Source organism: Astatotilapia calliptera, chromosome 23, assembly GCF_900246225.1.
Source record: "Astatotilapia calliptera chromosome 23, fAstCal1.2, whole genome shotgun sequence".
Taxonomy (NCBI): domain Eukaryota; kingdom Metazoa; phylum Chordata; class Actinopteri; order Cichliformes; family Cichlidae; genus Astatotilapia; species Astatotilapia calliptera.
Window position 1 is genome coordinate 17,339,347 of NC_039323.1, and position 72,089 is coordinate 17,411,435.

Below are 72,089 nucleotides of genomic sequence, written 5' to 3' on the forward strand. Positions count from 1 at the left end.
ACACAAACCATCACTGGAGCTTTTCATATTAAAAAACAAACAAACAAAAATATCCCAATCAACAACAAGTCAACAAATAAAGACAAATAAAGAATAAAAGAACTCAAAGAAAAATAAATTTGAAGCTTTTAACCATCAACAGAGATCCTCCTGTGTGCTCTAAATGTATCATACAGCAGGTCTGTACATCCAGCTGCTAATAAGAAATACAATAAAAACAGAGAAAAATACAAAAACATCCGTTTCTGTTATATCCTGATAGAAGTGATGGATCTGTTTGACCACTGCAATCAATCTACTGAAGTCAAATTCTGTGTCATGGCTGGCAGTCAGTAAAACTGTACAATAAATTTTATCATAATTAGACTGTCATGTACTTAACCTCTGACAGCAGAATCTGGCCAAACAAATTAATTATAGGTATTAATTAGTTATTAATTATAACTGATTATCCAGTTAACTCAGTGACAGTCTCAGGTGATGATTTTAACACTCTGTAATACACCATAATACCTTAAGAAATGTGACTGAAGTTTAATGAGTACACCTCTGTCTCTCCTAGAACTCATCATTAAAGGTAATTTGTGGCCATCTGGGGGTGAGAATGTAAATTACAGGAGGTCAGGTTCATGTGGAGCCGGACTATTTATTTATATTTTAATTTTACTTTCAGTTTCTATTTTTTTACATCTCACAGCACTGCATAGACACTTATATAAGCTCTATTAGGTTTACAGTATCTCATTCAGGTATATTTAGAACACAGAAACATTTAAATAACATCATAGGTAATAAAGCGTGAATGAAACAACTTTTGAAAACCTTCCAGCTGTTTGACAAGAGATCTGGGAATTTCCGAGATGCACATAAATGCAGCTCATCGTCTATTTAATGTGGGTAATTTAGTCTCTGAGGTTTGGTGTGGTGTTTGGTGTGGTGAGTAGAGCTGGGTATTGATCTTGATTTCTATAACTGATTCAATTCAGTTCAATTCAATGTCAACTCAGACAGTCAGAAATATTATAACTATGACCATTCATCAGTACATATCCATATTTTTATATCTACATATAAAAACAAAGCTCACACTTGTGAGGCTTTATCAGAGGTGTAAACACAGCAGATGCCTTTGTGTCAAAGTAACTGAGGATAAAACACAGAAAAACATGAAGGAGATTTTCCTGGCCTGACTTTTTATAGCAGACAACCCTAAAAATATTCTGCAATAGATCAAAAACTGAACTGAACTAATCAACATTTGAACATTACCTGATGCTGCTGAAGTGCAGCAAAGTTACAGAGGATTTATTAGAGACACAGCTAAGAGTTTTGCAATTTGGCTGGGATGACACATCCTTCATGTGCCGTGTACATACATACACATGCACTTTGTTCTTTTTCAGTAATTCTGTGTATTTCTGGTTATAAACATTATTTGCTGTTTACTATCACCATGTGATGACATCACATTTGTTTCTTTTGTTTTTTCTAATGATTCTGCAAACTGATCCGGTTCTTATTCTCCTGATTGTGAATGTGTCCTCAAACGCCTCTCTGGATGTTGCCTTCATTCCTAACGTTTTTCTTTCTGACCTTATTGTTTGTGACTAATGCTGATCGTCTCCGTGTGAAGGTAAGTGAGGCAGCCTGTAATGTTTAACGTCAGCTGTGTGCGGCTTAGTACCAGCACAAATGTGCCCATAGTTCACGGTAACGGATTCACAGCTGGACCAACGAGCCAGAGTGTGCTCACTATTTTCTGTTAGCCTGTGTGTTCCCTGCAGTTATATCGGACTGTAAAAAGTCATTATTTACTACAGATGTGGTTCAGACGAAGATTTAACTCTCTGGGGTCCAGGGTATAATTGGCCGTTTTTGACTACTTTTGATTTTACCTCTATATTTCACCTTTAAAATATGTTTTTCTTGCCTTGTTTGGTATCATTATTTTCAGCACAACCATTTAAATCTATTTACAGAACAATCAGGTGTGCTGCATCAAATAAGAAGGCACACAAATTATTTGTGCCAGTCCAAAAAATGTAGTTTGTGTTCAGTATAAGACAGAGGAGAACACCAAAGGCCTAAACCCTGCAGGTCTGACAGCAGGAGGTGCATCAGTCCAGTTTTCCATGTGGGAACAGCGTTTACACTGGAATCTGCCTTTGACGGCTTTTTTTGGAGAAAATATGAAATTCAGCAGTATGACTGACACACAATACAAAACAATAACTACACAACAAACTAACTATCCAGTCGTTAAGTGATGACGTGATGAATCCTACTTCCGGGCCTAAAGTAGTCTGCGTTTAATATGGCTTTTGTGTTGTTAACATGTTTAATGTTTTGTATTTTCTTCTATTTAATCTCAAAAAGCTCCTAAAACAGTCAGTGATCACTGTTGACCTCCCTCGGCTTTTATTACCGCTAATCATTTATTTAAGCTCAGTTTTTAAAACCTTAGGATGTACAGTATATATATTAGCTGTATAATACCAGTAGGCCAGCTCTGATATTAATTTGGTATGGCTTCGCGGGCCAAATGTAGTTAGGCTGCGGGCCAAATTTGGCCTGCGGACCAGAGTTTGAAACCTATATTCCTGATAACTGTCTTTAGTAACAAGTATAACGCGTTATACTTGATAACAAGTAACAAGTAACAAGTAACGCGTTACTTAAATGAACCAAGCAAAACTGGTGTGAAAGAGGACTCCTGTCTGAATACAAGTAACACGTTACTGCCCATCTCTGCTGTTAACACACAAACTGTACCATATAGTTGATGGCTATGACTTTTTAAATCCACATTTAGACCAGAATTTTCAAGAAATCTCAAGTCATCAAGAAGTGGTTGCAAAATCTTGTCAAATCTATATTCCTCCCTGTCAATTGAGTTGAACAAAAGACACAGGTGAATATTTGCAAGTGAGGATTTCCACTCTGGTGGCAAATTCTTCAAGGTAAAATACACAGCTCCTAGCTTATGTATGAAAAGAAAAGAAAACCAAAGAAAGAATGCTTGGACACTGCTAGCATAATGGATAGGGAATTATTAAGTGATAAGAACAAGTAATCTGATGTATTGTAATCATTATGAAGCTATAATTTGAGATACAATAAAAGATACAGTAAAAAAAAAAAACGTGTTTGTATCCATATCGGATCAGTATCGTCGATACCACCCTGGTAACTGGTAAACAGAAGTAACCTTTTTTACTTCTGTGCACTTCAACATTTTTAAAGGGAAACATTCACTGCAAAAATTTAACAAAGTGCAGTAAGGTGCTATACTTACTCTCCACACCTCTCCACCAAATCCCCAATGCAAGTCTTCACAAGAAGCTTCCTTGATGGCACTGACAGGGTACCTGTAGTCTCATACTCCTTAAGAATCTGTGGGGCTTTCCTCTTGAGTAGTGACTTTAGGGGTTGACTTTGTTCTTCTGTGGTAATGGTAGACTGTGTAAAGGCAACACCAGACATTGTATCTCTCTGCAGTAATCTTCAAAGTCATGACAGCAAATTTCCACAGAGCATAGAAGTGTGAGTTTACTCAAAAAGCTGCAGCAGAAGAAGGTGGTTTCTTAATTACCGTGATTATAACACAATGACTAAAAGAAATTCTGAATAATAATTAAATTGATTTTATCTTATAGTTGCTACTTGGTGAACAAATCTGATCCTGACTAATAGTTAATAACTGTTAAAACACATGTTATGACTTAGAAAACTGGAGAAATGCAAAGTATACCTGATTTTGTCTAATCTCCCCAAGAAAGGTTTTCATTGGTGGCCCTCTGGCTGACAGGAAGATATGGAATCTATCAAAGTCACCATGCTTTGACGGACAAGGTAAGGAGTGACGGACAAGGTAAGGAGTGACGGACAAGGTAAGCGACTCATGTTGTAACTGACGTCAGACGCCGGAGATTTTGGTGGAAAATTAAAGCAAATGGTAGTTTAGATTTGAACAAATTCATTTAAGTTTCAGTATTACCAAATACACTTATCAATTGTCTTATAACTAACAATATTTGTCTAAATAATCTCCAACACCCTGGAGAACAATGGGGAGAGTTTAGAGACTCTCCAAGATTATATTGATCAGTGCTTTCAGGATCTCGTGATGAAGAAGGCCCAGTGTGCAGCTTCCCCGGCCAAACCTGAGACGCCGTCGTCGAAAAGACAACGCCCGGCAGATTCCCCCGGCACAACATCGCCAGCCGGCAAAGATATTGCTGACATACTGGAGTCAATCGACAAGCGATTGTCCAGTTTCGACGCAAGGCTGTCCTTGGTGGAGATTCTTCACCGGGAATTTAAATGCTTGCGAGAATCCCTGGAGTTCAGCCAGCAGCAGGTGGAAATGCTTGCTGCTGAAAATGCCACGCTAAAGGAGTCGGTGAAATGTCTCACAGAAAATGTTACCCAGCTCAATAGAGAAAATAAAAAAATAAAAGAAACAGTTATTGATCTACAAGCTCGTAGCATGCGTGATAATCGGGTATTTTCTGGTATTCCAGAAGCCGCTGGAGAGGACGCGGAGACCACGGTAAAAAGCTTCATCAAAACCCACCTGAAGCTGCCGGAGAACACGATGAAGAACATCGTCTTCGATCGGGTGCATCGCCTCGGCCCCATGCAGGCTGCGACCGGGAGACCACGTCCTATTGTGGCCAAATTTGGCCACTTCAAACAAAAGCAACAGGTGAAAAGCCGCGGCAGGGAATTAAAAGGAATGGACTTCAGCGTGAACGACCAGTTCCCCAAAGAGATCTTGGAACGAAGCAGGGTCCTCTTCCCAATCTGACGCGGCTTCATCCAGAAGGGCTCCCGCGCTGTCATCACTGTGGACCGGCTGTACGTGGCCGGACAGCTCCACCGCGACCCCAACATCACTCCGTGGCTGTATTAACCTCACACCAGATAAGAATCAGCTACACCCTTTCCCTATCCACTCACACTAACTTGCATTAACATCTGTTTAACTTACCGGTATCAAATCACATCTTAAAGTGTGATTTCATAGCAGAATTAACACCGTCACTCTCCGTCAGTGATTTAATTGGAATGTTTACGTTTTGTTTGTTTTTTTTCTTCTCGTTTCTTTTCCCTCTCTTTTCCCCCTCTTGTTTTTATGCTGCTCACCCCTGTCCTTGGTTTCTTTCTTTATTTCTTTCACTGCCTCGATCACCTGCTTCGACACTCATCCACAAACAACATCCTTTATTTCGACACATACGCGCTCAACGGCAGCACATTTACATCAGTCAGACAGCGCACACAGTCGTTTAGGATACACACACTTAAGCCAAGCCTACTCATATTAATAAATATGCACACACATAGTCAGACTCAGGGAGCATCTCGCTACACATTTTTTCTCTCTCTCCTTCTCTTTATTTATAAACAAGTGATGTATTCTCACCACCTGTCTAAGCGATGCACACAGCATACATCCCTAGTTATACACAAACATCTATGGGTACACTGAGGTTCATTACATGGAATATAAATGGAGCTGGCTCCAGAGAAAAGAGGTTAAAAATATTTAACCAACTCAAAAAACTACAGGCAGATGTTGTCCTTTTACAAGAGACCCACAGACCTCTTAGAGGTTCGAATGAACTTAAAACACCTGAGTTTCCTAATGTGTTCTCAGCTTGTTATAATTCTAGACAAAGGGGAGTAGCAATTTTAATACATAAAAATATTAATTTCACAGTACTCGATACAGTTATAGATCCAGAGGGCAGATTCTTAATCATTAAACTACTTATACTTGATAAAAAGCTATGTATTGCAAGTGTATATGGTCCAAATGTTGATGATCCCTCATTCTTTCACGGTTTTTTCAGTGCACTCTCTGAACACTTAGATGGCACACTTGTTCTTGGAGGCGACCTCAACCTTGGACTAAATGAAGACATGGATAGGCTCAATACAGCGGGAACTCAGCGTAATTGGCAGTCCACAAATATAATCAAACAGTATATGAGCGACTTTGGTCTTTGCGATGAATGGCGCTCCCTTCACCCCACCAGTAAGGAATATACTTTTTTCTCACATGTCCATCACTCTTACTCTCGTCTGGATTATTTTTTGGTCAGCAGCTCACTGTTGAGCGACATTTCAGACACTGAGATTCACCCTATAGCTGTCAGCGATCATGCTCCTGTATCTTTAACACTAATGCACAAGAATAATACTACGCCAAGTAAAAACTGGAGATTTAATATATCACTACTTAAAGATGAAGACTTTATTAAATATTTTAAAAAAGAGTGGACTTCACATTTACACTATAATGACACTCCTGAAACATCAGCTTCTGTTCTATGAGAAGCAGGGAAAGCTGTGATGAGAGGTAAAATAATTTCTTTCTCATCACATAAAAAGAAAAAGAAAACAAAAATATTCAGGAATTAGAAAAAAACATCAAATCACTAGAAGAAGCCTACGCGTCCCACCAAGATCAGGAAACATTGAACAAAATACGCAAAACAAAACTAGAATTAAATGAGATAATTGATAAAAAAACAAAATTCTTAGTACAAAGACTACGCTTACAAAATTATGAACATGGTAATAAATCCGGTCAATTTCTAGCAAACCAGCTAAAAATAAATAAAGAAAAAACAACTATATGTGCTGTTCAAGATTCATCTGGGAACACAATATATGAACCGATACAAATAAACAACATTTTCAGGGATTTCTATAAAACGTTGTATTCACCACAAATAAACCCATCTAAAAAATAAATTGATCAGTTTTTGGACAACATAACTCTTCCAAATTTATTAGACACTCAAGCAATGGCACTGGATTCACCACTGACACCATGTTAACTCCAGGAAGCCCTGATAAGTATGCCCAATAATAAGGCTCCAGGTTCAGACGGCTTTCCTGCAGAATTCTACAAAGAATTCTGGACGATTCTAGCACCAGTTTTCTACAGAACGTTGTTGGAAATCAAAGAAAAGGGCAGACTTCCATCAAATATGAATTCTGCAAAGATTAATCTCCTGCTAAAACCAGGCAAAGACCCTGTATATCCCTCAAGCTATCGTCCAATATCCCTTATAAATGTAGACCTTAAAATAATCTGCAAAGCTCTCTCAAAGAGACTGGAGAAAATAACCCCCTTCTTAATTCATCCTGACCAAACTGGTTTCATAAAAGGTAGGCACTCATCAACAAATACACGTAGATTACTTAATTTGATAGACTACTCATACAGTAAAAACCTAGAAACTACAATATTCTCTTTAGACACAGAAAAAGCATTTGACAGAGTTAACTGGAAATTTCTATTTGCAACTTTACACAAATTTGGTTTTGGATCCTCTTTCATAAACTGGTTAAAAATATTATATAATTCCCCAACAGCTTGTGTCAGAACAAATGACCAGACATCCTCCAGCTTCTGTCTCTTGAGGGGCACCAGGCAGGGATGCCCACTCTCCGCTTCAGTTTTTGCAATTTTTATTGAACCACTAGCAGCAGCAATTAGACAGAATTCAGTAATTAAGGGCATAAAATGCAAGAACGTGGAACATAAAATCAGCCTTTATGCGGATGATGTGTTACTCTTTCTCCAAAATTCACAAACCAATATCTCTGGGGTGATTGAATTGATAAACTCTTTTGCAAGAATATCAGATTATTCAATTAACTGGTCAAAATCTACAGTTCTTCCGATTACAGTTTTTTTCAATCGCTAACAAGCGCCTACCCATACTTCAGATACTTTTTCTAAACTCTTAACACAGACTCACACCTACAAAAACACAATTGGCCAAATGGATAATTTCCTTCTCAAAAATACATTTTGTTAAATATATATAATGTATAATGTAGTTCCCCCACCAGTTGAAGAGCCCCCCATTTGGCTCGACGCACCGGCGGCACCCTGCGCCAGGGCTGGGCCCCCATGCACCCACCCGCCCACAACCCCGGCAACACACCAACCAGGACCCAAGCCCCCGAGGCCCGGCCAGGGCCCCAGCCCAGAGACGGAGCGCCCCCAGAACCTCACGCCCATCCCGGACCCACCCAGGGGCAGCCAGGCTACCAGGTCAGTAACCCACGTCCGTCAGCACAGACCCTCCCCTAGCCCCGCTGCACGCAGCCACAAGGAAACAGTCACCTGAGAGCCAACAGAGCCCCTAACCAGACATGACCGCTACCCCGGGTTGAGCCCCCCAAAGAAGATGCCTCCGGGGAACCCCCCGACGCCCTAAGCCTGTCCCTACCCCCACACCAATCACAACATTGAAGGCGGGACCAAACTATGACCCCCCCCACCCCCACTAGGTGATGGAGCTGATCAAAGGAGCCCAGAGCAATTGATCTGATGTGGTGGCAGAGGCTGTATCAAGACTAATGTAATCTAATAGATAATTTCTATATTGGTTAGAATTAAGATTATTTTTATTTTTCCAGTTCATGAGGACTGTTTTCTTGGCTATGCATAGGGCAGTGAAAACCATATGGGCTATATTCTTTTCTGAAGTGACATTATCTAAGCTGCCCAGCAAACACACTAAGGGGGAAGTTGGAATGTTACATTTCAGACACTTTGATAAGTCTTCACATATCTCGCACCAAAACTTCTGAACTGGTGGACAGAACCAAAGAGCATGGATATAATTTTCCGGTGACTTGGTTTGGCAGTGTGAGCAGTTGTTGGTAGACGTAAAGCCCATCTTGAACATCCGATGACCTGTATAGTGCACTCTATGTAATATTTTGTACTGAATTAATTGAAGACTGGGATTTCTAATTAGATGAAAGGTTTTTAAGCAAATCTGAGTCCAGAAGTTTAGGTCTAAGTTAACTGATAAATCTGCTTCCCATTTTGCAATAGGAAGTGATATTGAATCATCTGTTTTAGAAAGCATTCTGTATATTTTGGATAGTAATTTGGGGGTTTTAAGAGTAAGAAATTGAACCACACTTGGTGGTGTTTGTAGTTCAACTTGACCCGGTTTAAATTTCTTTTTTTACTATGGATTTAATTTGTTGATATTCTAAAAATCTTTTCTTGTTGATCCCATATTGTGTAACTAGTCCGTCAAATGAAATAAATTCTGTTCCTTCTAGTATATGTTCTAAATATTTGATTCCTTTACCACTCCAATCTGAAAAGTTTATCATATTATTGTTTTGTAATATGTCAGGGTTGTTCCAGATAGGTGTACGTTTGCATGGGATTAATGAAGACGCCGTCAATTTTAGAAACTCCCACCATGCTGTCAGAGAAGAGCTGATGTTGATGCTTTTAAAGCATTCATGTCGTTGGATGTTTGAGCTGATAAATGGCAGGTCTGAGATCTCTAGATTATTGCAAAGTGCTTGTTCTACATCTAGCCAAGGTTCATCTAAGAGGGTATGTTTTAGCCATCCTGAGATAAACTGAAGCCTGTTGGCTAAGAAGTAGTGCTGAAAGTTAGGTAGTTCTAATCCTCCTCTATCCTTGGTCTTTTGTAGTGTTTTTAAGCTTATACGTGGAGGTTTATTTTTCCAAAGGAATTTGGACATACATGAATCTAGAGATCTGAACCAATCTTGTGGCGGTTTAGTTGGGATCATTGAGAATAAATAATTTATTTTTGGTAAGACCATCATTTTTATAGCGGCAACCCTTCCCATGAGTGATATGGGTAGACATTTCCACCTAGCCAGATCATCTTCTACCGTCTTTAAAAGTGGGATATGGTTTAATTTAGTTAGATCTGCAAGCTTGGGAGAAACATTAATACCTAAATATTTTATATTTCCAGATTGCAGTGGTGTAGAAGAGGAATTATGGAGGGAGCAATTAATCGGTAGGACTATCTATCAAAGTCCTTAACGTCTACCTTACTGTCAATATCAATATATTCCATGAAATCAGTGTTATACTTTAGCAGCCTATCTAGCTCAGCACACAGCCCATGTGCTGAGCTTGGCTTTGACCTATGATGTCTTTGGCACTGCTGATATTAAGAATTTTTTTTACAAATCTCTTTCTCATCTATAAAAGTGGTTACAAGGACTTTGACAGATTCTAAGTTGTCATATGTGTGCTGAAAAAAAAAGAAACACATGGCTAAATAAGTAAGATAATTTGCATGGTCAAGTTACTGTTGTTTTTTAAATAACACTGACTATTACTGTCAGGATGAGGTCGTGGACGAAAGAAGGAGGACCCAAACGCTGGACTCACGGTGCAGAAATGAAGGGGATTTATTGGAGGGCGAGTGAACAAAGCAGGACAGATGGAGTGACTGGCTGGCTGAAAGACTGGAAGAATGGCTGGCTGACTAACTGAACATACAGACGGAGGGACGACATCAACATCAACATCAATGACACGACAGAGAACTGGTGAAACCGAGGAACTTAAATACACAGGTGGATGATGACAATGATTGGAAACAGGTGAGTACAGGGCTGAACATAATCTGACTAATGACACGGGAGACAAGCTGACACGGGAAAAAACAGGAAGTGAGAACATTAATGTGGCGAACCAAACTGAACATGAACAAACTGAAATCACTGGGTCAACGACCCAGGAACCCTGACAGTACCCCCCCCTCCAAAGGCCGGCACCCGACGGCCAAAAGAGAAAGAAAAAAAACCAGAACAGGGCGGGCGGAGGGGGCCCAGGACGGAGGGACGGAGTCCACACCAAGACAGTTCAGGTGGGCGCCCCCGTGGCCGAGACGAGACAGTTCAGGGGGCCGACCGTGCGGACGGCAACGGCGACAGCACCGGTCCGGGGGCCGACCGCGCGGAAGGCAACGGCGGCGACGTGGACACAGTTCGGGGGGCCGGCCGCGCGGAAGGCGACGGCGGCCACTCAGGCGAAGGCGGTCCGGGGGCCGGCCGCGCGGAAGGCGACGGCGGCCACTCAGGCGAAGGCGGTCCGGGGGCCGCCCACGACCGCGATGGCGCCCGGCCAGTGGCTCAGCCAGCGGTCTAGAAAATGGCCGTTTAGCTCCAGACCCAAACGAGGCTGGGCCAGGCGAGGCTGAAGGCTCTGAGGCTGCAGCAGACGAAGGCTCTGAGGCTGCAGCAGACGAAGGCTCTGAGGCTGCCGCAGACGAAGGCTCTGAGGCTGCCGCAGACGAAGGCTCTGAGGCTGCCGCAGACGAAGGCTCTGAGGCTGAGGCCGGGCCGGGCGTGGGTGCAGCTGAGGCCGGGCCGGGCGTGGGTGCAGCTGAGGCCGGGCCGGGCGTGGGTGCAGCTGAGGCAGAGGCCGGGCCGGGCGATGCAGGCGCGGAGGCCTCTGGCCGGAGACAGGCAGGGCCAGTAGGCGCGGAGGCCCCTGGCTGAGGAGCGGCCGGGCCAGCAGGTGCGGAAACCCCTGGCTGAGGAGCGGCCGGGCCAGCGGGTGCGGAAACCCCTGGCTGAGGAGCAGGAAGGCTCACAGCTGGCTCTGGGTGCTGTGGCTGCAGGTCCGGGAACTGGACGGGATGGTGGACAGGTGACTGGGAAACAGGAGGCGACTGGACTACAGGGCACTGGGCGGCAGACTGGACTACAGAAGAGTGGAGGACAGGTGGAGACTGGACTACAGGTGACTGGAGGACAGGTGGAGACTGAGCTACAGGTGACTGGAGGACAGGTGGAGACTGAGCTACAGGTGACTGGAGGACAGGTGGAGACTGAGCTACAGGTGACTGGAGGACAGGTGGAGACTTAACTACAGGTGACTGGAGGACAGGTGGAGACTGAGCTACAGGTGGCTGGAGGACAGGTGGAGACTGAGCTACAGGTGGCTGGAGGACAGGTGGAGACTGAGCTACAGGTGGCTGAACTGACTGGAGGGCAGCAGGAGACTGGACAGCAGGTGAGGGAACCGAATGAACTAAGGAGACTGACGGATAAACAGAGGCCGGTGAGGCTAATGGCTGAGCTAAAGAGTGAGCTAGTGACGGAGATAACATTACGGCTTGGGCTCGTAAGGCTGGTGCCTGGGCAGGGGACAGTTCAGCTAACCTAACTAGGGATACTGCGAGGGCGTGAAAAGCCGGATCAGGAGGTGGATGAAAGGGTGAAGTAGTAGGTGGACCGGTTAGCTCTTCCAAGCCTCCAGGGAGGTCAGGCTGGGTTCTGGCTGCCCTCAGCCTGGGCGCTGGGACAGGCACAGAAGGTGGCTGGACACCAGTCACCCCCACCCGAGAAACAGGAGCGGGTGTGGAGGTAGACTGGGTCGCAGCTGCCCTCCTCCTGGGAGCTGGCACTGGAGTGGGTGTAGGCTGACTGATAGGAGTGGAAATAACGACTGGGTGAGTGACACTGACAGGTCTATTGGGATTTATTCTGGTCCTTCTGCCACCACTATTTACAGTTTTTGACTGAACAGTCTTTGGGGGAGCAGAGCAGAAAAAATCCTCCCAGTCCACTTCATCCTCTAGGAGGGAAACGTCCCATGAATCAGAGATGGGTTTACTATTGGTTTGAAGTGGAGAGTCAAATGAGGGTGGAAAACAGTCGCTGGAATTCACCACGGGGAATTGCTGCAAATAGTCCATTTTATGGCGGCGTGTGCGCCGCTTTCTCCGGGAAGAGGAAGCGGCCGGGATAAACAGCTGAGCCTCTGGCGCGGTAGCCTCCGTTGAGCCGAGGTGGGAGGCGTAGCCGTTGTGCCGTGGCGATGGTGGAGGTCCGGCGAATGAGGCGGCAGGTGCGTGAGCGAGGAGCGGAGCGGCGAGAGAGGGAGCGGCCGCAACGCGGCGTGAAACGTCCACTCTCCGCGGCAAATGCTCCGGTGCAGGCGAGGCAGCAGGTGGGGGAACGCGGCGTCTCCGAGGCCCGCCCAGAGCCAAGCGAGTGCCCTCGAAGACGTGCTCTCGCTCCGCGAAGAGCCGCTGTCTCTCCTTGAGTTTTTCCGCCCAAATGGAGAGCGCTGCGTCCTGCCGCTCGAAGAGGTCCGAGTCCGCTGGGTCCACATCGTGTCTTCGTGGCACGGGTCGTGTCATTCTGTCAGGATGAGGTCGTGGACGAAAGAAGGAGGACCCAAACGCTGGACTCACGGTGCAGAAATGAAGGGGATTTATTGGAGGGCAAGTGAACAAAGCAGGACAGATGGAGTGACTGGCTGGCTGAAAGACTGGAAGAATGGCTGGCTGACTAACTGAACATACAGACGGAGGGACGACATCAACATCAACATCAATGACACGACAGAGAACTGGTGAAACCGAGGAACTTAAATACACAGGTGGATGATGACAATGATTGGAAACAGGTGAGTACAGGGCTGAACATAATCTGACTAATGACACGGGAGACAAGCTGACACGGGAAAAAACAGGAAGTGAGAACATTAATGTGGCGAACCAAACTGAACATGAACAAACTGAAATCACTGGGTCAACGACCCAGGAACCCTGACAATTACTTCCTCAGAAGTTCTGCATAAAAAAGAAACAATATCAGATCATGTTTCCAGAAACAAGCCTTAAAAAAGAATGCACACATAATTTAGTTAAGCATGCTAGATGCAAAAACTGCTTTAACTGCTTAAAAATCATTATTTTTGTATGAGGTATATTTCATGTTAACCAGTGATAAGTAATTATAAGAAATATTTATCACAGCACTACTAAATGTAGTCTATTAAGTGTGATAACAGAAGACAGAGGGGCGACATCAAACTAAAGTTGCTCAGTCTTTGTTCCTATTCTGTGCTAGTAAACAAATGGATGATAACGCGGTGATAACTGCATTAGCTATATTCAGAGTTAACGACAATATTGTCATTTTACACAACACTGCTACGGTTAGGTACTGAGTCTGGTGTTGCTCATAGACACCAGAATGCTTGTCGGAGCTGCTAGCTCAACTACAACACTAGTACTAAGAGCAATTTCTGAATACTGTAATACATAAATAAAGTAAATGCATAAATACATGAATAAAGTAATACATAAAAATACTACCAAAAACACATTAACACTAATGAAATATGGCACTAAAGCCAAGAACTAATACTAAAATTAAGGGTAGGATGTGTTAGCAAGACTGTTACGTTAAGGTTAGCTAGGTATAGTTAAGCAGTAATTAACAGTGCTTAAACTCAAAGCTCCTATTTAACTCATATATTTTATATAAATTCAGCGTTTCACATTCTTCCAGAAACCCGACATATTTTCAGTACATTAAGATAAACTGGTAAATCATACTTACTGTAAGGTCTGACAACATACTAGGCAACGTAACCTCCATCTTTGTCTCCTTTGTCTCAGTGGCGCAAAACGATAGCGCCCCCTTCCCGCCACTGGTATGTCATGTTACTGGGCAGAATTTGTTTTAACACATCAAGTGTGTTAAGCTTTTTACACATTTTTCATGTGTTTACACGGCATGGGAGTCGGGGGCGCACAGGGATTTATTGTTGTTTGATTATTTACTTCACTGTAAATAAATGCACTGTCTTCATTAAAGAGTCCGGCCAGGGCTCTAGAGTGCGACCAATTTGGTCGCAAATACGACCAAATTTTTCAGTGGTGCGACTAAAAAAAAATATTTGGTTGCACCTGTGCGACCAACTGTTCGGGTAGCAAAAAAAAAAAAAAAAAAAAAAATCTGCAGCCTTCCCTGTGGTCAACAACAGACACACATTATGCCCCTATCGTGGACTAAACCAATAAGAGATAGTAAGGGGCGGGACCTCTCTGATTGGCCGTGGTCCAGTTGAAAGTGCAGGTGGAAGTGGGAGGTGAGTAGCTTGAATAAAGCGATATCAATTCATTAAATCCTGAATCGACTTTTAAATATAACTGTGTTTTGCCAGAAACGTCAGATTCTCAGATTAAAGCTCACAAAACCATTTCAACAACAACCAAACAGTAAATGAGAGCAGGTACACGGATTCCACACAAAGACGTAAACACAGAACGGACCGACGCATCAGAATCAACTTTGTCTTTCTCGGCTTTCTAACCCGACGGCCCGTAGACGGACACGCTGTCGGAGCTTAGCGGTTCTGATGCGTCCGGTCCGCGCTGATTCTGAGCTGCAGGTTTTGTCTCTCTCCAACCAAAATTCACCGAGCCAGCAGCAAAAGAAGCAGCAAACTGCGCTTCACATTTGATCAATGTCGTCATGAATTTTGCCGTTTTGCTTCCATGACTATTATTCCATGCACAGCTAGCTCTCTCTCTATCTCTCTCTGTACTTCAAGAACAGTCTCCAATCTCTGTTTTCTGTATTATTCATTTGCTTATTACCCACCAGTCTACCGTTGTTTACAGCGCTGTCGGCTGCTGGCTTTTTCTTTTCTTTTTCTTTTTTTCACTTAAATGACCTCGGACAAGAAAGCCTATTTTTTCTGTTGTTCAATACTGAAGAAATTTAAACTTTATATGCAGAACATTGTAGAATATTTTTAAGGTTATCTGCTATAAAAAGCCAGACCAGGAAAATCTCCTTCATGTTTTTCTGTGTTTTATTCTCAGTTACTTTCACACAAAGGCATCTGCTGTGATGTTCACAATTCTGATGAAGTCAGTACTGATAAATGATCAGAATTATAATATTTCTGACTGTCTGAGGCTAAGTTGAATCGAATTGGGACTTTGAAAACTGGAATCGAATGGATTATAGAAATCAGTGATGATACCCAGCCCTAGTGAGCAGCCTAGGCACGACAGAAGTGGATGTAGCTGTAATAGGAAAAGAACTATTGCTAACTTTTCTGTTAAGGCCTGATCCTTCTGAAATTCATAGCCAGTGCTCTGACACGGTGTCATCAATCTTTGAATGCTGAAAAAGCACAGTGTATCCAGAAAAACACATTATATTATATAAATTATTATAAAATTTGTGTGCGCCTAACTTTTGTGCCAGTACGCCTAACTTTAAAAAGTTAGGCGTACCGGTACGCCCATGGCAAAAAGTTAGTCTAGAGCCCTGCCGGCGTTTGGGTCCTCTTTCCCCACATCTCCACGGTCTGCCATCGCATACGATAAAATTTTTACCAGTATTTCTAGTACCATGTTCGTCCACTGCAACATAATCTGTCCCGACAGAAAATCATCTTACAATAAAATGTTATTGTGATTCTGCTCTGTGAATATGAACGTAAAGAAATGACCAAAAATTAAAAACTTTTACCATTTCAAGTAACCTCTTTATTCTGAAGATTTTCCCTTGTAATACATTCATTGTATCCAGCTCTTCAGTGTTTAAAGTCACATTAATGTCAGATTATCTTCCTTGTGCAGCTTTATTTATTTCTTCAGTCTATTCAGTTTCTTTTCTCTGCAGCATGGAGGATGGCAGCACTGCTGTCTTTGGCTTCATGCAGCAGTTCTGACGCTCTCTTCTGGGTCTGCAGCAGAAACAAAAAAAACGAGTTATTCACAAGCAGAGCATATCAACAGCAACATTGAAGAACCTCATGGACACACTTACTGCTGCTCTGAAGGCTTCATCTGTGATGTCTTTGAGGTTGATCGTGACATTGTAGTATGCTCCAAAAACAGCTGTTTCTAAAGCTTTAGCTGCTACCTGAGACCAGAAATAAAACATGACAGGTGGGCTTATTTACAGCTTTGCTGTTGCAGGCGATGTTTGACAGAAAAGTGGGAGTAAAGACTAAAAGATTTAATATGCATTCATGTTTTAACACACCACTAATAAAAGACAAAGTTCCTCTCAGTTTATATCACCATGATGCTGAAGGTGCACTTTATAACCTTCAGAGAATCTGAGCAGAACAAGTAGAAATGAGTGTTTTTTCACACCTGAGCATCAGACTTGCAGCTAAAATTTCCGTAGACAACCATTTCTTTAAGAGATGGCCAAAGGATGCTGATCCTCTCAGCAAGAGCCAATGGGATGGCAACAGCTTGCTTCAGTCCTTCCTGCATCGCAGCTTCTCTCCTGATGAGAACAACAAACAAATAAACAGGAAGTGTTTCTGCAGCTGACAGAAATGAAATTAGTTTTGACCTTTTCAGCTGTAAAAAGAACAAAGTGAATATTTGATTATTTAAAAAAATGATCACAGGTGGAAACGTGGTTCTGAAAGTTACAAGGACATTTTAAAGACGTTTAAAAAATGTAACCTGACGGCATTCAGTCATTAGCAGTAATTGGTGGTCTTAAAGTCTTGAGTATTCACCTTTTCATTTCCTCTGCAGTTTTCTTTGGCATTTTCAGTGCTGCCTACAACATGAGACGAATATGATCAACTCAAATCTGACATGAAGACAAAACATAATCACACTCTGGTTACAGTGAAAGAAGTAAAGAGTGGAAATGGTTCCGGGTGCCTGCAGATGTTTCTGAGGCTCTGCAGCTGTTGGACCTTCCTCCTCACCATGTAGCTGTTGAAGGCGGAGGAGTCGGCATCCACCATGTCCAGCAATTCATTCATGGCCTGATAAAATGGAGGAATCAGCCTCCTCATCACACTGTCCAGATTCTCAAACTGCCTCTTCCCATACGTCATCTGACCAACCATGGCACCCAGTGCGGCCCCCTACAAGAGGGATACGAAATAAAATAAGTAACTAAAAGTAAAATTGTATCATTTTGTTATGAACCTAAAAGCTCGTACCATTGCACCAACTGCTGCAGAAACTGATCCTCCTCCGGGAGCTGCTGTCCGAGCACCAACGCTCTGAACAAACTGCCGCAGAGACAAAGACACCAGCTGTCCATCCTCCTGTGACTTCACCATGTACCTGCACAGGTGATACACACCACACCTACTTTTAACAAGATATCATCATCATTTATCATCTACTATATAATACTGACAAATAATGTTATATATAGCTTTTGTTTTATTTTAAAATATTCTGGGTTTGTCACAGGATTGATGCTGGATGTTGTTAAGGTTTAAATTTATAATCTTAAATGTTTATATGCTAATTATATTGCTTTATATAAGAAAGGCCTAACTCTGAGTACACTCTGTGCCAAAAGTGCTGACACGAAACTGCATGCTTTTGCAGAAGCATTGTAATTGCAGTAGAAAGTGAAACCAACTAGGCTGTTTGATCGAAACTTAAAGTGTGGTGTGACGTAGAGAGCAAGTATATAAATACCTAGGCTGCCGTTTGTGCTTCAGACCTGGGGTTGTGTGTTTTGTGTTCAGGTCTCATTATCCTGGATATGTAAAATAAAGATAATTTTTAAAGTAAAAGGACCACTTTTGAGCCATGTCTTTCTTGGCCCTAAAGAATCCAAAAGAACCGGAATTTAATACTTGGTGCCAGTGACCCGGATTCTTTTGCGGCTGAGGGGACTAATTTGGACCTTAAGGTACGATCTGATATGAGGTGGACAACAGACCACCTCATACCTATACAAAAGAGTATAGGTAAGCGCAAGCCTGTTGAAAATTGTGCACATTGGATGAATTCTAAATTAGTTGTCCACTGAATTGATGATTATTACCATTAAAGTGGCTCAGTAGTGGAAATTAAACTAAATTATAAAATCTATTAAGTAGATCTCAGGTGACATGTCCATGATACCTTTGGGTAATTAGAAATAAATACAGGTAAAGTTTGGGGATATTTGATAAAATTTATTGTGATTAATTTTAGGGTGAAGTTGAAAGTTGTTGTGATGTATGTTTGAAGTTGGTGTGTTATGTGTGTGTTAAGTCAGCCAAGAAAAGAGATTAGATTAGGACATTTGGTCAGGGAATTTTATTCCCACATTGATTATAGGGTGGGACCCGGGCATCAGATAATAAACTGGCGGTTATAGTCCACAGTGATGCTTCCAGAATTATTTAAAGTACTTAGGAAGGGAATTTGGACTTCCTAGGGGTGCAAAATGTTCTGAGGGTTATGCCTCCACTCTGTTCCGGACGCGGAACATTGTCCTTGGGCGAGAGGGTTAATTCAGCTGGCAACTGCGAGCACTGGGGACGCTCGTTAATAGCTAGTGGTCAAGCACCACTTTTCTTGCACCATTTGACCGACAGGGGCGGGGCCCCCGGGCGTGACCATTTTAAACGTGGCTCACATGTAACCTCACAACAATGAGGTTATACAAAACACACATATACAAAGGGTTACATGTGAAATTACTTTTGGGGAGAAGCAGAATTGAGATAGTTTGAATCCACAGCTCAGTGCAAAGAGGCATGAGTTAAACCTGATTATAAAAATACATATGCAATGAAGAAGCAGCTTACACTCAATTGACATGACCAGATAATATGAACGCAAGGAAGAACACGCTTACATTTATCAAGGTGAATACATGAAATAAATTGGTATTTCGGGCCAGAGAGAGAGAAGTGGGTCATTTAAGCACCGATGATAATAATGAAAATGTCTCAGTTTTGGTATTTCTAGGTGCAAAGCAGACCTGGATCAATTTTCCACATGCAGCGGTCAGAAGAAACTTATAGGTAAACATCACTGGAAACGTTCAGGCCGAGTTTCTGGTTGAATTGGCTGAAGACAAGGAATGCTGTTATTTAAGGTGGGACATCAAAATTTGGGTTAGTAAACTTGGGGAAGAGAAAACTGACTGCTTAAGTGGGAAAACACTGCAAAAAGAAACATACAAAATCACACACACAAACAGAAAATGCATTAACCTTACAACTACGAGAGAGCTCATGAAGATTAGACAGCATGTTGAGCATGTGAGTCTGTTTATTAGTGTTAAAATAGTGTGAATTTAACACACTTAAACTCTGAAGTTGAGGAATAACTCAGAAAAGCTCCATGACAAGAGAGTGACGTTGGTGAAAATGAAAAAGTGATTAAGAGCTTGAAGTAGTTTTAAAATAGTGAATTGGAAATGCTCTTGTGTCGATTGAGCAAAACAAGTGATTTTTCTAGGAAGGAATAAAATAATTTAATAATGTGGTAAGATTTAAATATGCCTTTCTCTTGTCATGGTAACTTCTTGAGATATGACTCAGTATGCAAATTAGCTGAAATGAGTGGTGAGAAAGAAGCTTCCTGTGTGGCTGTGTGTCTGAGGCTTTCAATGAAGGAAACATAGCAGAGACTGAGGAGGATTACTTGGTGAAAGATATAATAGCAAAGTAACAGGATAATAAATTAAGGTGGTCAGGTCTGTTCAGAAGGGCAGATTTGGACAAGAAATTTATAATTTAGTGATGACACATTGTTATAACGGGTTTATATCTTATGCTAAATCTATGTATGTTAAAGTGCTAAAAGGGGAACATAACTGTGTGGCTTTTAACAAGATTTTTTGTGTGTATTTAGCAGGTGAAATTATGTCAGTTGACCTCGGACTCTCAGGACGCTGTGGAATCTGAGGCCAACCACTGAGATATGATGTGGGGAAGAATGAACAGAGGGAGTGATTTTAAGTCTGATTTCAGACTATGTAAGTATTAATTAAACCAAGAGTAGGGCAAAACTTTTGTGGCCCTGAAGTTTTAATCTCCATAACATATTGATAGATTAATAAGCAAAATTTTTGTGTGTTTAAGATCCTTGGGGTTGTTGTTTGAGTGATGGGTGGATTCTGTCAGTTAGATTTGGGTTGTTTTCTTATTTTATTAGAGGGAGTTTTAGTAAACATGGACATGTCTAGAATTGGGCCCTTTAAAATTGTAACAGTGCACTTAGAGAAAACCTGTCAGGTGGTTATGTGTTGTGTTTTGATGAGCTAATAATCAGCTCTCTTTTTTTTCATTTTTTATAAGCAGGCCTTCAAGATTGAATTAACAGCGCTGAAAAGCGCCAAGCAAACTAATGTTTTGGACGCTTGGCCTCAAATTAGGTGAACCACAGCCTCACAGATCTGGGACTATGGACCATACGGATCGTGCTCTCATTGGCATGTCTCAATTTTTTTTATTTTTTTTTTTGCCTCAGATGAAGACAGATGAACTGCTCCATCTACAAAGTGGAATTTCTGAGCACCTGAATAGAGAAACTCTAAATCCCCCAACAGGACCTTCATGAAAATCATAACATGTTTGACCTCTTTTCTAGTGACGGCACTGCTAGTGAGAAACGTACGGTTTTTGATATTGTCATTGCAGAACAAACTGACATTGATACAAGATATCAGATATCACTGATACAAATATGATTGATATGGAACCACTGATATCAGTAACTACTGGAGGGACTACTATAAAAAAAAAATAACTGATTCAACCAACAGATTCTGTCTGCCATGATTCTTTTTAAGACATGTCCCACCTTAACACTGTATAAGAAATGGTTCTCACATTTGTTGAAATATGGTCCTTAAAAGACACCAAAATACAACAGATGCTGGCATCATCTCAGTGGAAAAGAAGCATCCGACTGGTGTGCTAGGGTTCAGAAGTTCAGAAACATGATGTAAAATCTGGTACCAGAGACAACCTACTAACCCTCAATGATTATTAGGTGGGTTTGGCAGTTTTCTCAATCCACTCCACAAATGTTCTAGAGACTTTAAAAGGATTTATAATGTCCTTCTGCTTTCTGTTTATTTATTACTCACAGATAAAATGTAATCCTGTCATTATAAGGGCTGAATGTTCTTCGATGTTCTTATATATTTTTCGGGATATAAAGTATATAATGAATCAGCTGACTACATCACAGTTTGTAAATACTCACTCTATGATTCTCTCCTTTGGATTAAACAGACCGAGGGAGTCGAGGCCAAGTTTACTGATCACCTGACAACAAACAAACAAACAATCAGAGCCTATAATTTATTAAAATATCTTAAAAAAAAACAAAAAAAAGAGTCATCTGCTGACCAGTCGGACTTTGTGCTCCTCTTTGATAATGAAGAGTCGTTCTCTCTGGATGTAAAAGTCAGCAGAGTCCAGCAGAGCCTTCAGAGGGATCAGGCCGACAATCTGAGAGCCGACCACAGGCAAGTTTAGGTCCTAAAAGACAATTTCAATAAAAGAAAAAATTAAGTCAGTAACAGTCTAAGGATTTGTTGGTCTTTACTTAACCCTTTAAGACCTACCATAGTCTGCCAGAGCTTATATTTATATTTTTACATGCTGTAGTTCCCTTTTTGGGAGCATTTCAAGTTGCTATACGTTAATACAACAGTTATAGCTCAAATTTTAATAATATGTATGCATTAAGTCCATAGTAACCACAAAAATTGCAAAAAAGTGCAATAAACCACAAAAGAAATTAAAATCGTTTTTAGTTTTTTTTTTTACATATATTTATAGTTAGAGAAATTTAACCTCTTAAGCACCAAGGGGGGTTTCTGAACTTCCTGCTCGAAAATGTAATGCCCAAATTTAATTGATTATTTCTCTCCAATTACAAACTCTGTCCTTACAATCTCGGTATCAAAATAAAGCTAACACTCACCAGAGGTGTAAATATTGAAGCAGATATTACTGTGTCAAAGTTCCTGAGACTGGAACACAGGAAAAGTAAGTATATTTTATCCTCGGCTAATTTTTTTTTTTTTAAATTTTTAGCATATAACCCTTTTAAAAATATGCCTCAGATCACATTTGGTTCCAGGATTTCAGTAACCAACATATAAACATCATCTGTGCAAAGATTTATGTTTCTAAAGTGAAACAGTGAAAAATTACTGCCCTGTCAATACATCAATATCCAGACGTAGTACAAAAATGACCAAATTTGGCACATAATTGGACACCATGCCAGTTGAATTTTTTTAGGTATTAAAGAGCAGAAATTAATAAATTTTATTATCAGGCCTAAAAATGCTCTTTTTTAAAATATATTTTTGAAGAATTAACCACACATTTACATGGTAATGGCCCTTTTCTGCAGTGCGCATGAAGCGTTTAAATGGTCTCTGGCCCTTTAAACTCCGAGGGGCTGTAACTTTGGTTTCTTTTGGTCAATTTGCATGATTGACACCTCTTTTTAATTGTTTTAGACAATAGAATCAAAGTAACGATGCCACGTTCACGTCACTTCAACCAATCAGACGTGGGCCCAAATTTGCTGCATGTGGCGTCTGTCCAGTCACGTGTCTGTAGGTGGGTCTAAAATGGAGGTTGTTGACAGAAAACGGCTCTGATGCGGCTAGGTAGGCATGGTAACTACTGGTAATCACGTGGCTACCGGCTACCAGCGAAAATAACGGAGGAAATCGGGATGGTAAGCCAATCTCTGTCTTAGCGCATTTGCACCACTCTGTGTTTTAGTGGTCTTCTTTTGCGGCTCATTCAGTGAATTTTGGTCTGATCGTGGTGAAACTTGGTGTGTGGAGTCAGTGATAGCTCTGGAAGCTATCCAGCCTATCTTTAGCCGGTTACATGAAGTCTGGAGAATTTCCGGTTCAGTTTTGTTTGTTTAGCGGTCTTCTGTGCATTTACGTAACTGCTTGTTTAATCATGGCTTGTTTTCAATGTGTTTGGTGGTTGTAGAAATGGTTTATATGACATTTTAGCTGAGATTCTGAGGTTTCTGTGGATACCACACATGTCTGGACTTATATTTCTCATCCTGTGTTATAACTGATTAAACGAGATGTCCTCCTTTTTGCCCCCGGTACCGGGGGCGTGGGGCTTAAGTGGTTTTAAGAGGTTTATCCCTCAAAACTGTAAATAAAAAAAAGTTGTACAAAAAAGTTTCCAACAACAGGAAATTTATTTTGAGTGTCTTCATAATTTTATTTTTGAGATACATCAATTTTTATATACTACAGGAAAAATGAAAATGAGTATTATAATGCTAATTTGCAAAAAAACCAGCATGTGCATCAAAATAAACTATTTCCAGCAGTGTAATTTGAGTTCTAAGCATCCCAGAAACGACACAAAGTACACAGCTCTAACCTCCGCATCTCTGCAGATCTCCTCATACACAGCATGGAGGGGCGTCACCTCATAGTCCAGAATGTTGGTGGAAACCTGAGCAAGGTTAGCCTCATCCAGGTACCAACCAATCCCCTGCACCTTCTTCAGCTGCCCAGGCTTATGAACACAGAGAAGAAGAAGAAAAGATTTTAATACTTAGTTTTATATCAAGTCCTATTTAATTAAGTAAACCTTTCAAACAAACATAAGAAATTCAAAAATAATCGGAAATTTCAACAAATTCTCCAAAAAGTGGAAAATATTAGAAAAAAATTGATTTAAAAAAGAAAAATCTGAAAAATTCATCAACAAAACAGGAAGAAAGAAATCCTAAAAGGACATTTTAATCATGTCATGACAGCGAGCAACACCCACAGCATGAAAAGCTAAATAAATAACCCAGATTCCCAGGACGCACCTGGTCCTTCCCTCGACCCTGCTCCCGGATGTCCAGTGCTATGCGATGAGCCTGTTCTTTAGTGCTGATCAGGTTCACATTATAGGCAATGAGGAACTTACGAGCACCAGTTACTGTTGCGCCCCAAGATGGTACAAAGTCGGCGGGGCCAAAGTCAGGGGCCCATTCATCACGTTTCAACTGGAGGGAGAAAAACATTGTAATTGGAAATAGAGACAATTTTCTTGTGGTTAACCATATTTCAAGTTAAAAATAAAAATCAATCACTGACCCTGCTGTTACAAAGAAACCTTTTTTTTTTTTTTAGAAATCATTCTCAGAAGTTAGAACCACACAACACTAAATGAGCGAAGAAGAAAGGAGATAATGATTTGATGAGTCCTCACCTTTTCAGGCAAAGCTTCGTACTCTCCTGTTCGCACAGATGGGAGGCTTCTCCTGGTCTCTGTTCGAGCTGCTTCTCCATAAAGATACACTGTGGAAAAAGAACCTTATTTACTTCTTAATTTGAATTTAAACCAAAAACAGTGTATAGTAAGCTGAGACTTGAATCTCGGGTTTATTGCTGAGAGGGTGAAGCCTCCCTTTTGGTTCTAATGTAAAAACATTTTGTGGTTTTTAAAAATCAGAGCAGTCAGGAAAACCCCCCCCAAATCATTTTACCTCATTAACCTTCCAGTTCTGTGCTCCCCCATCCCCCTTACTTTAGTGTTCTCATTCAAAATTGACCAGTCTGTTTTAACAGCTCTTAAAAGAATGACCAGGAATACAGTGCCACCCACTCATTTGCACTTCTGGAGTTTTGTTCTGGGCTCAGCATGCACTGGAGCTGACGTCCAAATGTTTGCATTTGTAGTGACAAAGTTGCTCTCTGACTTTGGCAGCAATTTATTGACAACTCAGTAAGAACATGGTAATAGTGTGGAGTGTGGCATAAAGGGACAATAGTTCCATAATACCGTATACCACTATGCAATTACAATATAATAACTAGTAATAGCTTGTTTCATTGGCTTTTAGCTTTTGCATGCAGCATAGTAGAAATGGTAGTCTTATATTTAGTTGCACTGATTTATAGTTATTATATAAAAACTACCACACAAGTACACCACAGCATCAAATATAAAATATTTGAATATTATTACATTCAAACAAAGGACCCTTTTTAAGGTATATGGAAAATTCATTTCACATATAAATATTGTAATATTATCCTAATATATGAAAACACCAACGTGCATTATTATCTTATTATCATGCCATTACTACCACATCACTGTTATTATAAATGTATTCCCATAATTCTGCACAGAAATTACTATTTTATTGCTCACAGCTTCTCTTATTCTTAGAAAAATATTACTGTACTGTTACTAACAGCTTTACCCTCACAGGCATCATTATTCTATGCTATACATTTCGGCCAATAGTGGTCAACTAAAAATTACTTTGTTTATTATCTTGTATGTACATTAAAATTAAATAGTAATACGTAGTTCCCACTCTTTTATTGCCACATTATTGGCCCAGGATTATGTTATTATTGGGCTCTAACATAAAGTGTTTTATTTTCATCTCAGAAGTCAAGATAAGATAAGACTTTTGACTCAGTTAAGAAACAATAAATAAATCAACTTCTGACTCTTTGGCTTCATTTGAATGCGACAGGTGATTTTTTTTTCATGTACTTGGTCTCTCACCACTGATACAACACTAGCATCTGTGCAATCGGTCTCCGTACAGCTCTTATAGTCCTGAATAACAAACCAAAACCTTCCACTTCAGTCTGATTTCCTCAGCTACAAAAGACTTATTAAATTCCAGACTTATTTACTTACAATATGAAATTCTGAATTAAGTAGCACCTCTGTCATTTACCTAACTCACACAAAAATTCTGGGCACTGATCAGCACCTTCCACAAAACAAGGAGACATTGTTGCCATCATTAGAAAACCACTGGGTGGAGAAAAAGGCTTAACAACAAAAACCTCACAACTGTGAAACATTGCAGGTTGTCATAAGTCTGTCTGTGTTACTTGCTTTTTGTGCTTTATGTCTCGTCTGTCTTATCCAGGTATCGCTGTTTTTTGTTTTTTTTTAGTTTTCCTAATAAACAATAAAAATGGACTATTTTTTTTAAATTTTACATTGGCATTTAGTTTTATAATTTTATTCTGTTTCTCATTCTTGTTTTCTTGCATGTTTGACTGCAGTAAAGCTGAAGCTGTTTTTTTTAATGAGCCTCACCGGGCACATGCAGCATCTCTGCCAGTTTCTGTCCAAACACGTTGGCACACTGCACGCAGTTGTCCATGCTGACGTTCTGGACGGGGATGAAGGGACAAACGTCCATGGCCCCGGTCCGAGGATGTTCACCTGGACAGGAAACATGTTAATGCCTTGATGTTAGGAAGCAGCTCCCTGAGATGAGCTGCTGGGCTCAGACACACCTGAATGTTTTCTCATGTCAATAAGGCTGAAGGCCTGGCGGGCGGCGTTCAGCGCCCCCTCCACCACTGCCTCAGGAGAGCCCACAAAGGTGTAGACGGTGCGGTTAGTGGAGGCTCCAGGGTCGACGTCCAGCAGGCTGCAGCCGGGTGTGCTGGAGATGGCTGCTGAGATGGCATCGATCACCTAAACAGTTCATAGAGAAGTTGTAATAATGTGGCTCACCTGCTTTAGTTAGTCAAGCTCAAAGGAAATATTGTGTTGATAAAGAGCAAGAACACTTTGGATTGCGAGTAAGGATACTGCGGTGGCCAGAGTTTAGACTGTAATAATGGCTCTAATGAGCATCACAATGAAGTGAATGACCAGAATTTTATGCAGAATTGATTCTATAACTGTAGAAATTTACACTCAGCTGTCATTGAAATAAAATGGAAACAATTTGAAATGATTTAAAACCCGCATTAAACTGGAAATAGAACAAAGATAACATCAAAAAATTGAGAATTTGTGTTAGCAACAAGTATCAAAGTCTTAAATTAGGAACATGTTTCTCAATGTACTGCATCGGCTCTATTTATTTATTTATTTATTTATTTATTTATTTACATTGTTATGAGGACACCAGTTGCTGCAGTTTGAAAACGACATACGTCCTTTCTCTTTCATAAAGTTGGGTTTCAGCTTCACCTGTTTTGTATTTTTGGTATCATAAAGCATCAGATGCTTTCAGTGAGTGTCCAATTTGGACTGTACTCTGGTTTGATTGGCAGCTGATTTTTTACAAACCAGTGCTGCTGGAATATGAGAACAGTGTAGTTTGTCAAAAAACAAGCAGCTTCTGTGGTTAAACAGAAAATCAGCTGATTATTTAATGTTCCCACTTCCGTGGAACTGTTTTCCTCTTGTGGGAACAGAGGGCAAAGGTCAGTACACAGCTTTACTCTGGAGTGAATCTTTAATGTCTGTTTAACGAATGTTTCAACAGATAATCTGAACTCAAGAGCACCTCACTCACACGTTAAACACATCAGTCTCCTGCAGATTTCATGTTGAGACATTTAAACTGTTTTCAGAGCAGTTTAAAGATATTTGTTTGTTTAAAGATAAAAAGATTAGCTGTTTAATGTTTAATGACATATCTCATTACTCTAAACCATATCTTGGTCACTTTTTACTGAACCGCAGTTTTTGACAGTTTAAGTTATATTCTAGCATTTTATGCACTTCCTGTTCAGTAAAGATCCAGAAATCTGTCAATATTTTTATTTTAAATTCAAAGGCAAATGAAGAATGAAGTCTAGGATCTTGCTATGCTCTTCTTTTCTCTTTTCCTTTCTCCTCAGATGGCTGTTCCTCTGAGGGAGGCTACTTCCTGTAAGATGAAGTTCTTCCTCCCCACTGTCACCAAGTGCTGTTCACAGGGAATCATCCGATTCTCTCTCTCTCATGATCTCAAACTGCCAAAAGAGCCTAAAGTTTTTTCAGATTTTTTAAAATCATCTCAATGTCAAAGATATATAAACTATTAAATCAAACACACAGATCAAAGCAGCAAATACAAACACTTGCAGTTGTAACTTTAAAACTAAAGTCAAACAGCATTTCAATTCACAATGAGCACATTTATACTTGAATCACATTTTGCTGATAATACTCACACACCTTTACTTATTTACTTTAAACTGTTTAAATGTTAATTAGGCAGAAAAGTCCTCCTCTCACCTCTTTGTTTCGGCCCTCGGAGAAGTTGGGGACACACTCCACCAGCCGAGCCATGGTGCCTGCTAACTGAATGAAAACCCAAAGAGTTCAGTTTCACCCAAGTCCAACCTCACATACCCCCCTCCAAAAACCTCTGAACCCCTCAGACAGACACTGAGCAGCGGTTCAATCATTAACTGTGTGCAGCAGATCAGTATGTAGGTCACCTGACAATGATTACCACCTCTGCACACAGACACTCTTTCAAATGCCAGCAGATTTTTTCTACATAAGAGAACTCTGTCTCAGTTTCTGATCACAGGCTGCGCTCTTGAGATAGTCCAGTCCAGAAGGGCAGAAAAAGCATGTTTCCTTCTATTCCTAAATCCTTGACCAACCAATCAGCATACTTCAAGACATTACTGATGCTGAATTTGTGAAAACTAAAATAAAACATAGACTTTTCATTCTAATAATTTTATCCTTTAGCTCTATGTTCACTGAGATCTGTCTCGCTAGCGTCCTGTAGCTGAATTTTTGCCAATTTCAGTACAGTGTGAGACATATAAGGACAGCCATAAACATCTGGGCTCTGTGCTGTGAAACAAATTCAACATACTCAGAATAACTTCCAGTTACCTGGATTTATGGCTTTACCCTACCCTAACATCATCAGTCAGACAAAGAGGCCATAAGAAAGTAGGTATCAACATTAGGTTAAACCAGGTCAGTCTAGGTACAAGTGCTGTAAAATGACAAGGGTGGCTTTGGCAGCATGTGACCAATTTGCCACCTAGCCGAAAACCCGTAGTGATCACGTACGTGTCTGTAGTATTGGAAGAGTTGAGACACATTTTTTTATAAACACTGCATCTCTGTGGCTTTTAAACCCCAAAACACGCTGCACCAAAAATTAGCCCACTCCAAGAATCGGGTCCCCCGACACAAACAGAGTAAGATAGTGTACGCTGTTAAGTGCCAAGAGGATTGCCAGGATTTATCTATTGGAGAAACCAAACAACCTCTGCCAAAGCAGATGGCACAACACAGAAGAGCTACCTCATCAAACCAAGACTCTGCGGTCTATTTACACGTACAGGCCAGTGCACACTCTTTCAATGATGAGGATGTACACATCCTGGACAGGGAGGAACGCTGGTTTGAGTGCGGAGTCAAGGAGGCCATTTACGTGAAAAGGCGAGGAATCCAGGCGGGGGCCTATGGGTACATCTTTCACTATCTTACAATGCTGTGATTGCAGCCATTCCCCAGCTCTCTGTAAATGGTACTCATGGCCATTGATCAGTCGTCTTTGATCAGTGGTCTTTGATCAATGATCTTTGATCACTAGTTGTTGATCAATGGTCATGAGAATTTGCATAATTATGATGAAGAAACTAACCTCCTAGCCTACTGTTCCTTCAGTGGTGCTAGTTTCTCATTATACAAATGTACTGTTTATAAGATTGGGGAAACCTGCAGTCAGCTGAGACTGAAGAAGTCACTTAGATGAGTGACGAAACGTTTCTCCCACTGAAAACGCTACGTCCAGATGAACAGAATCAACTTTTTGGGACTTGGAGTTGATGTTCCTCACTTTTGCCTAATAATGATTTACATTTCAGGTGTAGAGAGGTTGACCCAAACATGGAAGCTTTTTTGTTCCATTTAACTCATAAGGAGCAGTGGGCAGCCACCAGCATGGTCAGCATCAGTGGTCATTACTTGTTTTCTCTGTACATTTGAATTCTGGGTTAAATTGTCCTAAAACAAAACTCCCCCTACTGAATAATTTACAGCCAGTCCCTGTAAACTGGCTCTAAATTATTAGAGTGGGTGTCAAATGTAAGGCTCGAGGCTCACAGTCGGCTCATAAATGTTCGATTTTAACTGTATTTTCATGAGTTTTACTGCTTGTCCTGCTGATAAAGACCTCCCCCATGTGCATTCATACCACACTAAAGTAATTAAGTAATAGATAAAAAGTTCAATGACAGAAAAGTTGCATTTTCTTTGTGTACTATAGAAATCTCTCTGTTATTTATTTATTTATTTTACAATCGGCTCATAATAATAATAATAATAATAATAATAATAATAATAATAATAATAATAATAATAATAATAAAAAGGTAGAGGACAGTGAGCTACCAGGACGTCTCTGTAATTTTACAAAATGATTGTTTAAAGTTTAAACCCAAAGAGTCATGCTGACAGATTTCTTTGATTAACTACATTAGCATTTCTCTATCATGTAGAAAAAAAAGACATACGATTGTAGCAACACTTCTTTTTCCCGTATTAAGATATCTCATGGATTGCAGTTAAACTTCTGTACAGTGACAAAAAGAAGGGTTTCACTGGTCAGGACCACTTAAAGGCAAAGTGGGTGGTGCATGGTCCATGATGTAAAATGAGTTGGACATCACTGCTATACAGTATTATGGTGTTTCTATTATTTTGACCTGTTTTTGATGAACACGTGTTACCTTTACCTTCACTGCTGCTGACTGTAGGTCCTTGATCGTTTTACAATAAAAACAAAAACGACATTAAAAGTTTGCAGATACTGAGATTTACCAGTGACACTTCAGGTTTCACACTGTGCACCTTCCCTACGGTAAATCACACCATATTTATTGATTTAGCACCTTTTACGAAGGTGGACTGCAGTTCAAAGTCCTTTATAGGTAACTTATGAGCAAAGACAGTCGATACAGGAACTTTTTCCTTAAAAAAAACGTGCAGTAAAACAATCATGTGTTATATGATCTGGTGGCTCATTGTGAAGCAGAATAATGCAGCTGAATGGTTTCATACAGACTCACAGAGTGGCGTCTTTAAATATGTAAACTTTTACCAAACCGGACAAACAGGAAATCTGATTTGCAGCAGCTCAACATCATGGATGGCTGGGTTTGGCTCGTTTTCACTCTGGGTAAGAACAACTGAGTTTATCTGATTGTTGCTGGCATTTCTGGAGTTGTTAGTGAGACACAGTGTGACCTAAGTCACATCATATGATACCATAAAACACAATTTCTACTGTATTTTTTCCTTGACAACAATAACTATTATTTTAGTCATCACTGAAATCTCATCTAAGTCAAACTTGATTTTTCTTAATTTTAGATAAATAAGGTTAAACTAATTTTTACAGTATGAACAGATAAGTTATGCATGCAATATATAAAATTATTTATATAATTTGTCTATTTTTTTTTTTTGCTTTTCTCAGACTTAACCCAACAATTAAAAACATCTCAGCAACAGAATGGAAAAACATGTCATTTTATTGTTTTGGTTAATTTGTCATTCCCCAAAAGTTGATTCTGTTCATCTGGACGTAGCGTTTTCAGTGGGCGAAACATTTCCTCCTAAGTCATCCAAGTGACTTATTTAGTCTCAGGTGACTGGTGGATTCCCCAACCTTATAAACAGTACATTTGCACAATGACTGATACCAGCCCACTGAATGAAAAATGGGCTGGGAGGTCAGTTCCTTGATTGTTAATATAAAAATTGTGAGACTAAAGAAATCACTTTGATGACTGCTGTTTCTTCCACTAAAGATGCTACATCCAAATGAACAGACTCAAGTTTTTGGGATTTCCTTGCCTGGATGATTGAGCATGTATCAAGACTTTTCTTTGTCATTATCTTTATAACTAGCAAACTCTGTGATATATATACCTGTATATACACACACGAGTGCAGAATTTGTATTAATTATTTTTCTACATCATATAGATGTTGATGCTCACAGTGATCTATGCAGTGTCTGTTAAACACTTTTTTTTTCTATTTTTTATGTCACTGCTCGAGATTAATTGTTTGCAAAACTATGACTGTTATGTGTGTCCCATAATCATAATGAGCAGTGCCCAGCTATAAAACATAACAGTTCATCATAAAACAGCCCAGATTTTCTCTGTGGATCAAGCCTAGGCATCATTATCAAGTAAAGAGTTATTAATTAGTTGCAACACTAGATTGTAGACTTGTACTTAATTGACACATTGGTGTTTTTCTTAAAAAAGTTATAGAAAACAGAAGTGTTACACAATAAATCGTTCGCTATTACCTTTCAGGAGCTCCATATTAATAGATTTTAGTACTGAGTGCATTTTTGTCATTCAGACTTTTATTTCAGACTGAAAAAAACATTACTGGATATCAGGGTTCAGATGTTCATGTCCCCTCAGGTTGAAATTGAATGACCTGAGTAGTCCTGATTCTACCTGTACTACTACCATCAGATCATCATTTTAATGTGCAGTACCTGTAAAACTATCTGTATCAGCCTAAGCTGTGCATTGTGTTTAATAACAACACACTAAAGTCATGGTAAGCACAGAAAATACTCTACATTTAATTTGTAGTACTTTTATAGTATTTGTTTTTTACATATCACTTCTGCTGACAATCACTAATTACAAAGCATGTTAACATTGCTAATGTCAAACTGATCATTGTAATGCTGATGCGTTTCCCACATCTGTTCCTTTAGCCTCCTCCACAGCTGGAGCAGAGTTGACTGCAATAACAGACATCCCTGATACTGCAACTACTGCACTCCTGCCCACTGCTCTTCCTGATCATTCTACTACCTCACAAAATATTACTACTACACCAAGCTTCATCGCTTCACAAAGCATTACTGCACCAAGCCTTACTACTACACAAAACATTATTACTGCATCAAGCATTACTACTGCCACACAAAACATTACTACTGCACCAAGCATTACTACTGCTACACAAAACATTACTACTGCACCAAGCATTACTACTGCTACACAAAACATTACTACTGCATCAAGCATTACTACTGCTACACAAAACATTACTACTGCATCAAGCATTACTACTGCCACACAAAACATTACTACTGCATCAAGCATTACTACTGCCACACAAAACATTACTACTGCACCAAGCATCACTACTGCCACACAAAACATTACTACTGCACCAAGCATCACTACTGCCACACAAAACATTACTACTGCACCAAGCATCACTACTGCTACACAAAACATTACTAGTACTACACAAAACATTACTACTGCATCGAGCATTACTACTGCTACACAAAACATTACTACTGCCACACAAAACATTACTACTGCACCAAGCATCACTACTGCTACACAAAACATTACTAGTACTACACAAAACATTACTACTGCACCAAACCTTACTACTACACAAAACATTACTACTGCACCAAGCATCACTACTGCTACACAAAACATTACTAGTACTACACAAAACATTACTACTGCACCAAGCATCACTACTGCTACACAAAACATTACTACTGCACCGAGCATCACTACTGCTACACAAAACATTACTAGTAGTACACAAAACATTACTACTGCACCAAGAATCACTACTGCTACACGAAACATTACTAGTACTACACAAAACATTACTACTGCACCAAGCATCACTACTGCTACACAAAACATTACTACTGCACCAAGCATCACTACTGCTACACAAAACATTACTAGTACTACACAAAACATTACTACTGCACCAAGCATCACTACTGCTACACGAAACATTACTAGTACTACACAAAACATTACTACTGCACCAAGCATCACTACTGCTACACAAAACATTACTCCTGCCACACAAAACATTACTACTGCACCAAACCTTACTACTACACAAAACATTACTACTGCACCGAGCATCACTACTGCTACACAAAACATTACTACTGCACCAAGCATCACTACTGCTACACAAAACATTACTAGTACTACACAAAACATTACTACTGCACCAAGTGCTACTGCTACTACTACACAACACATTGCTACTACTCCAAGCACTACTGCTACTATTACACAAAACATTGCTACTGTACCAAGCATTACAAATACTACACAAAACATTACTATTGCACCGAGCATCACTACTGCTACACAAAACATTACTACTGCACCAATCATCACTACTGCTACACAAAACATTACTAGTACTACACAAAACATTACTACTGCACCAAGCATCACTACTGCTACACAAAACATTACAAGTACTACACAAAACATTACTACTGCACCAAGCCTTACTACTACACAAAACATTACTACTGCATCAAGCATTACTACTGCTACACAAAACATTACTACTGCATCAAGAATTACTACTGCTACACAAAACATTACTACTGCACCAAGCCTTACTACTACACAAAACATTACTACTGCATCAAGCATTACTACTGCTACACAAAACATTACTACTGCCACACAAAACATTACCACTGCACCAAGCATCACTACTGCAACACAAAACATTACTAGTACTACACAAAACATTACTAGTACTCCAAGCACTACTGCTACTACTACACAAAAAATTACTGCAACTACACAAAACATTACTACTGCACCAAATGTTACTACTATTACACAAAACTTTACTACTTCCCCAACAATTCCTATTACTACATCTAAAACTTACACTACACCTTCTACTTCTACTAGTACTACATCTCCAACTTCAGTTACCCCGCCTACCACCACTGCCCTGAAATGTGATAATGGAGGGGAAAACGTAAACGGTGTCTGCCTCTGTCCTGATGAATGGACTGGAGAGACATGCTCAGAAGGTAAGAACAAACAAACAAACAAACAAAGAAGGTTGAATTTTTTGTTCACTTTTTAGATTTGCAGAAAACAGCAACTATGTGATGCTATTAGCCGCAAGCTGATGCTTTGTGTCAGTAATTTACTTTTATATTTGTTGTTACATTAAAGTTTACATAAATTACATTTTTTCTGTGATATAAAGATGTGGGAAACCACAACCAGATCGTTAACTGAAATAAATAACTAACCAACACTTTGAGCAGTCATTACATGTCCAAACTTAGGATCTTCGGGTCTTTACTTTATTGTGTGATCCAGCTTTTAAACTACAAAAATCCTGTCTCAGTTATAAAACAAAACAAAACAATAAGAGATGGTTATGCAAATGCAATTTTAAAAGAACATGCCATTGGAGTCCGCTCAAATGTGATTGGTCAACAGTCAACAGCATTCAGATTGTAAATAATCACTGAAACTCAAATTCTTTCTCTAAACATGGATCATCGATTTTTTTCCACTTTTGTATTTTTATATAAATAACTAATTATATGTTTTTTCTGCCTATATTTTAATACCTTTGTCTTCTTAGTAAATTTCTGCGCAGCCCAACGATTTGAAGGATTCAGGTTCCCCCGTACACCCATTGGTTGGTTCGCATATTCTGATGAAATATGTGAAGTGGGAACAAGTGGCGGTAAGTCATCCCTTCAGTCCAACATCACTTTGTCAGGTACACCCCAATGTAGTGATGTTTGTCTTTCTATCCCCACTCAGCTGGAAAACCTCAGGCTTCAACCAGATGCTTGTTCATGAGCGAATCACCAGGTTTCAACACTCTACATATCTTCCAGTGTAACCTGACACTCAGTGATATACAACAAAATGTAAGAACTGTTTTTATTCTTCTGAAGACTTATTACTTGATGGTCTTATACAGTTGCAGCTTGAACTGAGTATTTTATGTAATCCGGTAAAAAGGCAGCAAGACATGCACAGGATTACACATTCATTTAAGGACCACAAAAAAAAAAAGAATAAACGTATTTCTTCCACTCAGCTGACCAGTCCAGCTGATTTAGAGATGCTGGCAACCAGCACTCAGATTCTGACATCCAACCCAGAAGAGCTGACGGCCGAAAATGTTACAGCAGCGGCTGAGATCGCCAACACACTGCTGCTGTCTGCAAACGCCACAGAGGTACAAACAGTCAACAAAACTTAAGAAAAAACCCTGCTGTAGCATCAGTAGTTACTGACTGTAGCATCCTGGTTCATGTTTGTGTTGCAGAGTGTCAGAGTGGCAGCAGTAGCAACGGTCAGTCAGCTGCTGAACACCACTGTATCAGATGACACAGAGGAAAACAACACAACTCTGGGGTGAAGTACTAAGAATAAAATATTAATCTATTAACTCATATGACGTCTTCAATTGTGTTTAGCTTAAATTAGCCGCTTTTCCTGGTTTAAAGCAACTATACTCACTAGGTACTTCATTAAATACACATTGATTGTTGCAGGTTGGACTGATGCTCTTTTAACTTCAGAACTGCATAGATTCAACAATTTGCTGGAAATGTTCCTCAAATTTTGGTCCATATTGTCATGATAGCATTGCACAATTGCTAGAGATTTTTTGGTTGCACACCCATAAACCCCTTTTCAGGCTGTTTTCTGTAAACTCGACATTTAAAGAGAACACCCGTTTTAAGCAAATATCCCAGCAGATCATCAGTTTCCAAAATACACAGACCAGTGCATTTGACACCAAAAAACTACATTCAAAGTCCCAACCTGTCCCCATTCTAATGATCAGTTTGAAATTCAAGATGGTCATCTTGACTATGTCTATATGCATGCATGTACTGAGTCACTGCCATGTGATTTGCTAATTAGATACTTTCATTAATGAGCAATTTTGTAAATGTATCTAACAGACCAGTGAGTGTAAGACAGCCTGTTTTGTGGTTGCTTTTGTATGTTATCTCCAGGCTGACGGTGACTCTGGATCAGCTCTCTGTGAACCTCAGCCTCAATCTCAATGCATCTCAATCTCAGATAGTTCAGCCAAACCTGGTGGTCCAGTCAGCACAGATTTCTGCTGCAGGCACTCAGGGAGTCCAGTTCACTTCTCTTAAAGGTCAGTGAGAAACGGTGTTAAAGAAAAGTAATCCTCCAATTTTTTAATTTTTTTCCCCCATTTTACTGCTTTTCATCCCTTACATACAGTTTGGGTCAAATTTGACTAACTTTGACACTAATAAAAATACGCTAATAAAACTTTTAACATTCAAGGCATATCTGTTCAGATAGATATTAGATCCACCGGTGTGCGTCAAGTCAAGAAATATTGTGGTTTTAGGGAATCTTTAAACTGTAAAACTGTGTTGAAGTGGGGACAGTTAACAGAACTGTTTGTGTTCCCCCCACAGTTGTCCAGGTTCTTGCATGGACAGGCACACACAGGTCTCCTCTCAGAATATCATGATGTAGTGGAACAATTTCAATATTTGTAGCTTTAAGATTAAAGATCCAGTGGTAAGGTTCTGCATTTTTTATTATGTGATCACAAACAGCTCACTTCTTTTGCTGCTACAGGGACATCTGGCAGTTTTGTAGCTGAGAGAATTCAGCTGAACACAAATGCAACACAGGTTGTGGTGGAAAACGGTTTCATAGCTGATGCCCTCATTTATGTAAGATTCCCTCAAGGTGAGTTTTCTAGACTTACACGGTCTTACAACAGAACTTGTTAAGATGCTTAAGGTGTCACTAAGAGGTATTTAAGAGAGCTGTTTTAGTTTGTTATTAATAAAAATGGAGCACTTCTATTTCAGACATTGTCAGTTCTTGTTACACCCACACAAAAGTTTACCAACTGCAGTGGATTTCTTTCTCTTATGTCAGGCAAAGGTGTCAGAAGTCGTCAGACAGACTCAAACGTCTCTCTGGGTTTCGTTCTCTATCAGAACGATCGTTTCTTCCGTTCAAAACTCTACTTGAGGCGACGGGCCACCATCAGGGTCCTGTCAGCCAGCGTCAGAGGGCAGGAACCCAACATGGTGCCACAACATGTGGAGATGATGTTCAGGCCAAGAGTAAGAAATCCAGCATTTCAAATTAAAGTCAATTTTAATATTTGTTGACCTATTTTAAGTCAGTTTTATCTTCAAGATTTCAGATAATGGTGACCACTGGACAGCTTTTCCTTCAATAACTTGTGATCTCACCTGACAATGTATCATGTTTGACCTTTATCTGCAGGTTTAGGGCACACAGATAGTGAGCAGTGTTTATGGTGTTTTTTATGAGACAGATAAATTAATAAACTTGCAGTAGCTGTAGCAGCTGTGATAATGGTGTAAAAATAGAACAATACCAATATACACATCACAAAGTAAAATATTCATACCTAACTTATGACCAGTTGTGTTTTTATTGTTAAAATGGTTCTGTGTTATTTTCAAAGAACTGCATATGTGCAATAAACTCTAAAAATGTGAAACATACCATCTGCTTTTGAAAGCAAATTGTATGTTTACATGTAAATCAGAGTTGTGGATTTCTGAGTAAGGCTGTGTATTTCTGTTTCAGAACATAAGTGGGACGTCTCTGTACGACTTCTCTTGTGTTTTCTGGAACTACAGTCAGAAGGACTGGAGCACCAGTGGTTGCTCTAAAGGAAACACTTCAGATGGACTCATGAGGTGTTTCTGTAACCACACCACCAACTTTGCTGCTCTCTGGGTGAGGGTCACAACTTTTCAGGGCAATAGATGACGTTACAGTGTTGGGTTGCAAATTTTGAAGCCTATATGATAACCTTCAGATCCAATTAAAACCAAAACACTCAGAAAGATCCTCTGGAAAAGACTAGAATTCTTGGAACAGAGTTTATTAAACAGTGTCATATGAAGAGCAGAACAGTACATTTACAGCAAAAAAACACATGGAAAGCAAGCAAAGCAAACCCTGGGGTGTAGGGTCTTAAAGCACAAACAGCAACAACACACAAAATGACAAAAAGGAAAAAAGCAGCAGTCTGGGGCATATCGACCCTCCTCTTACAAAGGATCAGTGACCGCTCCTCCTGTTGTTTGGTAAATTTCCACCCAACAGCAGGAGGAGGAGCAGGAATTTCCGATCAAATCTACAAATGTCAATATTATCTTAATTATTGATACTTTTCTCCAATCCATTGTTAATCATACTTGCACCTTGCTCCTTTCTTTTAATCTTACACTTATGTTACATACCTTTCTGACCCTACCCCATAACTTTTCAAGCACCAGTCTTACATCCATCATTTTGAAATGTGTCCCTTCATCGGTTTTATGGCCAAAGTGATTCCAAAAGTTTGCAAAACGGCAGCTAACAGTTAATCAATTTGACAATTTTGTCAGGTGCACTTGTCAGAAGTAAACTGGTATCTATGCTAAGAAAGGGTTTTTCTCATCTTCTGGCGGCTGATGCGAGAAACTGAATCCCAGGTGCATGCCCACCGGGGCCAGGTTTGTTTACCGTATAGGTAATGAAAGGGCTGGACACAACGTGGAGCAAAAAAGATGAGCACGGAGAAAAAGGGTCCCAGGTGCATGCTTTAGCAGTGCCAAGTTTAATTAACCCTATGTTTGGACTAGTCACCATTGGCCTTAACACAATCAAAGGTTACTTACTGATCCTAATTACTACATTTTCAAACAGTATTGAACAACATGTGTTCATACAACAAGTGGCACAAACTTCATTAATATAATTAGAGATAATATTTGACTTAAATATGTGGGTCTTGTGATCTCGAACATGTGATTCCATTATATAAAATACTCCAGTATAGGTATATATATATATATATATATATAAAAAACCACCCAGCACGCCCCCCTGCGGGCGGTTTATCCTTCAAGCTCGGGTCCTCTACCAGAGGCCTGGGAGCTTGAGGGTCCTGCGCAGTATCTTAGCTGTTATATATATATATATATATATATACAGTGGGGCAAAAAAGTATTTAGTCAGCCACCGATTGTGCAAGTTCCCCCACCTAAAATGATAACAGAGGTCAGTAATTTGCACCAGAGGTACACTTTAACTGTGAGAGACAGAATGTGAAAAAAAAATCCATGAATCCACATGGTAGGATTTGTAAAGAATTTATTCGTAAATCAGGGTGGAAAATAAGTATTTGGTCAATAACAAAAATACAACTCAATACTTTGTAACATAACCTTTGTTGGCAATAACAGAGGTCAAACGTTTACTATAGGTCTTTACCAGGTTTGCACACACAGTAGCTGGTATTTTGGCCCATTCCTCCATGCAGATCTTCTCGAGAGCAGTGATGTTTTGCGGCTGTCGCCGAGCAACACGGACTTTCAACTCCCGCCACAGATTTTCTATGGGGTTGAGGTCTGGAGACTGGCTAGGCCACTCCAGGACTTTCAAATGCTTCTTACGGAGCCACTCCTTTGTTGCCCGGGCGGTGTGTTTTGGATCATTGTCATGTTGGAAGACCCAGCCTCGTTTCATCTTCAAAGTTCTCACTGATGGAAGGAGGTTTTGGCTCAAAATCTCACGATACATGGCCCCATTCATTCTGTCCTTAACAAGGATCAGTCGTCCTGTCCCCTTGGCAGAAAAACAGCCCCATAACATGATGTTTCCACCCCCATGCTTCACAGTAGGTATGGTGTTCTTGGGATGCAACTCAGTATTCTTCTTCCTCCAAACATGACGAGTTGAGTTTATACCAAAAAGTTCTACTTTGGTTTCATCTGACCACATGACATTCTCCCAATCCTCTGCTGTATCATCCATGTGCTCTCTGGCAAACTTCAGACGGGCCTGGACATGCACTGGCTTCAGCAGCGGAACACGTCTGGCACTGCGGGATTTGATTCCCTGCCGTTGTAGTGTGTTACTGATGGTGACCTTTGTTACTTTGGTCCCAGCTCTCTGCAGGTCATTCACCAGGTCCCCCTGTGTGGTTCTGGGATCTTTGCTCCCCGTTCTCATGATCATTTTGATCCCACGGGATGAGATCTTGCGTGGAGCCCCAGATCGAGGGAGATTATCAGTGGTCTTGTATGTCTTCCATTTTCTGATGATTGCTCCCACAGTTGATTTTTGCACACCAAGCTGCTTGCCTATTGTAGATTCACTCTTCCCAGTCTGGTGCAGGTCTACAATACTTTTCCTGGTGTCCTTCGAAAGCTCTTTGGTCTTGGCCATGGCGGAGTTTGGAGTCTGACTGTTTGAGGCTGTGGACAGGTCTCTTTTATACAGATGATGAGTTCAAACAGGTGCCATTCATACAGGTAACGAGTGGGGGACAGAAAAGCTTCTTACAGAAGACGTTACAGGTCTGTGTGAGCCAGAGATTTTCCTTGTTTGAGGTGACCAAATACTTATTTTCCACCCTAATTTACGAATAAATTCTTTACAAATCCTACCATGTGAATTCATGGATTTTTTTTTCACATTCTGTCTCTCACAGTTGAAGTGTACCTCTGGTGCAAATTACTGACCTCTGTCATCATTTTAAGTGGGGGAACTTGCACAATCGGTGGCTGACTAAATACTTTTTTGCCCCACTGTATATATATATATATATATATATACAGTGTTGGGAAGGTTACTTTTAAAATGTATTCCATTACAGAATACAGAATACATGCCCCAAAATGTATTCTGTAACGTATTCCGTTACATTACTCAATGACAGTAACGTATTCTGAATACTTTGGATTACTTAATATATTATCATGCTTTTTACAACAACGTGAATGTACTATTGCTGTGTGATTTATTACTATTACTGAAGGTCCGCGACTCCGAACTGTAGTAAAGGGACCTCTGACTAATACGGCGGGGTCCCTGTCGGCTCGTAGCTGAAAAATAGCTTTACTTTGTTGTGTGGGTCAACTTTTCTTGCGAGAGACAGAGAGAGGCGTTGAAAGGCTGCTCCAACGGAACTTATTGTTTTCGGAGGAAAACACGAACACGGTGTACAGTCGAGTCTTCATAGCTTACTTACAACTGGGCTCGTCAGGCACTCTTCTTGGCTGCAGTGGTTATTATTATATTTACATGCTTCCAGCTCCCGTTTTTCCTCAGTGACAACTCGTACCTTTCCACTCCCCTTTTTCTCCCTCCTCGCGCTCACAGACCCCTAACGTGTATGGCAGTCCATTCTCCCTGCAACACGGAATACACTGCCCATGATGCTACATTCTTTAGAGCTATGCTTGTAGCATTCTGCCTGTTAGCTTAGCACAACAAAAACGAAAAGGCGCTCTCTCACCCAGGAAACACACAGTCGCAGAGAGAGAGAGAGAGCGTCGCCCGGTAACCATGGCAACCGTAACACTGCCACCTGGAACAACAGAACGTAGCTGTCAAACAAAACCCAAACAGTCCTAACCCGCGACAAAATGAAACAGGAAAGTACCGCAGTGTAATCCATTTATTTCAACAAAGTAACTGTATTCTGAATACCACCTTTTTAAACGGTAACTGTAACGGAATACAGTTACTTATATTTTGTATTTTAAATACGTAACGGCGGTACATGTATTCCGTTACTCCCCAAAACTGTATATATATATATATATATATATATATATATATATATATATATATATATATATATATATATATATATATATATATTAGGGGTGCAACGATATTCGTATCGATATTGAACCGTTCGATACAGTGCTTTCGGTTCGGTACGCATATGTATCGAACAATACAACATTTGTAATTTATTTTATCAACTTTCCTTCTGACGATGCTGTCTGTGTTGAGCGCTCAGTGAATCTGTGTTCGACTACTCCGCCTAGGCTGCACTGTTGAGCGCAGATCCACTGAGCACTCAACACAGACAGCATAGTCAGGAGGAAGAGCGCAGGGCAAGCTAGCGAGACAGAAGTTAAGCTCTCCTTGCAAGATGGACCTCCCCCACCCTCATTCAGATCTGGCGTTTGGAATTATTTTGGTTTTCATGTGACGTATGACCCTGAAGGTAAGCGAGTCATGAACTAAAGTAAAACAGTATGTTGGATGTGCCATGCAATGCTTAATTACATTGGTGTGAACTAGTGTGTTAGCGCAGTTAGCTCGTTAACGTGTTGGCCGTCTAGCCCCATGCACGGGGCGATCGGCGGTAGCTCGTTAACGGAGATTTGCCGTGTTGTGGCGTTAAGGTCATTTCAACGAGATTAACCTGAAAGCACTAGTGGGAACACAACGAATATGACTGCACATTTACGCCGACATCATCCTAGTGCAAAGACAAAAACAACAAGCATGCTACTAACTTTAGCCGAGTCATTTAGACAGCTGTTAGCACGTGATTCTCCTTATGCTGCTGAGAATATAGCCCAGAAGAAGCGGATAGTATAGCTTTTATTTTGGAAAGAGACATTTCTCTGTAATAAACTCTCTTTTCCAAAGATGAGTGATTCCTCAATCAGATACAGGGCTTGCAAAATCGCTAGCCCGACGTCCCGGAGCTAGCGATCTTTCCAGTCGGGCTACAAAAATCTCTCTGCCCTGCCCGTCGGGCTATTGTAGGAAAAATATATGTCAATGCTTTTGCATTCTTTCAGAAATGTAGCTGGGTAATTATGTCATTGGCATCGGTGAGCCACTGTCAATATGTGACATATTGAAATCGCGTTTGAATTTGCGCTTGTTTTTTTGCTTTCACTTTGCAATGACAGCACTGATCTGTGAGTGATGATAATTTGTGCACCAATTCCTCTGACATCGTCTTATTAATCGTTAGCTTACTATGCAAACATGACAAGTGAAATCTCCCACAGCAAGCTTAAACATGTGAGAGGTTGATCGCGCAGAGAATCGCTGAGCTTATGTGAGTCCGTGTGTAAAAGTAGCAGTATATATATTTTAGTTCTGCTGAGCCAAATAAGACAGGTCGGGGTGAAGAAGTGACAGCCAAAGAAAAGCTTACCACAAAACGGAGAAGTTATGACAAATCAGACTATAAGGCAAAAAGAAAATGCAGCTTTATGGTTTCATGGACAAAAGAATTTCTGTGGCTGCAATATGATGAGCTAAATAACCGGGGCTGCACATAAGTGGTCCGCAGGTGCGCATTCGCTGTCAAAATAAAAAACGCGCACAAGGGTTAGGGTTAAATTTAAAAACTGTACTTTTGAGTTAAAATATATATTTATAATTTTAATAAATGACAAATTAAAAAGGCATGAACATTTTTTTGTATCGAAAAAATATCGAACCGTGACACCAAAGTATCGAACCGAACCGAACCGTGAATTTTGTGTATCGTTGCACCCCTAATATATATATATATATATATATATATATATATATATATATATATATATATAGTGTATATGAGTATATATGATTACATAGTATATATGTGAGTATATGTCAAGTGTATACAGGTATATATGTCATGTATATCATACAAAAAAACCTCAACAACAGCTTGTTAAACCTTGGTCATGACATAGCTCAAAATGTAAATCTAACTCATCGCAGATATTTTATGAGTTTAAATCTGAATCCTATTTTTCAGTCATACAGAGAGAACTACGAGTATGCAGAAGCTCTGGGTGTGATCTCCATTGTGGGACTTTCTCTTTCTATTCTGGGTTTGGTTGTGACGATCATTTATCACATTAAAGAAAAGTAAGTTTGGGTTACTTCACAGATAAGAAATGATGTTTAATTATGCTGCATTAAAATTCTCTCATCACATTTACCAAACACTTCTAGTTGTTATTTAACAAACTGAAACTTTCTTGGATGCAACAAATAGTTATTTTCATTTTACATTAATGCTTTGATTATTTTATTTGACCTATAAAGTCTAAAAGTAGTAAAATTGCTGTCTGTCTGTTTTTATATATATATTTTTGTGGTGTTTTTCTTTAAGAAATACCAAAACTTAAAAGATATTAAAACTTCTTTGTTATTTTTCTCTCTGTAGCTTCTTCAGCAAGTCTCATGGGCAGCCAAGTAACTTGAATTCAAAGCTGGCTCTGCTGTGCATCTACCTCAGCCTGCTGGCCTTCATCATCACCTTCCTCTCTGGAGTCCAAAACTCCAGCAGACAGAACGACACTAAGGTGCAGAGTGATGATCGGATCAACAACATCTTGAACTCTGATGAACACATAGAACCAGACCGCGGCTCGTGTACGGCTGTAGCAGCTCTGCTGCACTTCCTCCTGATGGCCACCTTCATGTGGAACAGTGTATACAGCACTCAACTGGTGCTGCTGGTCCGGTCAATGCGCCGCAGCCTGCCAACACACTGGACTCCACTGAGTGTGACTCTGGGATGGGGTAGGACATTCAGAAAGAAAACAAAAATGCCAAATTTGAAATATTTTAGAAGAACTTTAAAGTAGTATAATTAGAAGGAAAAAAGTCATAACATTAAGGAATGCAGATACACAGCACTGTGCTAAAATCTTGAGCTTCTTATCATTTATTTTAGTTTAAAACAAAATTAAAATAAAAACTGAACATTTTGCAGTGATACACAGTTACATCCGCAAACCCCCGGCACATCATTTTCAGATCACCGCGGTCTTACGCTACTCAGGTTAAATTTCATTTTACTTAAACTGTTGTTTTGATTTGTTGTGTCCTGTTAGGAATGCCAGCGTGTTTCATGGTCATCACACTGGGGGTGAGCTACAGGGTGGACAATCCGCTGGGATATAGACAAGAGGAATTGTGGGTAATCTGTGAAATTCTCCACCCTACAATGACCTAAATTCCCAGTTTGGATTATAGAATAGTTTATATATTGTGAAATTTATGGAAGACCACAAAAGCCACGCGCATCAAAATGAAGAATTCTGTGCTTGAATAATAAATTGTAGAATAAATTCTGCATTTGCAAATTTATTTTTGAATTCCACATTAGAAAACTGATTTTTAAAATGTTTTTTAAAAAATTCATTTCAAAAACCTTTTCCGAATTCCAATTTAAAAAACTTATTTTCAAAATGCTTTTTAAATTCCACTTCTCATTTCAAAATCCATTTCCCTTTCCTGTTCGCTCACGGATTAGCTCAGGGATTTACATTTGCATTAGCAACTGGATTAGTAACTTCATTTTAAAAAATCTTTCTGCAATACAAATTAGCCACACCGTGAGATGTAAGGAGCTCTCTGATTGGTTGGACAGACACAGGCTGCCAGCCTGAATTTTTCTTGCTCATAGCTTTGCCCTGCTAAGAGGCGTGTGTGCTTGTACAAAGGCCGTTCAGCCTCGGGATTTACACTCGGCTCGACACGGATATGTGAAGAATGAAGGGACCCTGCAGCGAAACGGAGAGCTGAACCTCTGACTGTGTGCCTCTTTACTCAGTCTGACCACCTGTTGAAGGTAACGTGCTAACATGGCTAATGCTAGCATCACCGCACGTATCCCTGTTATTTTAAGGTCATCTTAGCTTATGAATCTTTTACGTCGCAGCTGTACAAGCTAGCTACGTTTTTTTTACGCTGCTGTGGTCTTCACAAATAAAGCTTGAAGCAGCTCAGACTATTAGCACTGAGCCCTATTACATTTATACAGTGTTAGAGCATTAGAGCTGCGACCTACAGCCTTTAAACTAGCGATTAAAATGCTGACAGTAAACTCGTCAGTCCAGATGTTACCAGATTACTTTATGATACTTAGAATTAAAACAACTAAGACAGGCTGATTAAAATAACAGCTGTCAGTTCTCTCATTCCTTATATCAAAACTGGAGATCACACTACTGATTTCAGTTCATTTAATATGTGAGTGCACAGATTCATTCTCAACTGGACATAAATGATGATCAAAGGTTGTATATATGATGAATTCATCAAATCCCAGCCTCTAACACAGTGTGCTGAATCTTAGCATTTAATGTCCAGTATATTCTAATCAGCACACTTTAAGCATTCACTGCAACTACAGTATCTACACCTCTGTGGCAAATGTGTGGTAAAGATGCAGATCACGACATGTAATTATTAATAAAATATGCATAATGAAAAACACAAGATGAAATTGATTGAGTACAGGGTGGGCCATTTATATGGCTACACCGTAATAAAATGGGAATGGTTGGTGATATTAAAGTCCTGTTTGTGGCACATTAGTATATGTGAAGGGGCAAACTCCTCAAGATGGGTGGTCACCATGGTGGTCATTTAGAAGTCGGCCATCTTGGATACAACTTTTGTTTTTTCAATAGGAAGAGGGCCATGTGACACATCAAACTTATTGGTAATGTCACAAGAAAAACAATGGTGTGCTTGGTTTCAACGTAACTTTATTCTTTCATGAGTTATTTACAAGTTTCTCTTTGTTCTAAGCCATTGACATGTCGAAGAGGTTAACACGTGAGGAGTGGATCAAAATTGTGTTGATATCTGTTGAAAGCAGTAACCGGGTCATTGCAGCAGATTTAAATGCAAGACATCCTACGAGACCACCCATCTCCCATGCTACAGTTAGCAAACTGCTTGCTAAGTTTCGTGAAACTGGTTCAGTGTTGGATTTGCCAAAATGTGGACGCAAGAAAACTGTCACTAATGAAGAAACATCAGTGGCTGTCCTAGCTTCATTCAGCAAGAGCCCACAGCGTAGCACTTGCCGCATGTCACTGGAGAGTGGCATTAGTCGGATATTAGCTACTCACAAATGGCACCCTTACAAACTACAGCTACTGCAGCATCTCAACGAGGATGACCCAGATCGGTGCACAGAATTTTCAGAATGGGCAAAACAAAAATTGGAACAGGACCCTCAGTTGACGCACAAGATTTTGTTCAGTGATGAGGCAAACTTTTATGTAATACTTGCTCTTGACGAAGGCTGTCGCACTTTTCTCCTCTCCTCCTCCTCTCCCTTAGCTTCCCTGCTTAGCCTCTTGTGTCCTTGTCTAGGCTCGTGTTTTTTGTATTACTTTTCCCTGGAACACTCTCTCACAGTCTGTTCTCTAAAACCTAAAAGAGGAATTATGGATTTGATCAACTGGTCCTTGAATGCAATTGACACCCTTTTCTCAATGAGAAGTTTGGGCTCGGGTGAGCCTGAGTGCTGAAGATATCTACCTATTAGGAAGCATGATAACAGGGTTCTTGCTGATCGGAGCTGGCTTGGCCCTGACTTATCGAAGAATCAAGAAAGTGGAACCGGCTATTTAAACCCCCACAAGGCTGTCCGCTGGGATTGAAACGATGGAACGAGGCGTGAGTTTCTCAAAATGGGCTCATTGAGTGCAGCACGGATAAGATCTTGGAGAAGCTTACGGCTGCCGTGAATACTCAGAATAAGACCTCTGAGCGCAAATTGGATTACATCTTGGAGAAGCTCACTGCGGTCGTGAGTTCTCAGAATCGGCTCTTTGAGCACAAGAATGACAACATCACGGAGCGTAAGTTTGATAACATCATGGAGAAGCTCACGGCTCTCCAACGGGAGCTTGAAAGACCAGTGTCGGACTGTTAGAACAGCTTTGAAATTCTCATGAGTTGTTCGCACTAAAGTAAAAACCAGCATTACTACATGTGGATATCCCTTCAGCGCCAGCTGCCGTCTCAAGGCTGGAGCTGAACAAAAACACCCTGATAACGACTGTGTTTAGACTGTTCTTCCCATTCTATGCAAGGCTACCTGGGTTGGCTGGAAGACTGTTTACTTAGCCTGGCAGGGCGAAGGACACTGTCTCAGCTCTAGACACATACACACACACACAGACATATATACACATGCAGATGTACACTCATCCCCCCTCCCCCCTCCAAACGCCTTTGACGCTTATTCCCCTCCGATGCTGACAGTGGATCAAGGAGACCAGCGCTTATGCTGCTGGCCCGGATGCACTGTCTACATTGGCTGTCTCTCACCCTTTACCCACCCCTGTGTCTTCTCATGTGTTTCTTTGGTGTATTAAGAGTTTTTTTCATGTGCTATGTGCAGAGGTGTTTTTTTTTCTGTTCTCAAACTGATCTCCCTGTTGGAGCTCAGTCTGGGGGGAGTTATTTCTTTTCTCCTGATCTTTCCTCATGTTGTGCATTTGCCATTGTTATACCTCTCTGACCTGTCTTCCCCATGTGATGTTTGTGTCATGTATGTATGGTCAGAAGGGTAAGGTCGGCAGCCTTAACCCAATTTCCTTCGGGGTCAACCTTCAGGATCAATAAAGTTTTATTGAATTGAATTGATTTGAAAATTGAAGTTAACAAACAAAACCTCCGCTATTGGTCTGACACTAACCCATATTGGATGGATCCCTCCAAGACTGTTGGAACAACAAAAGTGATGGTTTGGTGTGGTATATGGGGTACATTCTTCATCAATGGAAACCTCAAGGCCACTGGATATTTGAAATTGCTGCATGATGATGTGTTTCCCTCTTTATGCACTGAAGCTGGCACGTTCCCTGAGTTTTTCCAGCAAGATGATGCACCACCACATTATGGGTGCCAGGTCCGAGCATTCCTAGATGAACAGTTTCCTGGAAAGTGGATTGGTCGTCGTGGGCCAGTTGAATGGCCCCCAAGGTCTCCCAATCTGACCCCTTAGACTTTTATCTTTGGGGTCATCTGAAGGCAATTGTCTATGGTGTGAAGATAGGAGATGTGCAGCACCTGAAACTACGGATACTGGATGCCTGTGCTGGCATTTCTCCTGCGGTGTTGCTATCAGTGTGTGAAGAGTGGGAGAAGAGGGTTGCATTGACAATCAAACACAATGGGCAGCACATTGACCACATTTTATAAGTGGTCAGAAACTTGTAAATAACTCATGAAAGAATAAAGTTACGTTGAAACCAAGCACACCATTGTTTTTCTTGTGACATTACCAATAAGTTTGATGTGTGACATGGCCCTCTTCCTATTGAAAAAACAAAAGTTGTATCCAAGATGGCCGACTTCTAAATGGCCACCATGGTCACCACCCATCTTGAGGAGTTTGCCCCCTCACATATAGTAATGTGCCACAAACAGGACTTTAATATCACCAACCATTCCCATTTTATTACGATGGCCCACCCTATACTTTTCTCTGTATGCTCTGTGCTTATAAAGGCCTTGAATTCTGTGATATACACTGTAAATGATGTGAAAATTGTTTTCACAGAGGTCTTAAAGTAGTTAAATCACTGCTGATAGCCTGGTTGTTTATAGTATCAATGTTTTTGTGTCTGTAGGTCTGTTTGATAACAATTTGGACTCCTCTGGGAGATGAGGATACACCCACATCTGTTCCATACCGCAGTCATGGATGGTGTTATGGCTCTGAGTCAGCTTTGGGGCATCAGACACACACACGGGGAAACCAGCACCTGGACTTCATGAAGGAAAAACTGCCTCAGTGATGACTGACTGGCTCTTTCTTCTTTAACACACAATTAAAATCACTCCAAAAGAGTGTAAACCTACTGAGGAAGTCTGTAACTTTTTACACATTTGTACTTTTACTTGTTTTATGAGTTATATTTAAGAAGAGTAAAGTTATTCACATAAAGTTTTTATTCTTTTGTAATATGTACCACAGTCATACTGAAGTTAGAAAAAAATATGTCTACATATCATATAAATATATGATAAATTGATTAATTGTCTTAATTGTATTGAATTGGAATTTGAAAATGGATTTTGAAATGAAGTTTCTAAAAAGCATTTTAAAAATCAGTTTTTTAATGTGGAGTTCAAAAATGAATTTACAAATGCAGAATTTATTCTACAGTTCATTAAGAACAGAATTCTTTATTTTGATGAGGGTGGCTCTTGTGGTCCTCCATAGAAATTACATCCACTGCCTAAAAAAAATGTCATTTTCAGTAAATAAAGTATTTATAAAATTTTGATCAACACGTAGACAAAAGTGTTTTTTTATGTTCTTTTCCTCTCGCTGTAGTTGTTGGCTGGCAGCGTTGGATAAGAACAAACAGTTCAACTTTGGAAAACCGATGTTTTGGGCTTTCCTTCTTCCAATCGGCCTGATCCTGATTTACAACATCGTCCTGTTGGTTATTACCTCCATGACTACATGCAAAGTTGAACCCAGACTGACCAGGTAACATCTAAAGCTGCTGTTGTTTCAAAAAATATTTCAAAAATAAATTACCCAAATTTAAGTGGCTGTTAAAAGGTGCAATTCTCAGATATAAATATATTAAGAAAACCAACATTTAAAAATGAGAAATGAAAAAGAAAAACTTTGAACACAATTTAACTGTGAGCAAAACAAAATGGCTTTATTTCTTTTTGTTAATAATAACACTAATAACCAATAACAGTAATGCTCCATCTTTGTCTTCAGGAGAGGTGTATCAATGCATACACTCCATTTTCACAGATGTGATGAAAAGATTATGCAGAATCCTTTCTGACTAGCTTCCATGTGGATTTTAACTCTGTTTTTACTGTAGCAACAAGAAGTCATCTTTAAGCAGGAAGTTCCTCATTAGTTTATCTCTGGCGGTGTTACTCGGTCTGTCCTGGACTCTGGGATATTTCGTGCTGCTCAGTTCAGAAAAAACACACCTGATCTTCAGCATTTTGTTCTACATCTGTACAACCACACAGGTACGACTCCTTCCACTTCATTCTAGAACTGAGATTAAAGGTGTCATGAGCTTCTCAGACTTCAGGTAAACACATAAAATGCAAAAAAACAAAAACAAATGGGAGGTGATTGTTGAAAGTTTTATATTTAATTCATGGTATATCGAAGGGAACAAGGAAAACTGAAACATTTTAACTGAAGCAGTAGTAGTAATAAAAGTACGAAAATGCTGGTAACTCTTGCAAATATTAGGATATTAGAATAGAATAGAATTAGAATTCAACTTTATTGTCATTGCACATGCACAGGTACAGGGCAACGAAATGCAGTTTGCATCCATCCAGAAGTGCTTTAGTGATATAGATATATTACAATATATATTAGCAATAATATAGATATGTGAGTATATTACAGAAATGGGTCTATTATGGTATGTTATAATGTACACGGTATGAAGTATGTTGTGAATATTCTATAACTATAAGTATGTACAGGCTGTAGTGAGTACAAGCTATGTACAGGATATGGACAGGATATAAATATGAAAAACTACAGAATATGAAATAAATAACTTTACAGAATCTGAGATATACAGCTATACAGAAATGGGAACTATGCAAGTTGTAAACAGTTGTAGGATTAAAGATTATCGAATGTACAGAATGATTATTTACACAGAGCTATACAGTAGTGCAGTTAAGATAAGTGAGGGTGTAGATAGTTTCTACAGAGGCTATATAAAGTGCTAGTGGTTGTGAGTGGTGGTTCAGTCCATGTTATTATTGTGTGTTTGAGGGTACAGTTGTCCATTGTGGGTGTGTGTATGTTCAGTCCATGAGTTTAACGTGGGTCAGATGTCAGGAGGCAGAGTTCAGGAGTCTGACAGCTGTGGGGAAGAAGCTGTTCCGGTACCTGGTGGTCTTAGTCCGGAGGCTCCTGTGGCGCCTCCCAGAGGGCAGGAGGGTGAAGAGTCCATGTGATGGGAAACTGGGGTCTTTGATGATTTTCCCAGCCCTTTTCAGACACCGCTTCCTGTAGATGTCTTTTATGGCAGGAAGTGGTGCTCCGGCGATGCGCTGGGCAGTTTTCACGACCCTCTGCAATGCCTTCCGGTCCAAGGCAGAGCAGTTCCCGTACCAGACTGTTACACAGTTGGTCAGGATGCTCTCGATGGTGCAACGATAGAAGTTCACCAGGATGTCTGAGGACAGGTGGTTCTTCCTCAGAGTCCTCAAGAAGAAGAGGCGCTGGTGAGCCTTCTTGATCAGCTTGGAGCAGTTGGTCGTCCAGGTGAGATCCTCGGAGATGTGGACTCCCAGGAACTTGAAGCTGCTCACACGCTCCACAGCCGTCCCCTTAATGTGGATGGGTGGATGTGGGTCAGCATTCCTCCTGTAGTCCACGATGAGCTCCTTGGTCTTCTCGGTGTTAAGCAGCAGGTTGTTTCTGTCGCACCACTCAGCCAGACGATCCACCTCCTCCCTGTAGGCGGCCTCATCATTGTCACTGATGAGGCCAATCACCGTGGTGTCGTCTGCAAACTTAATGATGGTGTTGGAACCATCAGCAGGCCTGCAGTCGTGGGTGAAGAGGGAGTAGAGGAAAGGGCTCATCACACAGCCTTGTGGTACACCGGTATTATTAGTATTATATTAGTGACAAAGCCAAGAAAAACAAAGGTTCATCTCAGTAACCACAGCATTTAAAGAGGATGCCACACCCGAGTTTCAGTCGCTGTTGACAACTGACTGCAAGTAGCTCTGGTATCCAATTGCATCACCATTTTAAAAAGATAGCCTGGTGGGAGGCAACCTGTCTTCCAACAATCATGGCCTGACTTAAACTTCTGTTCTGCAGCAAGTACGTCACTATTTGTGGAGGAATTTCTATCATGGTACTGGGTCTGTGACCCAGTGTTTTGTGTTTGTTTAAGTTATATTCCTTGATTATTTGTTATTCATGACTTTGGTTTTCTTGGTGGTTTGCTGTTCATGTTATATTTGTAGTTCTAGGTCCTAGTTTTGGTCACTGTGTCTTCCCTGTGTTCCATGTTGCATATACAGTCAGTCATGTCTCAGTGTCAAGTCCTTGGCTGTATCCCAATTCAGGATCTGCATCCTTTCGCAGTCTTCGTGGGCCGGGTCCTCCAAAGACCGAGAAGGCCCGAAGTGCCAGTCTTGTGAAATGGGACCATCTAGCCTCTGTCACGCTGCTCAGGTTGCCTAGCAACCATGATACTAACCGCTGGAAACGTTTCATACAGCATTGTTTGACAGAAATGAAGGAGACATTTCTTTTGTTCATCTGTTTGTTTTTACATGAGCTTTGTTTGATTTGATAAGTATCTGAGGCTGAGACCACAGGACTGTAAAACATGATTGTTGGGCTTCATTTCTGTACTGAACAGTCATTTAAAGATTAGCTAGTAAATAACAATTAGCTAATGTTGTTCATGAGACTAAAGTCATCTCACTTTGGTAATGTAAATACAATATGGCCAATATTAAATTAACTATTATATTAATTATTATTAGGTATTACAGCAGTGAACCTGAACTCTGTATCAAATACTGGGCTTCAGTAAAGATTCAAGTTGCAGTTATTTATATTTCCTAAAACCTTATATCTTCACTCAAAGACAAGTATCTTTTACAGTGTATATATAGATGTATTATATATTGTTCTTTTAATATGTTGGCTGATAGGTTTGTAGCATAAACCTATTCGCTGGAACGTTCAAGACAATTCTACTACACAGCAAAGCAAGACACAAGCAGGCAAAGTTCTTTATGTTTCTCGTATACAAGAAAGACCAACTGGACAAACACCGTTCCTTCGCTTGACCCCAGTTGCTCTTGTCTGCTCCCTCGTAATGCTGCTCTTTTATTGCAGTTACATGAATATACATAGGCTCATTTACATAGGTACACATGTAAACAAAGTACTGTCTGTGTGTGTGTGTGTGTGGGGGGGGGGGTCAGAATGTGACCACATAAACAACTTCCCTAACCCTGCTGGTCTGGAAGTCCAGCAGTTCATCTAAACAAAAGGCACTTATACTAAAACAGATATAGATGTGTTTGCTGTACCATATATCAGTAAGAGAAGATACAAGATCTCTCATGACCCTAGGGTGTGAGTGTGTATGCCAGAACACTCTGGAATGCACACAAAGTCTTTGCAGACTACTAAGAATCACACATCTTATCACTAGACAATCGATTATACACCTCTAAGGTCTGGTTAAATATTTCTAAGCATAAATGACAATCAACAATATAAACCTGACATTGGCATTAGTAAATATGTCTGAATCCTTACATATATGTGTAAAAAGAAAATGTACGACCTGTGATAACTGTTTCTGATAGAATGAAGAGTAGACTGATATATGAAATATTCCTTTATTGGGTGAGAAAATCAGACTATGTCATAACTGCTTTAAGTCATACAGAATAGATATCAGAGCCTTAAACAGGCTGACTTCTGCTAAATGGGTCAAACTGGGCACAAAGTATACAAACACATAACATCCTTATAGAATATGATGTAACACTATAGATCAACTTACCTCAGAATATATGAAGCATATAAACAATTACAGCAATATGATACAACAAACACAGCAGTGCTACTAATCCAAAATACTCAAAGCTTCATAGAACTGAAACAAACATTTATTTTTAGGTCCATTCTGCTGCTGATACATACTTTAGGTTTCTGAATATTAAACTTGTTGCTGCCTTTCATAGTGTGTAACTTGAAGACCCTGAGTACTTCCCCCCACACTGAAAACATTTGAATGATAAAATTATTTTATCATTACCTAATAAGACTGATTCAGGACAGACAATTAGTTATTTTAAACTTTCCTAGCAGTCCTTCACAAACAGGGAACAGTCTGTCTATTCTCTCCATCTGTCAGCTGCTGCTGGCTCTTCCTCACACACTGCTGAGTTTGTCCTGGTGTGTGATAAGCTGCAGGATTCAAACACAACACACAAGAATTTACAAAGTAATAAGAAAAATCTTGCAAAATAATTTCAGGTACTTTACTAATAACTATAAAGAATAATTTGTTACTTATAAGTAGCATCAAACATGACATTACTTACAAAAATAAAGAGAGTAACCATCATCTTCCCTTTCTGTTTTTTAGGGTTTACAAATTTTCCTCCTCTTCACAGCTCGAACACGGGCCTTCAGAGCCTCCATGTCACGGTCCATGCAGTACATTTCCTCAATCAACATCCCTCTGAACAACACAAAGTACAATCTGTGGAAGAAGTGGAATACCTGGAATATGAGCCAATCAGAGACCTACAGGGATCTGAGTGACATCGAAATGACCACCAGCAAAACCCTGTAGGACCTGAGGAGGACTTACAAAAAAGCCTCTTGCAGTAAAAACTTGTCATGTTGACAAGGATTACATGCATACATCACAATGAAAATTCATATTTTTCAGTGTAAGCTAATAGCTGGGAATATTGCTGAAGTCTCCTGGATGAGCTTCTGATTTTTTAATTGTATTTTTGACTGACTGAACTGCATTTCCCAGAATTTCCAACATGCTGTTCTGCCATCAGAGGAAGAAGCGGTTGGATTTCCTGACTGCTTTGACAGTCTCTCGTTCTCTACATGAAAGACGACAGAGATGACATAGATTATAAAGACTGCTCTTCTATGCACTTTCTATCCAAAATTATGATCCTAAGTTGGCATTTTTCCTTCACAGCTATCTATAAGTTCACTGTATCTTGTATAAAAGACAATGTTTTGTTCATCACATAAATAGGCAACATAAATAAATATTTGTTGTCAGGTGGTAAAGTTAATATTTTATCCAATTCTTTACTTTCCACCTATAAATTAGAAATACAAAAATTGAAGGCTCTGAAAATGTGCTGAGGTTTGTTCATGCTTTTTGTACAATACTGATGCACTGTTATTTTTAGTGTTTGTTTTTGTGCTGTTATTTATGTCCAGCAGAAACTCTTGTTTCTGTATTCATTATGAATTCAAGGTGCTGCGCTGGTGTCCAAGCAGCTCTTCATACTGATCTGAAGTGATTAATGATGGTGAATGTGTCTTTTTAAAAACTGGTGACCCAGCTGGACAAAGCAGTGATCATTGCTGCCTCCAGGTGGTTACAGTTAGTTTGTTTTGACTTCAAAGTTCACAGCAGAGCTGAATGATAAACGTTTTATTTTACCAGAGAATAATGTTTATCATCATTTAAATTGTACTGGAAGCTTTTGAAATGTTGGAAATGTCACACCTTTTAATTTTAAAATTGCACTTTTTTCTTTAATGAATTACAGTTATTTGTATTTTAAGCTTTGGCTTGTGTCTGAAAACATTTAGCTGTCCACTAATTTCAGATTTGCAGCCTAAAAAGTATTATCAACACTTTGAAAGGAGCCAATCTGCATTTCTACTCGAAGTTTTGAGCCTTTAATTTGTCATTTTAATTTTAAAAGATTTGTCTTTAGTGGCGTATTGTTATTTCGTTATGTTGTCTACTAATCCAACAGCTTGTGGTTTAATATGAAATGTGAAGTTTTTGATATGATTTTTGTATTGAACAACTTTGTGACAGAAAAATGACACTTAATTGGAGAACATAGTTGTCTTTAAAAACTGATTTCCACTTTAAATAATTTTTTGTGTTATTTTGTTTGCTGTCTTTTTTATTTTCTTTCTTATACTCTAATGTGGTCTTCATGATTTAACAGTTCACTGGCATAAACAGGTTTTTCAGTGTTCTGTAATGGAAATGGCAGAAATATTCTTTTTTACATTATATATTCTTATTTTAAAAGGTCTGAATTATTTCTAAATCTTCTAAAGTTATTACTAAAAACTTTATTTAAATAATTCCTCCACGGTGCTGTAAGACACATTGCCAGTTATTGCAAATGCTTGATTGCAGTTATTGCTTCTAAAACCAGTTATTAGGTGCAACTAGTTATTAGGTTTAGGGGGCAATCACTTTTTCATACAGGGCCCTTAATAATAAATGCCTTCATTTAAAAACTGGATTTTTGTTTACTTGTGTTATTTTTGTTTAATATTAAATTTTTTGATGATCTGAAACATTTAAGTGTGACACGATATATACAGAACCTCATATGGGTATTTTGCAATCGCTACATTTATACGTTTACATATCACAGCAGTACTGCTGTATATCAAATGATCAGCGGATGTCAGTACATCGTGCATTGTATGATTTACCTTTTGGTGGGAAAAAAAATTCACAGGCATTTATCATACCATCACTAGTTGTGAGAGTCCCAGTCACCAGGGGCAAGGGTTTCCTCTATCCACAGTTTCCAGTAGATGTCTGTAGACGATGCATGTCAGACATGACCACTTTTGTAACACTTTTATTCTTGGCTGCAGCGTTCCAGCTGCCAGCCACACATACACCAACAACTTCAGTCAGGACCCAGTACAGACTTAAATGCAGGGGAAGTGTGATGAGCTCTGCCTCCCCACAGCTGCGCCACAGATCCACCACAATGTCTTAAATAGAGAAGGTGTTGAAGCTTTGCTCTGATTTCAAAGAAAGTGTTATGACCCAGGTCATGATTTTGTGTGTTGCTTTTGCTCGCCACACCTGAGGGTGGCGTTGTTTGTTCTCTGTCTTGTTTGCTAAGAAACATCTCCAAACTGCGAACTTTGCTGTCTAAATCTGAGTTGGAAATGGTTATTCATGCTTTTATTTCATCTCGCTTAGATTATTGTAACAACCTTTTTCTTTGTTTGAGCAAAAGGAATCTTGACCGTGTCCAGTTAGTCCAGAATGCTGCTGCAAGGCTTTTAACTAAGACGCGAAAAAGAGAGCACATTACACCAGTGTTACGTTCATTACACTGGCTTCCAGTACATTTCAGAATTCACTTTAAAATCTTGGTAATGACTTTTAAAGCTTTGAATTGTGATGCTCCTGCCTACATTTCTGATCTTTTAGAACCCCACGCTCCCTCTCGCAGCCTGAGATCATCTAATCAAAGGCTGTTGGTAGTCCCTCGCACATATTTTAAAACCAGAGGTGATAGATCTTTTAGAGCGGTGGCCCCCAGGTTGTGGAATGCTCTCCCTCCATCATTACGTTGCCTTGATTGTATTTATTCTTTTAAAAAGCAGCTTAAGACTCATTTATTTAGATTGGCTTTTAATTAGATTTGTGCTGTGTGTTTTATTATTTATGTATTTTATGTATTTCTGTTTTATATTACTGTGAAGCACTTTGTGGTTTTTATCCTGTGAAAAGTGCTATATAAATAAATTGATTTGATTTTGATTTTGTGCTTGTTTAAGTTCCAGATGGAGACTGACCATTAGTGGAAGAGTGAGGCTGTGTCCCAATCCAGCGACCGCACGCTTTGGTGAATAGTAAATGCCAAGATGAATCTTGTGACACCTGTTGGAACCACATTATCGTAAATGCACAGTCCCGCAAATCTGTGAATCATTTTCCAGACAGAAGGCAGTATGAATAGAAGTATCACCACTACAAGTGTAATCAATTGTACCAATATTACCCTTCCCTGGCCACAAACTGAAATGTCAACATATTCCAGGCAGGAATGTAGCTGTGTACACACCAAATATCTGCGTGAGCCACCAAGACATCACATATTTGCAAAGGTTGTCACACCATCCATGTCAAATATGATAGAGAACCCCCTGACCTTAACCTAGAACCTTAAAAAGTAAATGTTTGGCCTCAGTTAGTGCTGCCCCTGTCCCACAATAAATCGTTTTACCTGACATTTCAGTTTGTATGTCCCACACAGCTGAATATGCTGAACATACGGAAAATAGGGAACTGATAAAACAGAAGTGCAAGATGGTCAGGAATGTAATCCAATGTCTTGCTGCATTCCAACGGCAAGGAGCAGACGGCCAAACTCATTCGACTCCGCCGTGAAAATGAGCACCTGTTCACCAGTGCAAAACACTCAGCCGCAGTGGGTTGGAGGTACAGCAACAGTATGAGGTTTCCAATCAGTGAGGCACAAGGGAGAGTGAACTGTCTGCCCTGCGGTCCTAATCTAGTACATTTTGCTGTGGATGCCATTCAGGGAATAACCTTATTTTCATGTTCTATCATATTTCGTCTGTCAGAGCAATCGTGGAGAAGATGGACCTGGTAGGGAAAATCTCCCCTGTGCAGGCCAAACGAAAATGGGAGAATCTAAAAAGGAAATACAATGTACAGTGGTATTGACAGATGTATCTCCACACGGAATACTGCGAAGTCATCTATGTAAACCTGTACTGTAGCTGTTTTTGCTAACTGCCACTTTTGATGTACTCTGCCTTTAGGAGTGCAAGTATCCAGCGACAGGCAATAGTGCAAGTGGGAAGCCCACTGCTGCAACATGGCCCTGGTTTGGACCCATGGATGAGGTGTTAGGACAGAGGCCCTCTACCAGGCCTCCAGTCCTAATTTCCTCCATCCAGGAGGACACACCAGGGCCCAGTGCAGTAGTGGGCAACCCACTTCCTCACCAGGAAGAGCAGGAGGATGAGGAGCCGCTGGAGGCACGAGTGGCGAAAAGAAAGAGGGACGGGGAGGATGAACTCATTGCTCTAATAAAAGAGGACATGGCACAGCAACGTCAAATGGAGGAACAGAGAGCCGAGAGGATGGACGGGCTGCTAGGTGTCCTTGAGAAGCATGTCGAGCAGAAAAAGGATTGAGTTGTGTTCACAGACATCTAATGTACATATTTGCATACTTTATTTATGTTGGCGTCCCAACCTTTGTTGTGTACAAACAAGATGATTTAAGTTATGTAAATAAAGACATTCGTAACATCCCAACTGTATTTGCATGTTTGTAACGAACTCCATAAAACAATTTCTGAGGGCCTGACCTATTGCATTTGCCAAACTGCGAAAATAACAACAGTACAACGAAAAACACAACAGGATTATTGGTAATGAAATGCCCATTGTGGTCCAGGATTAACCTGAGTGTCCCAGTATGCACAGGCATTGTTAACCAGGCCTGACATTTGGCTGAGCAGGGAGTCTCGGGCAGTGCTGCTGAAGTGCTGTTGCAGCCGAAGATAGCGTAGGCCCCGCTAGCTGTTCCCCGGCAGACCCCAAGCAGCTGGGGAAAGAGGGCGGCTGGGTGACGGTGAGGAGGAAGCATAGTCTTAAACAGAAGCCCCAGGTACACCACAATCCCGTTCATGTGTCTAACCGTTTTCCCCCACTCGGCGACACACCCGCTGGGGGTCAAACTCTGGTAATTGGTGATTTTGTTCTCAGACATGTGAAGCTAGAGACACCGGCAACCATAGTCATTTGTCTTCCAGGGGCCAGAGCAGGCAACATTGAAGGAAATTTAAAACTGCTGGCTAAGGGTAAACGTAAATTCAGTAAAATCATAATTCACGTCGGCAGTAATGACACCCGGTTACACGGGAGGAGGTCACTAAAATCAATACTGAATCGGTGTGTAACTTTTCCAAAACAATGTCGGACTCTGTAGTTTTCTCTGGTCCCCTCCCCAATCAGACCAGGAGTGACATGTTTAGCCGCATGTTCTCCTTAAATTGCTGGCTGTCTGAGTGGTGTCCCAGAAACGATGTGGGCTTCATAGATAATTGGCAAACCTTCTGGAGGAAACCTGGTCTTGTTAAGAGAGACGGCATCCATCCCACTTTGGATGGAGCAGCTCTCATTTCTAGAAATATGGACAAATTTATTAAACCCCCCAAAATATGACTATCCAGAGTTGGGACCAGGAAGCAGAGTTGCAGTCTTACACGCCTCTCTGCAGCTTCTCTCCTTCTGCTACCCCCCCAGAAAACCCATCTCCATAGAGACTGTGTCAGCTCCCAAAAAGACAAAAAACAAACTAAAAACCAGCAACAAACAACTTAAACATAAAAAATCACAAAGAAGGAACAATACAGTATCCACATCTGAACCAAAGAGTAAAACAGTGAAATGTGGATTATTAAATATTAGGTCTCTTTCCTCCAAGTCTCTGTTAGTACATGACTTAATAATTGATCAACAAATCGATTTACTCTGCCTTACAGAAACCTGGTTGCAGCAGGATGATTATGTTAGTTTAGATGAATCAACACCCCCGAGTCATTCTAACTACCAGAAATCTCGAAGCACAGGCCGAGGGGGCGGTGTGGCAGCAATTTTTCACACCAGCCTATTAATCAACGAAAGACCAAGACAGACTTTTAATTCATTTGAAAGCCCGATGCTTAGTCTTGTCCACCCCAGCTGTAAAACTCAGAAACCAGTCTTACTTGTTATCATATATCGTCCACCTGGGCATTACACAGAGTTTCTGTCTGATTTCTCAGACTTTTTTTCTGATTTACTTCTCAGCTCAGATAAAATAATTATTGTGGGTGATTTTAACATCCATGTAGATGCTAAAAATGACAGCCTCAACATGGCATTTAATCTGTTATTAGACTCAATTGGTTTCTCTCAAAATGTAAAAGAACCCACCCACCACTTTAATCACACTCTAGATCTTGTTTTAACATATGGCATAGAAACTGAACATTTAACAGTATTTCCTGAAAACCCTCTCCTGTCTGATCATTTCCTGATTACATTTACAATAATTGATTACACAGCAGTGGAGAGTAGACTTTATCACAGTAGATGTCTTTCTGAAAGCGCTGTAACTAAGTTTAAGAATATAATCCACCCACTGTAATCATCTTAATAATAATGAATAATAATGGATTGCATTTATATAGCGCTTTTCGGGGCCCTCAAAGCGCTGTACAATTCCACTATTCATTCACTCTCACATTCACATACTGGTGGATAAGCATCTTCAATGCTTATAGAGCAGAGCAGCTATCTGAACACTACCCCATCAGAGGTCAATTATCTTGTTAATAATTTTACCTCCTCACTATGTACGACTCTGGATACTGTAGTTCATGTGAAAACTAAGGTCTCTAATCAGAAGTACCTGACTCCGTGGTATAATTCTCAAACAAGTAGCCTAAAGCAGATGACTCCTAAGCTGGAGAGGAAATGGCATGTCACAAATTTAGAGGATCATCATTTAGCCTGGAGAAATAGTTTGCTGCTTTATAAGAAAGCCCTCTGCAAAGCCAGAACATCTTACTATTTGTCACTGGTTGAAGAAAATAAGAACAACCCCAGGTTTCTCTTCAGCACTGTAGCCGGGCTGACAAAAAGTCAGAGCTCTATCGAGCCAACCATCCCTTTAACGTTAACTAGTAATGACTTCATGAACTTCTTCACAAATAAAATTTTAATCATTAGAGAAAAAATTACCAATAATCATCCAACAGATGTAATATTATCTACAGCTACTCTTAGTACCATTGATGTTAAGTTAGACTCTTTTTCTCCAATTGATCTTTCTGAGTTAACTTCAATAATTACTTCCTCCAAACCATCAACGTGTCTTTTAGACCCCATTCCTACAAAACTGCTCAAAGAAGTCCTGCCATATCTCTAATAATCGGCTATGTACCACAGGCCTTCAAGGTGACTGTATTTAAACCTTTACTCAAAAAGCCATCTCTACACCCAGCAGTCTTAGCTAGTTATAGGCCAATCTCCAACCTTCCTTTCATATCAAAAATCCTTGAAAGAGTAGTTGTCAAACAGCAAACAGATCATCTGCAAAGGAATGGTTTATTTGAAGAGTTTCAGTCAGGTTTCAGAGCTCATCACAGCACAGAAACAGCTTTAGTGAAGGTTACAAATGATCTTCTTATGGCCTCTGACAGTGGACTCATCTCTGTGCTTGTCCTGCTAGACCTTAGTGCAGCATTCGATACTGTTGACCATAATATCCTATTAGAGCGATTAGAACATGCTGTAGGTGTTACAGGTACTGCACTGCAGTGGTTTGTAGCTATCATATCTATCTAATAGACTCCAATTTGTGCATGTAAATGGAGCGTCCTCTTCACACACTGAGGTTAATTATGGAGTTCCACAGGGTTCGGTGCTAGGACCAATTCTGTTTACACTATACATGCTTCCGTAGGCAGTATCATTAGAAGACATAGCATACATGTTCACTGCTATGCATATGACACACAGCTCTATCCATGAAGCCTGATAACACACACCAATTAGTTAAACTGCAGGAATGTCTTAAAGACATAAAGACCTGGATGGCCGCAGACTTTCTGCTTTTTAATTCAGATAAAACTGAGGTTATTGTACTCGGCCCTGAAAGTCTTAGAAATATGGTGTCTAACCAGATTCTTACTCTGGATGGCATTACCTTGGCCTCCAGTAACACTGTGAGGAACCTTGGAGTCATTTTTGACCAGGACATGTCCTTCAACGCACATATTAAACAAATATGTAAGACTGCTTTCTTCCACTTGCACAACGTCTCTAAAGTTAGAAATATCCTGTCTCAGAGTGACACTGAAAAACTAGTTCATGCATTTATTACTTCCAGGCTGGACTACTGTAATTCATTATTATCAGGATGTCCAAACAACTCGCTGAAAAGCCTTCAGCTAATCCAAAATGCTGCAGCAAGAGTACTGACAGGGACTAGAAAGAGAGAGCAGATTTCTCCTGTTTTGGCTTCCCTTCATTGGCTTCCTGTTAAATCCAGAATTGAATTCAAAATCCTGCTCCTCACATACAAGGTCTTAAATAATCAGGCCCCATCTTATCTTAATGACCTTGTAGTACCATATCACCCTATTAGAGCACTTCGCTCTCGCTCTGCAGGCCTACTTGTTGTTCCTAGAGTATTTAAAAGTAGAATGGGAGGGAGAGCCTTCAGTTTTCAGGCCCCTCTTCTGTGGAACCAGCTTCCAGTTTGGATTCGGGAGACAGACACTATCTCTACTTTCAAGATTAGGCTTAAAACTTTCCTTTTTGCTAAAGCATATAGTTAGGGCTGGACCAGGTGACCCTGAATCCTCCCTTAGTTATGCTGCAATAGACATAGGCTGCCGGGGATTCCCATTATGCATTGAGTTTTTCCTTTCCAGTCACCTTTCTCACTCACTATGTGTTAATAGACCTCTCTGCACTGAATCATACCTGTTATTAATCTTTGTCTCTCTTCCACAGCATGTCTTTTATCCTGTTTTCCTTCTTTCACCCCAACCGGTCGCAGCAGATGGCCGCCCCTCCCTGAACCTGGTTCTGCCGGAGGTTTCTTCCTGTTAAAAGGGAGTTTTTCCTTCCCACTGTTGCCAAAGTGCTTGCTCATAGGGGTTCATATGATTGTTGGGCTTTTCTCTGTATCTACTGTACAATATAAAGTGCCTTGAGGCGACTTTTGTTGTGATTTGGCACTATATAAATAAAATTGAATTGAATTGAATTGAATTGGTCCCGCCAGTGTGCACCACTGACTGCCTCCAAACCAGTCTCCCCCTCATCTTTGGTATCATCCTCGGGCTCCTCATCTGGGGCCACAATGTCACCAGCACCAATGCAGATATTATGCAAATGGCACATGCTGTTATGACCTGCAACATATGTTTTGTCTTGTAAGCACAGTGTACATGCCAGATTACACACTACAGTTACCATTATGATTCGACAAACAACAATGATGATTGTATTAGACTGACGTACATGTGGCACAAAGGTCCAGCGCTTGCAGAAAGATGACACGGAACCTCGTCTTCATCATTCCAAAAGCACGCTCTATGACAGAGCATGCCCTGGAATGATGTGCGTTGAAGCGCTGGGCTCCCACACCGTGGACTGGCCTCTTGTAGGGGGTGATGAGGGGGAGTGGATGTTGGAAACATGGGTACCCTCCATCTGCAAGGATGAAATGCCCTGGGGGAGGGTTACAGACCTGTCGGTACAGTGGGCTGCTGCAGAGGACCCTGGAGTCATGCATTGACCCCGGCCAGCCCACATGTGTATTGACAAAGCGACCCTGATGGTTATATACCGTCTGCAGGATTATAGACGGGAACAACTTCCTGTTCCTGTAGCACTGACCATCAGGGCCACTGGGAGGCTTGATGCAGACTTGGCAGCAGTCAATTGCACCAGCAGCTTTCACAAAGGCTCTGTGTCCTGCCAGCTGTGCAAACCCATTGGACATGGCATCTAGGTCTTCTGGGGTCTGAGGGAGGTGGATGACCTGGTGGCGAGTGGCCACACCTCCTCTGTGACCGTGTGCACAATGCGGTGAACAGTGGAACAGGGTATTACAAACACCCTGGACACGACCCTGTAGGATGCTACACTTGCCAGCCAGAAAAGGAACACAAGGGCCTCAATCGGGGCATCCCAACCATGTCTCCAAACCTGGTTAAGTTGATTCATCAGTGCTCTCACAGACTCCCTGCTGAGGCGAAAATCAGGCCTGGTGTCCTCATTATTGAAGAATCTGTCCAGGACTGGGACACTCAGGTTAATTCTGCAGTACAGGGGTCTGGTCTGGTGAAGGCAAATACAGGAAATGACAGACATTGTTTTATTCTTGTCATTATTCTGACTGTTGCTGTTCTTCTTTTAGCAGACAATGGACACTGTACTTGTGGAAACAGTATTTGGGTTTTTTGTTAATTGCACTTTTGTAGAATGTCCTAGGATGTACTGCTTCAGTGTGCAGGCTACGGGTGCAAACACTCCTATCTGGGACTCACATCTTCAATGGTATATATCAGGGTGTTACGCTAGTACACAGGTACACACGTCAAATATCTGAGGGGGGAGAAATGTCGACATGTATTTATCACTGTACCTGAACGTGGTTGTCTCGTAGTTGCAACAGAATCAGTCGTCTGTGACGGGTGGGTTGTTGGAGCTCTTCCATTAGCAGAGAAATTACACACGCAAGGATGTGGTCTGTATCCATTTTGCTGATCGGGAGGAGTGATATGGGAAGGTACAGCTGGTGACGCAAATTTGAAGGGTAGACCGTCCTATTTCACAAGCCTCTCACTTCTGCACTTCTTGTACTTCCTAGTACACACCGTACATAGTATGCGAACTGCGCGTACTCCAAAGTGTGCGGTCACTGGATTGGGACACAGCCTGAAGGCCTGTCTCAATATGCGTACTTATGCGTACTTATGCGTACTTGCGTTCTCGTGTACTCGTGATACGTCATCAGTCGGAGACCAAGTACTGTTACAATTCAAAGTGCGCATCAAGCCAAGAACGCTGTTTTATCGAACATGCATTGGTAGTGACTTGTGTGGACTTGGTACAGCTAAATATCGCAGAATGCATTTCGCCCAAAACTCAAACGCGGCAATGGTGGACGAGCGTGGCTAAAAACTTTTAAATATTACTCTTTCTGGGTCACAAAATAAACTTTTAAGTTATTTTCAAGCGAGAATGTAGCTGTGTAAACTTCAAACATCTGCTCGATTTATCAAGATATCATATATTTCCAAACGTGCTCCGACATTTTCTGAGACGTCTGTTACCCACCAGCTCCATAGCAGACTGGGAGGTCGAGGATTAGCCGGTGACAACAGCAGACTCCCGGCACATCGTTGTCAATCCCCCCGCTGTCTTTTGCTGCTCAGGATAAAATGATATACAAGTCTCTTAGGTAACTTCGAAATGTTAATTTTTGGTTTATTTCAGTGTTTTATTTTTTCCTGAGTAAATCATTTTGGCTGAGATATATTTCAATTCAGGAGGAAAGATTTTCACCTGGAACAAAAACAGCATTAATAATGTTAATACGTGGAGATTTTGAAGGCTGCTTCAAAATAATCAGATTATATTTTAAATATGTGTTCAGTTCTCTTCCAAACCCCAGCAGCTGTCTATTGTAATTTTTGAGTGTTCACTAAAATAAAATTAAAGGTGTTCTAACATCTCACCTGTTTCTTTTTATTAAGGCATACATGTACACTAGTTTTATTAACTGAGATTTCGCAACTGAGGTTAAACATGATATATAAGTCACTTAGATCTGTTAGATTTGTATTGTTGATTGTCATTTATGCTTAGAAATATTTACTTATATATGCTTAGAGTTTTGTAATTAGTTGTAGATTGGTAGAGGTTTTGATCCTTGATAGTCTGCAAACTTTGTGTGTATTAGACAGCACTTTGGGAGCATGAGAGGTCATACCGTGTCTTATTGTTTTATGGTAGGATTAACGTAGCTACGTCTGTTCTAGTCTAAGTGCTCTTTGTTTAGATGAACTGCAGGACTTCCTCACCGTGTTATCTAGGATGAACCATCTAGGGTGAGGGGGAGGCTACCCTCTTCCTGACCAAGGATGTTTAACCCTTTGATCAGCAACACACACACACACACACACACACACACACAGGCAAGGTACTCTTTGTTTGTATGTAGACGTCGTATGTTAATGAACCTATGCATATTCATGTAACCTCAATAAAAGGACAGTGTTACGGGAGGACGGACGAGAGCTACTGGGGTCAAGCGAAGGAACGGCGCTCTGTCTGGTTCTCTCCCGTGCACGAGTACCATGAAGAAGTTTGCCTACTTGCGTCCTGCTTGCAGTGTAATTATATTGTCTTAACGTTCCAGCGAATAGGTTCAAGCTACAAACCTATCATTAATTGGTCCTTCGATGCCGGAGCCCTGGAATCGCATTCACCGAGGGGAGGAGAGGCACGCTGAAAGACTGACGACAGCCAGGAAGTTCCTGTGGATTCGCGGTCTGTCTTTTCTCCTCGATGAATGACGGTCGGCGGGATTCGGGCTGATATTACACTCTAAGCAACGCCAAGTAAGTTTAAAGAGGCCGACTCTATAACCGTGTCGTTGTGCAGTCTCCGCCACTGTGTGAGGCGTTGAGAAGAGCCCGACTCTATAACCGTGTGGTTGTGCAGTCTCCGCAACTGTGTGAGGCGTTGAGAAGAGCCCGACTCTATAACCGTGTGGTTGTGCAGTCTCCGCCACTGTGTGAGGCGTTGAGAAGTTCGCTACTTTGTGGAGCGATACCCGGGTTCCTTGCTACTTTGTGGAGCAAGAGGTTCCTCGCTACTTTGTGTGGCGAGAGGTGAGTTCTCCGCCACTTTGTGGGGCGTTGAGAAGTTCCGCGGGGTCCAGATTGTGCTGGACGGTAGGCCTATTTTGTGTTGTTGTCATTGTCGTCGTCGTTGTTGTTGTTGTTGTGTGTGAGTGTGTGCGGAGCAGAACATGTGGTCTGTGACACCGACTGTTGTTGTTATCATGGGTTTCTAAGCAACCAAGAGTGAGTCGGAGGGAGACAGACGTTTGTGCTGGACTTTGCTCCTGGCAGCACAAAGTATTTATGTAAAAAAGAGAGAGAGCGACGGCTCCACAGCTGCGCGGGTTCACGCGAGCGCGGTCACGCGGACCTGAGCCGTGCGGTTAATCGCAGGCTTATAAATGGAAGAGATTCAAATGTTAGAAGTTTTCAGAAAACACACCAGCCTTGGAGAGCTGTGGAGAAGGCCAGCCCACATCAGCAGCACTTAAGATATGCTCTGGTGAATGGCTTTCCCCCCACCCCTTGCTGACACAATGTTTATTCTTTAGCTTGCCCTGATTGACAGCAGCCTGTGTGCCAGACCATAGATGTAATTGAGGTGGATAGTTGTTAAAAGTAATCTACATTAAGCTTGTGGTTGCTTAAATTCAGTACAATGACATGTGAGGTGAAGTGATATAGGTAAATATTTAAACTAATGAAGTGCATAGAGGCACTTGACCTGTGTGAAAGACTGTCATCTTGTTATGAACCATTGTTGAGATATGGAGCACACCTGTGAAAATAACTAATATGCTGAACCCTGTATGAAACATCTAAAAGTACATGATGGAGGAGCTGTGTTGAATATGAAAGTGTAAGACTTTGCCGCTGTGGGCAGAGCAACTACTGTGTGATGTTGCGTTGCAGTTTTTTTTCTGAGCTGATGAGCAAGCTACACGTTATCAGATCAAGAGCTGTCTGGGAACTACTCAAAGAGGGGGAAACAGGGAGTGTGCAGCGTTTCCGTGAGCAGTTTTCCTGCATCTTGACTTGTGTGTAGAGTGTTCATAACATCAGCATCATGTTTTTGATTATTTGTTTGTTGGGTTGAAAAATAGTTAAATAAACTGGTGATCATATTTACAGATCACCATGGCACATATCATCAGCCATGTGATTTATTTTTGCAGATGACAAAGTGAGTGTGAATGTGTCTGACGTCACAGTGTTTTTGTGCGCTGTGTAAAAGTAATTGCCTTTGATCGTGAGTGAGAGCGGTGATTCTGCAGATCACCAGCTATTGTAAAGAAGAAGAAAAAAAAGGGTGAAAAAGAGAATGAACTTATATTGTAGATGAAAAAGAAAAATCATAGGAAAAAGGTTTTGTGTTGATCAGCCAAAAACATCTACAATTTCATTTTCTGCTTTTAAGAAAAGACTGTTCACAAAAACACACACAGAGAGAGAGATGTGTGTTGATTAAGCAGTGATGATAATAATGAAATGTCTTAGTTTGCCACTTTCAGGTGAAAAGCAGACCTGAATCAATTTTCCACATGCAGCGGTCGGAAGAAAGTTATAGTTTAACATCATTGGAAACATGCAGGCCAAGTTTCTGGCTGACTTATTTACAGTGCCATGTGTTTCTCAACCTCACAAGCGAGCTCACTCCTCCCTGAAGATAAGGAATGCAGCTCCATGATAAAGAGACAGCAGCAAGTCCTGAGCACAAAAAGTCCCAGCAAAGCAGCAGCAATGTGGATAAACAGCAGCAGCAGAAGAAAGCAAACCCATCTTCCTGTCTGATTGGATGAATTCCACGGAGGGGCGAGCAAGATGGCGGTGGCAGCATGTTGAAATGCTCAAAAAGGACTGAGTGACTCGGGCAAGCCACATGCAGCTAGCATGCTGGCTAGCGACATGAAAGAAATGGACCCTTCATGATGCGTTCAACGTGCCAGCGCTGTGGTGGGAAAGGCTCCATCATAAACACGCCCTGCACCGAGGTTCAGGCCAAGAAGAAGAAGACGATGACTTCCAAGCCCAAGAAGGTCAGCCTCAGCGTGGGCGAGCTGATTGTGAAAGCCGTGGCCGCTTCCAAGGAGCGCAACGGCCTGTCCGTGGCCGCCCTCAAGAAGGCTCTGGCTGCCGGAGGCTACGATGTGGACAAGAACAAGGCCCGTGTCAAGACCGCCATCAAGAGTCTGGTGGCGAAGGGCACTCTGGTGCAGACCAAGGGCACCGGGGCCTCCGGATCCTTCAAGATGAACAAGGCTACTGAGACCAAAGCTAAGACGCCCGCCGCGGCCAAAGCCAAGAAACCGGCAGCAGCTGCTAAGAAGTCGCCCAAGAAGGCAGCGGCAGCACTTCAGACACTAGCACAAAATCAACCGCAACAGAGGAGGGACAGGACAAAGCTGAAGGAGAAACTGCCTGCTATTGGACTGTTGAAGTGGGAGAGGACAACAGAGTGAGAAGACTAGGTGAGAACACATAGGAATTATTTAATGTGGGAAATCAAAATTTGGGTTAGCAAACCTGGGAAAAACAAAACTGACTGCTTAAGTTGGAAAATTGAGACGGAGTCTGAAACATTGCGAAAATAGAAACATATACAAAATCACACACACACAAGCAGAACATGCATTAACCCTACTAACAATTCCAAACACAAAATGACTCATGAAGACTCATAGCACATTAGTTAAGAAATGATTAAATAATAGCAGAGAAATGTGTAGGAAAGGCAGCTTTAAGAACATGCTCTGCTGGAGATGCAGCTCCACAGACATGCATTAGACCTGCCTAATAACACAAACACCCATGCAATGAAAATTAGCTTGTTATCTTTCATCAGTGTTAAATTAGTGTCAATTTAGCAGACACTTGTTATTAAATACTGAATGTATCCAATGCAAAAAATTGACTCTCCAGGTTGCAGGACAACAGTTTAACTTTTGTGGGAAAAAAGATCCTGGTTTGACCAACCAGTGATCAGACAATAAATTTAGTTGTTAAAATGGTAAATTGGGAGAAGCTTCCTGCTTGATTGAGGCAGCACATGTAATTTACTGTATGAGGGAAATTGTCTTTTGTGATACTATTTTGAACATGCTTTTCTGTCGTCCTGTCAACTTAGTGGGTTAATAGCTGATATGCAAATTAGTTGATCGGTTTTAGATTAATGAAAGGTGACTGAATTCTAGTATGAGTGAATGAGATGTGTTGGAGTTGTTGTGTGTTGAGTGGAGACTCTAAAACACTGAGTTTCCTGCTTTGATGTGCGAGTGAATCCTGTATTTAGATACACAACTCTGAATACGTCAGAACAGACTGTTTTGTGAAGTGCATGACAGCATGTCACATGTTTTATGATGAAGGGAAAAGGAAAATTGAATAAAATAGATCTGTGGCCTAAATGAGTGAAGAGCACAGACCTGGTAATTAAACTCATAGCTAATAAGACATTAGGATTATGTTGTGTGTTGTGCAGCTGATGGTTGATTTGGAGTGAATCTAGCTGATGATTTTTCTTTTGTTGTGAAGTTGAGCCTGCCGATTAGTATGATGGTATGATAAACCATGCTAATGGTATGATTTACCCTCCTGAGATGAGGAGCTTGTGTCATGACTTAACA

The 72,089-nt window shown here is 40.7% G+C and overlaps 3 protein-coding genes across 3 annotated transcripts; 2 read left to right on the forward strand and 1 right to left on the reverse strand.

Annotated features, from left to right (window-relative positions):
* Nucleotides 1-16,110: 16,110 nt before the first annotated feature.
* Nucleotides 16,111-28,497, reverse strand: ftcd (formimidoyltransferase cyclodeaminase). Its single transcript, XM_026159651.1, has 14 exons — nucleotides 28,367-28,497; nucleotides 26,644-26,827; nucleotides 26,441-26,569; nucleotides 24,578-24,666; nucleotides 24,192-24,371; nucleotides 23,753-23,890; nucleotides 21,722-21,853; nucleotides 21,576-21,637; nucleotides 17,567-17,693; nucleotides 17,327-17,488; nucleotides 17,129-17,172; nucleotides 16,749-16,887; nucleotides 16,417-16,512; nucleotides 16,111-16,333 (listed from the first exon to the last, which is right to left on the reverse strand). Exons 1-14 carry the CDS (start codon nucleotides 28,418-28,420, stop codon nucleotides 16,250-16,252), a joined length of 1,620 nt encoding a protein of 539 aa, XP_026015436.1. The 5' UTR covers nucleotides 28,421-28,497; the 3' UTR covers nucleotides 16,111-16,249.
* A 2,549-nt stretch (nucleotides 28,498-31,046) lies between these two features.
* Nucleotides 31,047-57,565, forward strand: LOC113016448 (mucin-5AC-like). Its single transcript, XM_026159281.1, has 16 exons — nucleotides 31,047-31,283; nucleotides 32,856-34,982; nucleotides 35,552-35,656; nucleotides 35,737-35,846; nucleotides 36,020-36,160; nucleotides 36,251-36,339; nucleotides 36,951-37,099; nucleotides 37,558-37,671; nucleotides 37,867-38,057; nucleotides 38,554-38,706; nucleotides 44,528-44,640; nucleotides 44,942-45,300; nucleotides 45,615-45,696; nucleotides 50,873-51,031; nucleotides 51,387-51,543; nucleotides 55,683-57,565. Exons 1-16 carry the CDS (start codon nucleotides 31,250-31,252, stop codon nucleotides 55,890-55,892), a joined length of 4,293 nt encoding a protein of 1,430 aa, XP_026015066.1. The 5' UTR covers nucleotides 31,047-31,249; the 3' UTR covers nucleotides 55,893-57,565.
* Nucleotides 57,566-70,185: 12,620 nt separating this feature from the next.
* Nucleotides 70,186-71,102, forward strand: LOC113016924 (histone H1-like). Its single transcript, XM_026160118.1, has one exon. The coding sequence runs from the start codon at nucleotides 70,392-70,394 to the stop codon at nucleotides 70,923-70,925; it is 534 nt and encodes a 177-aa protein (XP_026015903.1). The 5' UTR covers nucleotides 70,186-70,391; the 3' UTR covers nucleotides 70,926-71,102.
* Nucleotides 71,103-72,089: the final 987 nt, after the last annotated feature.

What these genes read in the sequence shown, in the direction of transcription:
- ftcd (XM_026159651.1), bottom strand. Translation starts at nt 28,420, where the DNA reads ATGGCTCGGCTGGTGGAGTGTGTCCCCAACTTCTCCGAGGGCCGAAAC. An exon ending in TGACATGAGAAAACATTCAG is followed by an intron (nt 26,570 to 26,643) that starts GTGTGTCTGAGC and finishes TTTCCTGTCCAG; the next exon opens with GTGAACATCCTCGGACCGGG. An exon ending in CCAAAGGAGAGAATCATAGA is followed by an intron (nt 17,694 to 21,575) that starts GTGAGTATTTAC and finishes TCACCTGTGCAG; the next exon opens with GTACATGGTGAAGTCACAGG.
- LOC113016448 (XM_026159281.1), top strand. Translation starts at nt 31,250, where the DNA reads ATGGATGGCTGGGTTTGGCTCGTTTTCACTCTGG. An exon ending in TGGAGAGACATGCTCAGAAG is followed by an intron (nt 34,983 to 35,551) that starts GTAAGAACAAAC and finishes TTGTCTTCTTAG; the next exon opens with TAAATTTCTGCGCAGCCCAA. An exon ending in GGATATAGACAAGAGGAATT is followed by an intron (nt 45,697 to 50,872) that starts GTGGGTAATCTG and finishes CTCTCGCTGTAG; the next exon opens with TTGTTGGCTGGCAGCGTTGG.
- LOC113016924 (XM_026160118.1), top strand. Translation starts at nt 70,392, where the DNA reads ATGATGCGTTCAACGTGCCAGCGCTGTGGTGGGAAAGGCTCCATCATA.